Here is a 72,089-nt window from a genome sequence, read left to right on the forward strand (position 1 = left end):
CTTCGTCCATAACTCGTACGCGTTCGTGAACTCGGACACGTGCTCAAAGAGGCTTTTGTCTATATATTTTTTTATTGTAGCTACCGACTTACGACTATGGATCTCCCACTCCTTATCAGTCTTGCTTGCCGGTCTTTCATCAAGGAAAATGGGCTCATGTAAATCTTTGCAATAGAGATGATCTTCCATCATCGGTCTCCAATAGGTGAAATTGTCTGCGGTTAGCTTGAACATATCTCCATCATGGGTTATACCACTGGTCTCCATCTCGTCTCCCTCAGAACCCGTTGAACTTGGGCTCTGATACCACTATTGGGAAATCGGTTCCCTCAAGTCGGCTAAGCAGCATTTGCGCGGAAGTCAGTCAGCAAGATCTTGAATCTCGGATCTCGGCAATCGTACCTCGGCCTGAACTTCACCAGATCGGGAAGCGCAACGAAATATCAAAAACACAAACAGAAGAGAGAGAAGGAGAACACAAATAGTTTTTAACGTGGAAAAACCTTCTCCAATGAAGAAGTAAAAAACTCACGGGACCTAGTCCAGTTCAAAAATTCACTATGAAAATAATGGTTACAAAGAATCAAATTCACCAATGTGGTGGTTAACCCAACCTCTCCAACAATGGTGATAATCAAACCTCCCTAGAGATGTTTCACTCAAACTCTCTCTAGAGATCTCTCAAATACAAAGCATAAAGCTTTGCTCAAATCTCCCTAATAATTTTCTCTCAAATTTCTAATCTCTTTGTCTAACCTAGCCTCCACCCACAACTAATGAATATATAGAGGATGTGAGATCTATGGTTTAAGATTTAGGGTTTTTAGGAAACCCCTCAATGGGTTTGGGCTTAACATTGAAGAAGGAAGCCTAACAACTATTGCCTCCTTAAGACAATTTGTTTCCTCTACACTGATGTCAAAGGTTCACGAACAATTACCTCCCAGGATAGAACAAATTTTTAGTCTGAAGAATGATGGCACTATCAGTCAACAGCCCAAACGAACACAACTGAATGTGTGAGGAATCACACCATGTACGATTAGTATGGATGAATGCATGCACGGATGAAAAAAAATCTGGTAGAGTAACAATGGAAAAAATGGATAATTTTTTGAAGGGGTCCATATATGGACACTGATCGCACACGATGAACTGCCGTTGCCAAATCGTTGTGACTGATGGCTGCGAAGCGGTACGACCGGTGACCGATTCGGTTCAAATTTAACTGAATGCACTGGTTCGGTTTAAAACAAAACCGAAAGGAAAGGACCGGTTCAGGCGGAAAACAATGTTTCAGTTTGAATTTGGAGGGAAGCAACGATTGGACAAAAAATAATAAAATAATAATTTTTATTTCACACACACTACCGAGTTGATCCGGCCGACTAGCAGCGCATGCATCTGGTAGACCAAAGGCCATTTAACTCTTCTCTCCTCAACAAAATGTGTAGTGCCTCAAAGGACAATTTAATAGTATGAAGTGAGAGCTTATATACCTTTCTACCTCTTATTGGTTGTTCAATGTGGGACTTCTTATTTTATAACCTACACACCCTTTCAACTTCCCTATTTCTTTCCTTCTTCAACTCACTTCTTATTCATAATCCATATGATACAAGTTCTAATATATATATATATATATATATATATATATATATATATATATGGGATATGATCATTTTACACCAGTGTCAAATTTAAAGTTTGACACCTCATCTGAGAGCCATTAGATCAAAAAAGATCAACGACTCTGATTTGTAAGCATGTGACACCATAGATCTTTTTTGATCTAACAACTCTCAGATATGTATAGAGGTAGGATCCTTTGACTCCGGTGTCAAATTTAAAATTTGACACCTTATCTGAGAGCCGTTAGATCAAAAAAGATATATGGTGTCACATGCTTACAAATCAGAGTCGTTGATCTTTTTTTATCTAATGGCTCTCAGATGAGGTGTCAAACTTTAAATTTGATACTGATGTCAAATGATTCTACCCCTATATATATATATATATATATATATATATATATATATATATTAAAGGTTTATCTAGTTTCATGTTATATGAGAGAAGAAATCTTATATCATAGACACATAGTGGTGGGCCCACCACCTAAAATATAAAACAAATAAAAAAAGTTGCATGATTATCGAAGAGTATGTAAAAAAGAAAATTTATCTCATATAACATAAGAATATATAGTTGGTTGGTTGTTGTTTGGGCGGCCGGGGGGTTTACGATTTTCGAAAAATAAAAATCCTTAACTTGACGTCATTATCAAAGTGTTTAAATTTCTTTCTCTAGCTCTTCCAAGAGAAATTTTAACTATAAAATTACAACTCATAAACAATGGCTAAAATTGTAAACAAGCTTTGAGTTCGATATATACTTGATAAAAAGCACTTAATTATATGAAGAAATAGTTTCATTATTTCAAGTGAGGATTAATCTCGATTTTAAAAAGTGTAGTAAAACTTTTAATAAGACCAATATGTAATTATAGACGGATAGAAATACAGATTAATAAATATTATTTAACAATAATAGCCTTTTTCCCCTTTTTACTTTCTATTTAATAAATAATACTTCCTGGAGTTTTTGAATTTATATTATTACCAACAATTGAAATTAACAATATTTTATTACGTGTATAGCAGAAGTATTAAGCTAGTCCTTTCTTCCTAAATCCTAACTATTGGGCTAAGATGAATTCAGATGGAACCTCTAATGTAATCCGGGACCAGCTAGTTTTGGGCTTTTGCTAATTGCCCAAAAGGAAAATGAACAAGAGGATTTAGCTATAATCTAGGCCTGTGTACAACTTTTGTAGCAGTAATGTGGCGAACTCTCATGGATTTGAACCTTTTATATAGCCTGGAAGCTTGGTTTCAAAAATAATGTTGTAAAAAGTGATTCTGCTGATCAGGAATTCTGAGCTCATTTATTTTAGGATTCATCTAATCTCATGTTACATGAGAGAAGATATCTTATGTTGTAGAGACATATGTTGTGGGTCCCACTATTTTCAAAAAAGAAAAAAGAGTGTCACGATTTTCGATGAGTCTATAGGAGATAAACTACTCTTATGTTGCATAAGAGTAGTTTTTCCCTTTATTTTATGTATAAGTTTTTCAATTTGTTTCCTTCGAAAAACTTATAGAAATATGATGAAGATATTTTTACTACTAAAATTTATTAACTTATTACCTATCTAATCAGCATTTTCTCTCTCTTCAGAAGCTTTTCAACATTATCTATCTGATCCAATGGTGATTATATAGGTAGTAAGTTGGTAGTGAAGAATTTTGAGAGTAAAAATATCCCTCCTCTAGAACTATTTAAAAAAATTAAAATTATTTTTTAGTTAAAAATATTTTTTTTATTAAATAAAACGTACAAACAATCAAGCAGAACCTAAGCTAAGGTTTACCAAAACCATTGGCCTTTCTTTTCTTTTCACCAGCAGTCATCATTCAAATCCGTGGGAAGCTGGGTGGGATCAAGCATGTTATCTTTCTTTTCAGTTTCATCCACTGTATGGTGCATGCACCCAACGCGGCCACAGTTGAAGCATGTATTCCTTCACGTTATTTTGTTTGATGCGATTTTCACTAAAAAAAATTTTGTGGATTAAATTAGTAAATATAATATGCTTTTATATAAAATTAAGATATTCTTTAGAGCGATTAGTCGCAATAAAAGTACTAGAACCTTAAACAAATTTTATTTAGAATGTGTATAAAAAGCTTAATTACCAACGCTACACATAATAGTCGAAACCGAATATTCTCTCTTCAATCTGCAATATTTAATAAATTGAAGAAAAAGAAAAATTGTAGTTTAATAATAATAAGTTGATCAAGAAGTGTGAGTCTAACCAATATTTTAATTCATTAATAAATAATGTTAAATAAATAAATAGCTGGTGGCATGAATCTTCTAGGCTCTTCAAATCATAGCATAGTACAAATCTTGGCATAGGGAAAATAGCAAGATTCACTTGCAAACAATTGGTGCAAAGATTTCAACCGCACCTGGTTTTGCTTTCATGTTCCTTTCCCAGCCCAAAGATTTCACCCTTGTTGAACTAACCCAACTCTCATATAGTCTTTATTCTTTAATCATCAACAATAAGTCAATAACCCACCTTTTTTCAAAAAAAGAAAAAGATATATTCTAGTTTTTTTTTCCCCACTAGTGTAATTTATACTGTCGTGATAAAGGTCCCAAGTTCACTAGTCAAATCCACCTGCGTAGCATAAACAAAACTAATATCATTATTAGCAAGGAATATATTTTAGTATTCTATTTTAAAAAATAATAATAATAATATCGATCGTATTTGTTTTAAGAAATATCAAAGTGGACTACATGGGTAAATAAGTTTTAAATATTGATTTATAGTGAAAGATTTGTGTTGATAATTTGTTTATAATAAGCATTATTATATGTTTTTTTCTTCTAATGAGATAACTATGACATGTCTATCTTTGGAACGTGTTTTGTTTTTTTTTCAAAAACAAAAAAAATTATCTAAGAATGTCTGACAATTTTTCTCTTTTCATTTTTGTGTCATTAAAAAGTTAAGAAAGAATTTTAGTAATCAATTAGATCATAGATTAACCAATCAAAATGTTGATAGAAAATTATTATATTTTATTACTAAATACAAAATAGCGTAATATATATGGGTTATATTTATTTCATTCAACATGAGATAACCCATCTTCTTACACATACATAACAAGGTGGGTCCCATTTTTATTTTTCTTCTTTCCAATCATTTGTGAGTCCCTTTTATTATTTTGTTTCATTAACATAAGATAACTTATCTACATCAACATAAGAAAAAGATTTCCCAATAAATATATATATATATATATATATATAGGGTTATTGAAACTAGTTATGAAATGTTTGTTTATGTTGAAGCCACCGATTTATCCCTTAAGGGGAGTTTGATAAAAGAGAATTTTTTTTGTTTTTGTGAATCACGATTATTGGAAATATGATGAGATTATTGAAACTAGTTGTGAACTATTTGTTTATGTTGAAGCCACCGATATATCTCTTAAAGGGCGTTTGGTAAAGAAGATTTTTTTTTTTGTTCCTGTAAATCATGATTCCTAGGAACATAATGGGAAATTGAGTTTCCCAAAAATGTTACCAAAATGTTGTTTGATAGGCCAAAATATTATTAAGAATGTTAGCTCAAGTTTCCTGATTCTATATTTGGTTGATTGTCATTGATTCTCGAAAATGTGAGCTGATTTTACAAAACTAACATTTGATTAATTTTTGAAAAAAATTCTGATATGCCACAAAAGGATCAAAACGCAGTGTTGGAGATCAGGCCCAAATTTCCCAAATGAATTTGACTGTTCTCAAACCAGCTTCGTACAATGTCACTAGAGCGTGAAAGGAAGCGGCGTGGAGCATAGATCTTGGCTGTCGATTCAATGTCGAAACTGGACGATCATGGTGTTCGGGTTACCGGAGGGAAGCAGCGTGAAACAGAGAGGAACCCAGTAAAGGCGTCGTGAAAGGGAAAAGAGGAACCCACGATTTTGTGAAGTAAAGTATCATGACTAGGGCTTTAATAAGAGAGGATATTTTAGTTATGAAAATATTAAAGCAGGATTATTTATGTCCCGCAAATTATGGAAAAAAAAAATTCACCAAGTGAAAATCCAAAAATACCATCCATCTGGTGGTATTATTTCATAGGATTCTTATTCATAATTTTAATTCTCAGGAATCTCATTTTCCCTGGAAAATTTTAAGAATCCTTGTACCAAAAGTGGATAATTAGGATTTTCAATATGAGTTTCTTGGAATCTAAAATTTATCCCTCTACCAAACGACCCCTTAGTGAGTAAAGTATGTTGATCTAGGGCTACTCTTAGTAGTAATGGTAATGACCAAGGCTCTCTTAGGGGGCGTTTGGTACTGGAGAATTTTTTTGTATCCGGGAATCATGATTAATTGGAATACGGTGGGAACAAAAATTTTCCGGAAATATTACGAAAAAGGTGTTCGGTATGTCAAAATATTACCGGGAATATTGGTTAATTTTTCTAAAGAACTGTTTGGTTGATGACAAAATATTACTGGGAATATGATGAAATTTTACCAAACTACCCTCATAATACATAACTTTTAAACACGATTTAGATACAAAATAATAAAATAGCACCCAAAGAACAACCACTAAAATCGATGGAACAACTTTCTTGATTGAAAGAAGTATATTTATCCAAAGTTTAAAGTTGTTGTTCTCACACCACTAAAATCTGTCAATGAATTGTACTAAAAAAAAAAAAAATTGTCAATGAAGCACTATGGAGACTGCAATTAATAGCATTGTACACAAAGGAAGTGGTCACAACTTTGGCTTTTCTGCTCTCAGCTATCTTTGAACTCAGCAGTACCACCAGAAAGAGAGCAAAAACTATTCTAATCACCTGCAAAATGAATCCACCCATGAAAATATTTTGTTACAAAATGAAGGTTTAGGTAGCTCTATAATCTTGTTAAGGATATAAAGAGTATACTACTTAATCTATCTTTTTCAAGGAGCAACCCTCTTGGATTAGGTGGCTGAAAACTGAAACACATGAGCTTGGTTGGGTAGCCTTCATTAAATAAAGAAATCTTGGTCGGTAGAGGAACGAACATAACTTTCCCTAATCCAACTACCAACACAAGTTTAAGATCCTCACATATGGGTTATTTATCATATATGGTTGTCATGATTGGCAGAAAATGGTGCCAAGGTATTGGAGTTCTGTTGAGGAATTTCATCAAATAGGTTGGCTGCTTTTTTTTCTCTTTTGATTATGTAGTTATAAATCAAAAACTGGCTTGGTTTGGGAGTCAGCTGAAGATAGTGCGCCTCATACGTTTTATTCATGACACAAGTGATAAGCGAGGCTCGGAGGGTAATTTAGTCTGAAAAATTTGTGAAAGAAAAACCAAGAAGTGGGAATAAACAATTAACATGTAGAACATGGTAATCATATTACACAATTGGTAGTGTAATTTGGAAACCCGAGGAAAAACTATACCCAGCAAAATTTTCTGTTTCCATTCTACCAAATGTGGGAATAAAAATTTCCCATTTTCATTTTCCTGGACATCCAAAGTATTCCAGTGTACCAAACAGCCCGTAGAGATTCTCAATATGCTATAACTCAAAAGGAGGAGTGTGTGTATATATGGCTATAGTGGCTCTCAATGTCAATAGAATAACAGCTCATACAAGTGAACTGAATGTAGTGCATCTTCGATGGAAAAGGGGGGAATTATAGGTGGGGTTTGAATCCCTAGAAATGAGAGAGAAAATTACGAACGAGGGAGCTCGTTTATTATGAGCCCGGAGCTCATGCTCCTTTGTCAAAAGTAGGAGAAAAAAAGGATTGGGAGGGGATTTAAAAGGAAGAAAGGGGTATAAATGAAAAGAAAATTTTCTTTTTTGGTAAAGGACCATCAAATTTTAATTTGCTCCTGGAGCACATTAAAAAAATCCCGAATGAGGGAGACAAATCTTTGCCATTATAGTATGCTCCTTTCTCTAAGACAAGAGATGTTGCACCCATCATCAATGTACAATGGTGTCGTGCAGGGGGAAGGGAGTCTCACATGATGAGGCTCTATAGGTCACCATAGGTGTCTTCTGAAATGTTCCATACATAGGCCAGTAGTACTAGGCCTAAGTTATTGAGCCAGCTAATTAAGCTCGCCAGAACAGGTTGATTTGAAAAAAAAAATGTCAAATCAGTTTGAATGGTTGAATAAATTGCTATTTTCATTTTATTAAAGATACAACTATTATTATTTTAATTCTTAAAAATTTATTGTTCAATTTAATTTTGATTATATAAAATTTATTAAATTGATAATTTTTTGTTACACTTCAAAAAATGAGTTTAATGAAGTTTAAATTTAAAAATTAATTTGATAAAATTTTGTATGATTAAGTTAATGTAAATAATTTTTGAAGAATCAAATATTGATGAATTAAATTAATAATAAAATTTTGTATGTTAATATGTTAGGCGCAGCACATTTTGAGCTAAACCTTTTTATATTTTTATTTTGGAAAGATTTTATTGACAAATTTTTTTCTTATAGATTTACAAACTATACTAAGTTTGACTAATCATACACTCTTGATTAAAGTCTAACTAGTCATAATTAATGTAGTTTGTAAGTTTGTAAGAAAAAAAGTTTGTAAATATAACCCTCCTTTTATTTTAGATCTATTCGTTAGTCTCTTAGAAATAAATATCTATCAAGAATTGTTGATTTGGTAACGACTTAGTTACGTCTTAAGATTTGATTTGTTTAAAAAGCAATGAGTTGAATTGAACTTCAGTGAGAAGGTAAAAAGATTCAAACTCCGAATTAATCGAATTTGTAGAATTTTGGACGCAGGTGGTTGATATAAATATTTTTTTGCCTCTTATCCAAATCGACCCAAAGATTTCTTAGCACTCTATTCCACAACTCTAATTATGATTTAAATTACTTAAATTTAAAATATAGGTCATAAACACCGCATAAAACAAAGCTAAATAAAATACAGACGAAATGTTGTTATCAGGTATTAAGGATCTCGAATATACCATCAGCACTTTGAGTGAAAAAAAAAAAACTAAAGAAGTCAGTCATTTCCGCTTTCATTTTTTATTTTCAAAAATACATATATAATAATTAAAAATTACAAGCAAATGATAATAACTCATTTGGTGCATGAGAACTGAACAGATGAGAATAAGAATATATATATTCAATACTTTTTAGTATTATTTTTGAAGAAGTTTAAAATTTTAATTCTGGACTCGCATAGAACAATATTGCATTGCGCAAAGGATATCTATAATTTATAAAAAAATAATTAAAACATACAAAGCTTGGGAAAAGTGGGGTACAACGTAAATTGCACGTTTACTTATGATACTTCAGTTGTTTCTTAAAATTTAAGAAAATAATTAATATGGAATATTCTCTCCCTCTCACTCTCTCTTTAAATCATATTGAATTTTTTTCGGAATAATAGAAGAAGTAGAACCAATTTAATTCAAAAATAATAATAATAATATCAAATGCTCATAGTAGCAAGAAAATTGAATAAGTAGAAAGGAAAGGATTTCGGTTCAATCCCCATATATCACCTTTGGCGAGTTTAAATATCTTTATTTCTAACTCTTCACACATTCTGAATTAATCTTATAGTCGCTTCAAAGAGTCGAAGTACACGAGAATACTTGTTTTAGTAACTAAAAAAAGGAAGTAATTCAAAAATAAATTATTAAATCAATAAATAGTTGTTACATGTTGGATGTTACCATGAATCTCAGTATACGTATACCGCGTAGAGTTTGGGAAAAAAACAGTGGGATTCTATTCCAAACAATGGGTGAAACCGCCCCTGGATTTGCCTGTGGTTTAGTTATTAACTCCCACTTACCCAATCACTCAAAATACCCACAAACATATATAACAATCAACACACACCCATATCAACATATCAAAACAACTTCATATTCATATATCAATATTCAGATTCATCAAAAGCTATAACATGAGTGCAGCAACCAGAGCTTGGATAGTGGCATCAAGCATTGGAGCAGTGGAGGCCTTGAAAGACCAATTGGGTGTTTGCAGGTGGAACTATGCTCTGAGGTCACTGCAACAGCATGCCAAGAACAATATCAGATCATACACTCAGGCCAAGAAATTGTCTTCTGCCTCTTCTGCTGCAGTTTCCAATAAGGTGAAGAGAACCAAGGAAGAGTCTATGAGGAAAGTTGTTGACTTGAATTGCTGGGGTCCTAATACTACAAGGTTTTAATGTGGGTAGTGAATTCCTATGTAATCCCATTAATCATTATGCTGCAAGTTACTACTTTGTAGCCCCTTCTTCTCATTTCATTGTGTATCTTATTTATCCAATTTTTGTCCATTAAAAATGATATATGATGACCCAATGAAAAAGAAAAATTGAGGTCTATTCTCAATATCTCATTTGTTTGGTTTTCATTTTATTATCTAAAATCTCCCTTAGTTTACACCTTAAAGATGTACATATGGATCCGTGAATATCTTTTATAGAGGGCAAATACTGAATATAATGTTATCAATCTGATTGAATATCAATGTCTAAATAATGAAAGGAAAAGAAAGAAATTGCCGTGGTTGGTGTCCTATGTAAGATCTCCAAATTCCCATCCAGATGAGTGCTAAAAAAGGAAAGGGTGTGGGCAGAATGGGGTTTGTGTTTGCCATGGTGTTATTTGAAATCTAATGTTTTTAGAAGAGAATTCAATTAATCCTAAATCTTCATATAGGCTCTGATCGAGCCACTAGAATGTCTACAAACATGCTCAGCTTTGTCTTGTGCTTCTCTGCTTAGTGCTTAGTTACATTCTTATTCAGTTATTCTGCTAAATATGTTCATGCTGACCAAACTTTCTATCAACACTTTCTTATTCTTCCCTTAAAGGATACTACTGATTCCCTTTTTAAGGAATCAACTTCAAATCGATCAAAGCTCCTGCTTAATTTGATTTGTTTTGGTAGAAAAATATAACATAAAACATAAAAATATTAATGTATATTCACTGACAACTTAAAATTGTGGATTTGTGTACATTTTCTATCCTTATATGTTAAAAAGAATGTAATCTAAAATATAAAACTATTGTACCTTTTATATCACATCCTTGGAGTCTAAACTAGTCTTCCTTGCCTGTATTATAGCTGCAAGTGATACAAAGGATGGGAAACATATTTGCCTAGCCTCTTATGGTACAATATGTTAATTCCTATGGATATTCACTTAATCACTTCCATGGATCCAATATAAAGGGGAAAACAACCAAAATAAATGGGTCCTAATCCTAACTCACCAGAAAAATCAACAAAGCCAAAGATTTAAGATTTAAGATTTAAGATCTAAGACCAAGTGGGTCCCCAGCAAATCAAGTGTATGATATTCTCAGCCTTCTGAGTCCTCCTCTTCTCATCAATATTGCTCCTTTTGGACAGCTTTGCAATACCATAATCATCATGCCACATACCATTGCTTCCTTTATTGCAAGCGGGTTCTGTTACTGAACCATTTCTTTGCTCCAACAAGAGTGTTTTGAACGCGGTCTCAAATTTGCACCCCCTCCTATTACTATTCATCTTTCTCCCTCTAATTCTCTTAACCAAAACTACAAAGTCTACGAGACAGTGAACAAAAAGAGAAATTGATTACTTTGACAGGGGACTTATCTTTCTTGATGGATATTTCTGAGTGATGGTTTATACTTTATATACATTCATGGCACAATGAATATTAATTTATTTTTATTTTTTGGTAGATAATGAATATTAATTTTAAACTACGTACGTTCTTGAATTTTGGCCTAAGGTGGTTTACCAAAACAATTGGCCTTTCTTATTCAAATCCATGAGAAGTGGCGTGAGGTCAAGCATGTATTTTTTTCTGTTTCATCCATATAATGGTTCTAGCTTGGAATGTTCATGCAACCATCCGCGGCTACAGTAGAAGCATGTTTCCTGCCATGCTGTTTGGTACATATTAATATGACATTAATCTAACAATTTAAATTTTTGGATTAAGTTGATTCTTTAATATATAATATTAGAGCTATGTGGCCGGTCATAAATTTAATTCACACAAAAGCCTTCTTTCTAATAAAATTAAAATTAAAATCAATACAAGGTGAACTAAAAATAGTGTTAATGTTATCTATTATGGACATAATATATAAAACTATCTACTCAAAGAATATGTAAAATCATTAATATAATATTTACGATTTAATTCCACCTCATGAACTTAAAAAAATTGTAACTATGATATTCAAAAAAAAAAAAAATTGTAACTAAAATATACGCGGAAGGGAATCTATAGGACCCTACTATCACGTCAACACTCGCGTCTTTTCTTTTCTTTTTTGGAAAATAACACTCACGCCTTTGTTCTTGTAAATAGTAACAGCTAAGTTTTTCCAAAAAAAAAGTTCATTTTAGTTGTTTTTATAAAAATATTAAGGAGAAAAAACTTCTCATGTTATGTGAGAAATATTTGTTGGAGGTTAAGAGTTTGAGAGAGAAGGGTTCAGAGGTGCTTAAAGTATTACACCTTGAGACATCAAAGTTTGGAATGCTCAACAGTGTTACCTCCAGCTTTGGAAACCCTAGATATAATGCAAGCTATTAGGCTCCAGCCCATATGGACCCAAATAACCATGCTTTCACTTATTGGGCTTATAAGTGAACATACTATTGGATTATATTATTAATATACCCAACAATCTCCTCCTATGTTCACCATATAGCACAATCCAATAGAGTGATCAATGTAATGTTCAAACAAATATGAATCATTCATATCCAGTCCAAGACAACTAACTCGGATCAATCAAAGAGTTTTAACTGTAAACATTAAACTCAATAGTCATTTTCAATCTAAATAAATAAATCATCATTATCATGAATCTGTTCTGAGACCAACATACCAAAGTAAATATTTAGAGTTTTAGATTCAATCTAAACTCATCCAAATCCCAATATCCAAAATAAGTCTCAAAATCAGTTCACAATCAACAATGTTCATAAATTAAAGATAGCAAAATGTAAGTCTTAAATAAATGGACTCCATCAAAATGGGCAATAGCAGGTGAATTATCAAGTCCCCACATACTCTAAATGATATATTCATTCATCAAGGAAGTGATCTTAGTCAAGATCCCTCTCATCAAGCTCTCCTCCATCTCTGCCATCCTCTGTAGAATATCAAGTATGAATTTCATATTATTATGAATTCAATCGGTTGAATAATCTACCAAAGATGTCTAGTTCTACTAAAAGAACTTAGCATCATATCATCAGGCAAAGAAGAACATATATTAATGTCATAAAGCATCGCAATATTATGTTCATAAGCATCAAGCCAGTTTCATAAATTATGAACAAGGCCTAAATAGTTTATTTTGCAAAGAGCCATCAACTTAAGTTTATTTGTAAGAGAATAACTATTGTCTAGTTTAAATGAACAAAATCAATAGTCAAGTTACTTACAATGACCTAGTCATGTGATGTCAAGTTTCAATTAAGAACATGACCCATAGGCTTCTTATGCAAACAGCTATTTCAATGTTTCAATTTGGAATGTCACAATTACTGATTCCTCAAAGTCAAATAATCTAGCATCAAGTTTGGAATGAGATAATTTAACCAAAAGGATGGTCCAACCAGGTTGGATTGTATCATCAAGTTTGGAATGACACAAGTTTCTCAAGTAGAACCTTTGAATCAGGTTTAAGTTATCTTCATCAAGTTTGGAATGAGACAACTTACCCTTTTCAAATTAATCAGCAACTATGAACATCGAAGAAACATATAAACAGTGCTTATCATTTTGGCCAACAAAAGAAAGATTCGATAATTCAAAACACACAATTAAAAGGTAAGTAAATGGTAATTAAGACTTATCTATATAGTCTTTAACCTCATTTCCCCACTGTTTTGAATAATCGATCTTTAGGCATATCTTTTGTGAGAGCATTAGCCAAGTTATCCTTCGATCTCACATCGATCAAGGTGATAACTCCTTATTTTCTCAGATAATTCAACAACGCATGTCTCAATCTTATATGTCTTCTCTTTGAATTAAAGAGAGCATTTTTTTTTTAAACAACTTGGACAGCTGCTTGATTATCACAAAACAGGCTTAAAGAATTAATCTTTAGCCGAGTCAAAGGAATATCCATAATCAGATTCTTCATCCACTTTGCCTCTTCGCCGCCTAAAGCTAAAGCAAAAAGTTCTGATTCCATAGACGACAATGCAATACAAGTCTATCTTTTGGATTTCCAAGCAATAGTAGCTTCACCCAAAGTGAATACATATCCACTGGTGAACTTACTATTTCTGATTTCTGAACACCATGACGTATCAGAATATTAATCTACAATTAAAGGATAACCAGAGTAGTGTAGAGCATAATCTTTAATACCTTTAAGATATCGCATCAGCCTATCGAGGGCATCCTAATTCTCTTTACTAGGATTACTAGTGAAATGAATCAGCATGCCAACTGTAAAGGCTATGTCAGGTCTAGTGCAACTTGCAGCATATATGAGACTACCAATCAGTTTTGAATACTTTAACTGATCCATACTGGTCCCTTCATGAGGACTCGGTCTTTTTTTTTTTTTATAATCACATGGTGTCTCACTCAGTTTACACTCACTGTATCCCCAGGTAGAAAGTAGCTGCTCAATATAATGAGTCTGGCTAAGGGAGATAACTTGCCTATCAAAGCTTACTTTCATACCAAGAATGGTATTAGCAATACCAAGATCTTTCACATCAAATTCTGTAGCTAAATTAGCTTTTATGTCATTCACTACAGAATGATCAAAACCAAGAATTAACATGTCATCCACTAGTTGTCTTTACATCCATTTCATGCACTACATAGTGTTCAATAGATGTCAAAGCAAGAAGAATTCTTATAGTTGATAGATAACACACAGGTGAGTCGACACCAAAATAGTCTACTTCACTTTGTTGTCTATAGCCTTTAGCTACTAAAAGTACTTTGTATCTGGCTATCGATCCATCACTATTCAGTTTCTTCTTCACTACCAACTTACAACCTATAGCCTTAGCCCTTTCGGCAAATTGACTAGCTGTCAAGTAAAATTCTGCAACAGAGAGCTCATTTCATCATCTATGGCTTCTGTCCACAGTAGAGATTCCCTAGATCTCATTGCTTCCTGGTAGAAGAATGGATCATCCTCTAGATGGTAAGTGACAAAGTCCTCGCCAAAGTCTTTGGGAACTCTCTCTCTCGTAGATACTCTAACTGGAACTGATTCAACAGTCAGTTGTGTAGGGTAAGTGTCAGAAGGGCTTGCTTCAGATTCTATAGGAGATTCATAAATCATATCTGTAGATCCGGAAACACTCAAGCCATGTATTTGATAAAATTATTCTCAAAGAATTCTGCATCTCTGGATTCTATCACCGCATTTGTAGATAGATCCAAAAATCTATTTGCAGCACTGTCTTCTGCACTTCCTAGATATACACAAGTAATGGTTTTAGGTCCCACCTTAGGTCTTTTAGGATCTTGTATTCTTACATAAGTAATACATCCTCAAGTCTTAAGAGTATCATATCTACAAGAGCGCTTATGCCATATCTCATTAGGAGTCATAGACAACTTAGAGTGCGACAACTTGTTCAGGATGTGATTGGCAGTTAGAACTGCTTCTCCCCAATAGGAGGAAGGCATGCCAGCTGTAAGTAACAGAGTTTAACATTTCAGTTAATGTCCTATTCTTGCGCTCAGCAACACCATTTGATTGGGGCGAGTAAGGAGCAGTGGTTTCAAGTATTATGCCCTCCGAAGCGCAAAATTCCTTGAACCCTGTCATTGTGTACTCTCTTCCTCTATCACTCATAAACCTCTTATTTTCCAAGTTGAGTTGATTTTCTACTCTTGACTTAAAAATCTAGAACCTTTCAAAAAACTTCATCTTTCGATTTCAACAAATAAACATGAAAAAATGTAGAAAAATCGTCTACGAATGTTATTAAATACTTCTGACCGCCTCTAGTAATATAATTTCTAAAGTCACAAAGGTCAAAATGTATCAGATCAAGAAGTTGTGTGCTTTTAGAAACTGACTTAAAAGGTTTTCTAGTGATCTTAGTTTATGCACATACTTCACATCTGTCAAATCGAATAGAAGCATTTAATGGAGTATCAAGAGTTTTAGTTAGATGTTGCATTTTCCTATAGTTCACATGTCCAAGTCTATTATATAACAACTTTGGATCAATCAAAGTTGAACTCACATGGTTTATGCTCACAATTTCTAAACTCAATCTATACATACCATTAATCATGAATGCACAACCAAAATAACAAGAGTTAACAACTAAAATTACTCTATCATTCATAGTTGAGAAGGCATACAAGCTTTATGAAGCAAAGATATAAATTTTCTTTTAAATAAAAGTACTACTCTAACTTGTTTTAGAGTTAGTAATTTACTTGAAGAAAGCACCAAATTTGCAGTTCCAACATGAGTCACATCTATCTTATTACCACTGCAATTTTCCACTGTGTCTTTCACTTCTATGATCTTAGTGAGTAAATTTCTATCATTTGTAGTATGACAGGTAGCACCGTTCTCCAACCACCACTCAAAAGAGACACTGGCCTTTCCATTCTTCATCATTCCAACGAAAGCTTGAGGCTCAGGTTCATTAGTTAACATATTAGCCTCATTTTGTGGTGTGTTGTTTTTTTTTTTAACTTATTTGGTAGCTTACACTCTGCTGCCCAGTGATCTCACTTTCCACAGTTATGGCACTTGTCCTTCTTCTTCTTTTAAAGATAGTCTTTTTGGCCTCTAACTATGAAGAAGATTCACCTTTTGGTGACTTGGACTTCTTCTGAGGTTTATTGGAATGTGAAACTAAGTAGGCAATTAACTTTTATTGTCCTATTTGTTCCAAACTCTTCCTAGAATAGTTTTGATCCTAAATATAAATAAACCCTTTTAATTTATCCAGTTCACTTTGTTCTTTCAGTCTTGAAAGAACTCTATTCAGCAGATAGTTTACTCAATGCAAGATCGACAAAAAGATTATCAGATATATCAGATTTATCAACTTTTAACTTGTTCCTTATGTTCTCAATTTTAATTAACTGAATTCGTATTAAATTTGAATTCAAATAACTTCTCTGCTATGAGAGCTTTGGAGAGCCCTTCTTGTTTTGGAACTAAGCATTCAAGTGATTTCATATCTTTTTTCATCGTCTTATATTCACTACAAGTCATAGCGAGCAATCCCTACAAAATTATTCATCTTTGTTCCATTGATATTAATCCACAATTTTCAATGGTAAATGCAAGATCATTTAATATATTATGGAATATTTCATGTTCTTCCATACCAAATTGAACATGTAATTTCCAACCATAAAATTCAATAACATCAAATGATTTCATTTCATAATATCATAGGAATTATTTTTAGGCATTTTAATCAGAGCTAACAGTAAGAAAGAGTGCACCTTGTAGCTCTCTCAGACTTCGCAAATTAAAGCAAAAGCTCCAACTTTCATCAACTGCTCTGTAGACTTAGAATTTGCCAAAACAGACCCCAAAAACAGATCCGGAGCGCCCAAAAACCTTAAGATGGACTACCCCTATGGCCAGAAACTCACCGGAACATTTTTCTGATTTTTAAAATGTCCCATACAGAATATTCCTCAACAAACAGAATATTCCCTCGGAATATTCCTTTTCGCAGGAATATTCTTTTTAGCATAAAAGTGTACCTATAACTTCAAACAGTCATATCTCCTTCGTCCGATCTCCGTTTGAGGCGAATGACCACTCAAAACGATCGTCTCGACGAGTAGAACAAAGCCCAATAGGTTTCACTTTCTGAAATTGGCTAAAATTTCCGGGATCTGGACCGAAAGGTTGCGGCTGCAGTATCTTCAAACTCAGATCCTGAAAAATCCTTCCGTCGAATCACGAAAGTGATTTAAAATATGAGTTCCTCTCGTTGAGATCTTCGAATAGACACCTTACTCGCTCAAATCTGACACCCGAAGCTAATACTTTAAGATTGTTGGAGGTTAAGAGTTTGAGAGAGAAGGGTTCAGAGGTGCTTAAAGTATTACACCTTGAGACATCAAAGTTTGGAATGCTCAACAGTGTTACCTCCAGCTTAGGAAACCCTAGATATAATGAAGCTATTGGGCTCCAGCCCATATGGACCCAAATAACCATGCTTTCACTTATTGGGCTTATATGTGAACATACTATTGGATTATATTATTAATATACCCAACAATATTTTCTCACATTGTGACTCTTCGATTTGCGTATAATTTTTTTTTTTAATAAATGTGGGACTCACAACTAGTTGAGTCACAACATGAAAATTGAATTATCATGTAACACGAGAAAATCAAATCTCTATAATAAAATATGAAAAACTATATAAATATAAAATGACTCTGTATAAATACAAATTGTTCAAGAAGAAAAGCCAATTTTTAACATATTGACTGTTGATTCTATCATCAATTGTTTAATTCATTAATAAATAATGTTAAACAAATAAATAGCTGGTGGAATGAATATTCTATGCTCTTCCAATCATAGCATAGGGAAAATACCAGGATTCACTTCCAAGCAATTGGATCAAAGATTTCAACCGCACATGGTTTTGCCTTTAAGTTCCTCTCAGCCTAAAATTGCCTGTGGTTTCTTGCTCCGTATTTGAACTCACCCAACTTTTACAACTCTCAAGTACCCACATTCACATATATAAGGATAAAAAAACCTTTACCCTACTCAAATCAAATCTATTGATCCCTCTCAAACAAATTCAGAATGAACAAAGCCAGCATGAGTGCAGCAACAAAGTCATGGATAGTGGCATCAAGTATTGGAGCAGTGGAGGCCTTGAAAGACCAATTGGGTGTTTGCAGGTGGAACTATGCTCTGAGGTCACTGCAACAGCATGCCAAGAACAACATCAGATCATACACTCAGGCCATGAAATTGTCTTCTGCATCTTCAGCTGCAGTTTCCAATAAGGTGAAGAGAACTAATGAAGAGTCTATGAGGAAAGTCATGGACTTGAATTGCTGGGGTCCCAATACTACAAGGTTTTAATGTGGATAGTGAAAGCCTATGTAATCCCATTAATCATTATGCTGCCATTACTTCTTTGTGCCCCCTGTTATGTCATATCATTCTGTATCATATTTATTCAATTTTTATCCATGAAATGTTATATATGACCCAATGCAAGAAAAATTGAGGTCTGTTATACAAAAAAAAGAAAAATTGAGGTCTATTCTTCATATCTTATTTATTTTGTTTTCATTTTAGTACATGGATTAAATCTCTCTAATATTCGGTGTTGTGAGAAATCTAGTGTTAGAAGAGAGAATTCAATTAATCCTAAATCTTCAGATAGGCTCTGAGACACCCAAGGCACCTAGAGTGTTTAGAAACATAATCTTTCAATACATGCTCTGTCTAGTCTTTTGCTTCTCGGCTCAGCTTTATCCTTATTTTGAGTGTTACTTTGGTTAAAATAACACTCATATTATCTGGACTATGTAGTGAAGCCACTCTCTTGGGCTTGTAGGATCTGGCTTTTTTACAATCTCAATAGATAAGAGTCTTTTCATCGAGAAAGAAATAACTAAATCATCAAAATAATATATAAAATAGGAGCTATCACTTCTCATGCAACAACAAAATTCAGGCTTTTTGACTAGTTTGGGACTTTTTCCGTTTAAATGTACCAATTTGGTATATGATTGGGAGATATTATCGTTTGGAGTCTTTAAGTGCTGCGGGAGACCCAGCGTATTTAAATGACGCCTATAGATCCCCGCAGCACTCATATGATTTTTTTTTTCTCCTAAGCGAGTGCTCCCCCTATCCCTCACGATATTCAATAATTAATTTTATTTATTTAAATAAGTGCTGCCCTACCCCCATACGACACTAATCTAATTTTTTTTCTCCTAATCCAGTGTCACCATATCTCTCATGACACTTAATAAATAATTTTTTTTATTTAGATAAGTGCCGCCCTGCCCCCTGTACGGCACTCATCTACTTTTTTTTTTAAACCCCCAATTTGTGAATCTCCGTTTTGAACTTCTGCGAATAATAAAACAAAAATTTTATAAATGAGAATGAAAAGCATACAATCTTGTCGAGATGGAGACAGAGAGGGTCAGAGGCAAAATCGGAGGACAAGAACCTTATCAATGGTGTCTCTGGTGATGGAATCAACCTCTAATTTGTTAGACAACATTGTTAACAGGTAACTCATTCATTCACTTTCATTACAATTTAATTTCGGAATATCAAATTCAATTACAGAACAATTGCCTGCGTTTATCTTAATTGATTGAGACATATGAAACCTGCCTTTTTTCCTTTCTTAAAGAGCGACGAGGAGGTGATGGTTTTTTGGTTTGTTTCCCTTCCTTGTTTCATGATGATTTTTTATATTATAAAATAGTTGAGAAAACCAGGTATGTGGTGATGTTAACACAATAACAATAATGGAAGATTGAGAAAACCCAACAAGGAAATCTCTCAATGCCATCAAATAGTAGTCATCTCTGGTTTTGGGGATTTTGTTGTTAGGAAGAGCCACTGTGGGCAACGACGTGGTTGCACAAGAGGCGTCAGTACAGACAATACATGGTGAGGAAAGAAGATGGTGTTGAGAGCTGGGGACACCATTAATAACTGTTAATAACCCTGGGATACAACACCCAAAAGCTAGCTCAAGGGGTGAGAATATCTAAGGCCTTATAAAGGCCCATTTTTTGTTTATCTTTTTTGTGCTTTTTTTATTTTATTTTAATTCCATTTTTTAAAGTGGAGGACGGTGAGGCTTTGATACCTTGGGATATACCACCCCAAAAGCTAGCTCAATAGGTGGGAGTACCAAAACCCCATATTAGTTTACCATCCAATCAATGTGAGACTATATATCTCAACAAATTTGGTTGGGATAATAAGCTTGCTGGGATTAATATGCTGTATTTGAGAAGGGGGTAATTGTTTTTTTCAGCCAAGTCTGGTGGGGTATTCTGCACAAGGAAGAAAATTTTCGTTCTAGCCAACTCGGTGTGGGGTCTTCTGCATTTGACAAGGTAAATTTTTGCACTCTGTTCTCATCTTTTCTTTGGCATGCTTTCCACTTGAGATTTCTATTATTCATGAAACCTACCTACAAAATCTGATGCATTTCGACGGGAAGACCTAACGTGGTGAGTACTTTTTTATTAAAATCAAACCAATATGCTGATCCAATCGATTGTGTAACTTGTGTTAGTGAATCAAAATGGGGATCTTTAAATTGTCTGTGTTTTCTGATTTGAGTTATTAGTGATAATAAACGTTAAAAATTCAAATAAACTAAAATACAAAGAAACATGATGATATTTGTTTATTAAAATTTTAGATAATAGTTATGAGTAAATATTATTATGCATTCACTTTTTTTTTTTTTTTTTGATAACATTATGCATTCACTTTTACATACCTAAGTATGAACTCATCCATAAGAGTAATTTTCAAAAGAGTAAATAGAAAAAATAAGAGTAAATATTTTTTTTGGTCCTCAACAAATTTCACGATATCCGTTTTAGTCCATAGCAAATAAAAAGGCCCATCGTGGTCAGTAAACAATTCAAAATAGATCCTTTTAGTTAAAATCGTGGTCTCTAAAAAATTCAAAATAGACCCATTTTAGTCCTTTTGCTGAGGACCAAAAAAACGTATTTACTCAAAAAATAATTTCTAATAGATGCATGTAATTTAGTCATACTAATTTCTATAAGGTTAAATTTATCACACAAATCAATAAAATATGTATCCGTTAGTCAAAATTAATTCATGAATTAATAGTATTAAAAACTAATTTATCTGATAAAATGAATATTTCAAAGGTAAATGTAAAGTTGAAAGAAAATTTTTGAATTGAACTTATTAGTGATTTTTTTTTTTTTATAACAGAACTTATTAGTGATTTAATTAGATAATAACATGTTATTAGTGATTTAGATATTTAGATAAGGGAAAAAAGTATCTAATGTTACTTTAGATAACTTTATCTAATGTTCATCAAAACGACGCCGTTTTGGGGTTAAAAAATTAAAAAACTAGAATGATAAAGACTATTATAACCCTGAAATAAATTAAAATTACAAAAATACCATGATTTCCGCCTCAAAACAACGTCGTTTCAGTGAACATTAGATAAAATTATCTAAAGTAACTTTAGAAAACACAATCCCTTTAGATAATGAGATAATATTCATATAATTAGATAATAATATTTCATATGGGTATGTCCAATGGCGGACCCACACTATTGCTAGTGTGGGCAGTTGCAGACACAAGTTTTTGTGAAACAAAATTTTTTGCAAAGAATTAACGGGTGATTGGAACAAATCATAATGTAAAATATGTCAAGGTTTAAATTAGTGTTAAGGACACTGAAAAAGTTGACTAGTGTGCTGTTGGAAATACCTAGCCACGAGCCTTTTAGGTATAAAGTTGGCTTTACATTCAAAAATATTAAAATTTATTGGAGATTTTATGAAATGTTGTACAACTCATAATGTAAATTTTTTACCCTCACTTGTGATATATAATTATATTTAATATTAAAATAATAATAAAAATAGGACAAGATTATTTTGAATCGCTATACAAATAAAAATCTTAACAAATAATCATTGCTTGAAATTATGATAGCTTAGTTGACTCTTGATTATTATTTTTTATGTTAAGATGAAGTTTTTTTTTCTTTTATTGTTTATATTTTTTTTAATGCATTTAAAATATTTAAAAAAAAAATTCAATGTCACTAAATGTGCAGACATAAATAAAATTTTCTGGGTCCACTATTGGGTATGTCTGAAACAGTTGCAATGATCACAGGTCTTCCTTCGGAAGATGAACCTGTTACTGGCATGTCTGAAACATGAGAGTTGAGAGCTTTGGTACCACAACTGCTTGGGAGGACCCCGAGTGCATCTGATTTGAAGGGTGGTACTCTAAAGACTTCATGGTTGGACAAAATTTTTGTAAATGTTGAGGAATGGATGGAGGATGAAGAGAATCTTCTCCGATTCACGCAAGCATACATATTACGCCTTATTGGAGGCTTTTTACTTGCGGGTCACAGTGGTGGTAAGGTGCACCTCCGATATCTACCTTTTCTTAGTACTTGGAGGTGTGTGGGCGATTTAGCTGGGGATCGGCAATGTTGGCCTTCCTTTATCGGGAGTTGTGCATAGCTACCTCACCTGATCGGATTGAAATATCCGGTGCATTTGTGGTGTTGCAAATATGGGCTTGGGCTAGTTTTTTTACCATCGCTCCAGATACTATTCCACATTTCCTAAAGTTTGACGATAGCACACTTGTTGGTGTAAAGTATGTTAATCTGACATGCCATGTTTGATTCTTATGTCTATTAGGTGGTATTTATTGTACATATATTATATTATGCAGATGGACCTATCATAAGACAATTTTTCATGATCTATCGTGGTATCGAGAGAGGTTTGATAGGGTGACCAAGCATCAGGTGCATTGTATTTATATTCCTTTGGTTTGCCCCTCAAATGTCCATCCTGTAGCACCTTCATATATTCTACCATTGTAATATATGATTGCATAAATTGACCCCATATCTAGAAGAAAACAGTAAAATATTAGGCAATAACATATTTTACGAAAATTAGAAATGGGATAAACCAAATAATTTATTCTAAATATCATTATTAAAATACTAAACACAACTCATCAATGACCAATTATTATGTCAAATATCTAAATATAATTAATTACACATGAACATAAAAATATATTTTATTATGTAAAATCTCTATATATTAATTATACATGTCTATGTTAGGATACATAAAAGAATTAATTTAAAATTATAACAACTATCCCTAAATAAAACAAACCCTAAATATTAATAACAAATTATTTGTTCTAAATTATATTATTAAAATACTAAACACTACTCATCAATGACTAATTATTATGTCGAATATCTAAATATAATTAATTACACATTAAAGTAAAAAATAATTATTATTTAAAATCTCTATATATTATTAATTATACATGCCTACGTTATTAGGATAACACAAAATAATTAATTTAAAAAATTATAACAACTATTTCTAATTAAAAGAAACCCTAAATATTTACAAATTAATTATTTTAAATCACATAATTAAAATATTAAACACTACTTTTCATTGACTATTTATTATGACAACTAGGGGTGTTAGCGGTCTGGATTGGATCGATTTTAGAAGCAGAAATCATCTGATCCAACCCCTTCGGTTTGGATTTTTTTTCAAATTCGATCCGATCCAATCTAATTTTTTTCGGTTTGGATTGGATCGGTTTTCGGTTTTTTGAAACTTCTAAAATTTATTCATGATTATTGCGCAAATAACATCTTTTGTATATATTGGTTTTGTAAAAAAAAAAATTAAATACAAAAGCATCAGTAAACAATAATATAATTTATTTATTTTTGGACAATGAGACATGAAGCTCTACATAGATGAAATTTTGTTGATGAGATGTGACTAAGTTTTTTCTTGGGTTTAGATGATGGGTTAATGGGTCTTGGGTTTAGAAATTTTTGGGCTATGATTGGGGAAAGACCCAAGTAGGTAGAGGAAAATTAATATATTGGATCGGTTTTCATCTGCCAATCCGAAAACCGATCCAATCCAATTAAATTTTTTTTTCGGTTTTCGGTTTTTCGGTTATCGGTTTTTCGGTTCGGTCACTGCAGTTTGAATCGGTTTAGATCGGTTGATGAACACCCCTAATGACAACTATATAAATATAATTAATTGCATATGCTTGTGTTAGTAAAAAAACTAGTGTATTCTAAATATTATGTCAGATATCTAAAATAATCAAAAATATTAAATGATTTTAATTAATTAATAAAATGGAAATGATGTTAACTTGTCCTAGAGCTTTTTTGCTTTGGAATGATCTTCACTTTGCTGCAACCGTTTTGCTGCAACCATATTCTCTGCAAATGGAAAAAAAAATAAAGGAGAAGAGAATGCTGCAAATGGAAAAAGATCAGATAGAAGAATGAAACAGATTTGAAATTTTGCTATACGAATGAAAGCGAGAACACAGAGGTAAAAAATTAGGATAATGTGGGCTCAGACGATTAGGGTTGTGCCACTTGGCATGCCGTCCGAGTTCCCCAACGGGGCGACACTCAAAAAATAAAAATAATTTTTTTTAAATAAATATCGTGGGGGGGGGGGGGGATGAGCGACACTTAAGAAATAAAAAAATATATAATTAGTGTCGTTGGGGGAGTGGGCGGCACTGCGTTTGGAAAAAAAACTTATATGAGTGCCGCAAGGGTTTGGAGGCGTCATTTAGAGACGCTGGGTCCTCCGTGAGGCACTCAAAGACCTCGAATGGTAATATCTCCCAACTATATACCAAATTGGTATATTTACATGAGAAAAACCCTTAACGGATCAAACAGCCGCAAAATTCCTCTTCTCCTGTTGCTGATACAAAATTATGTGGGTCATGTTCCATTAAAAAATTACAAAAAAAGCATTGCACGTTTCCCAATGGGTCAGCTAGAAGAAAACTTTTGCTGCTATCGCAGAGGAGCGAAGTTACAGTGGTCCCGGAACAAAAAAAATGGTGGGACTGAGACGAGAGAAAGAGAGAAAAGAAAAGAGAGAAGAGAAAAAAAAATTAATGTCAATTTTTAAGTGAAAGAACCTGAAACACATTAAAAATTTCCGTCACAGAGAACTAAATTTCCGTATAAAATATTAACAAAATTTTATCTGGTAATTTTGGTCAAATTCCTTCTTGGTGGTTGAAAAACAAATCTAGGATAAGATAGTTTAGAAAAACAAATCGGTTCAATCAATCGAAGTGATCACTTTTGCAGGGTTTTTTTTTTCAAATAAGGATGTTTTAGATTCCATCCTATTAACAGTTTACGAGTGCTGATGATTACTGTTGCGCGAATGGTGTGAGCAAAAGAGAGAAAAGTTCGTTATTTGTTCTTCTTTTTTTTTCTCAAGGAAGAAACATATCAACAAAGGAAATAAAAATAAACAAAATTGTTTCACAACATTTATAGAGAATTGCCAAACTACACATAGGACAACATGGAAGTGATGGTAAAATGATAAACTTGTAACTATAAAAAAAATAAAAATGATAAACACTAAATAGTGGTAGATCAGTTGGCGCATGAGAGCTAAGTAGGTGGAGGTAAGATCATGTGTTCAAATCTCTCCAATATTACTTTTGGAAGAGATTTAAAGCTTTACTCCTGGACTCGCCCAAAATCGGATTAACTGTGAAACAATGAATCGATCGGAATATTTCAACCAAAAAAATGATAAACTTGTACATCAACACAGGCCATTAGTTTGAATAATCATTCTGCTCCTAAATGTCAGAACACTCTTGACTGAGGACGTGAAATTAGCCAATACAATAATTAGCTCACACGAAGAATTAAAGCATTCCAGAGTTTTGGTCATGCTCTTTCACATCCTGCCACTAAGCTGCATCCACTTGTTTAATGATATCTACCATCTAGCAGGCCCTTTATTTACACTAAATTCTCTTGAACTCGAAAAGTCAAGGACCGTTTAGATGAGCTTCTAAAAAAAAATGTTATGCGTTGTTTTTTTTAAAAGATAAAATTATTTTGTGTTTGGATATATGATATAAAAATCACTTTTATATAAAAAAGTTTGTTGGATGTTAAAATAAAAAAAAAACACTTTTTATATATTAAATTACAATAAAAAAGAGATAAAATAGCATGATCGTAGGATAAGAAGAGATAAAATAGGTATGATAAAATGGGGTTAAAATTGTATTTTAAAAATTTATATTATCTTTTTTCCAAAAAAAAGATAATATATTATCTTGTAATTTCTGCTTTTTTTTAAAGCAACCAACTACTGGCTAAAAATAAAAGCATAAATTTAACTTTTATTTTAAATTTTGCTTTTACAAAAATTTGTTATCCAAACATCTAAAAATTCTCAAAAGGACTTTTATTTTTAAAAAAAGTAACTTTTTTAGCAATAAAAGTCCATCCAAACGGGCATAAGGGGGTGTTTGGTTTAGGTGAAATCTTTTTTTATTAGGAAAATGTAATTACTAGGGATTTGCAGTGAAAGTGAGTTAGATAACAAAGTTTTTAAAAAAGTTGTTTGGTTGAACAAAATTTTACTAAGAAAATTGAGTAAAATTCTTGAATGTGTGTTTAGTTGAAAATAAAATATTGATGAGAAAAATTATTGAAATTACAAAATTATCCTTTTAAAAATAACACTTTACAATCCAAAGTCAGGGGTAATATTGTCACCGTTTTGTACCACATTATTAACTTATCCGGTTTTCAAAAAAATATCAGCTTCCAAGTTGCATTCAGGAACAATGCTTTGTCGATTTTTTAACATGCAATTAAAGAAAACTAGGCAACTGACATTCATGGGTAAAAATCATGAGATCCGTGAACCAAACGTGGAGATCAGTTAAAGCTGAAATCACTTCGCTGGGGAAATTTTCAAAACTCCTGAAGCAAACACCCCCTAAGTGTATTTTTATTGTTTTATTGCAGTTTTTTAATAAGGTAATCTAGAGCCAGTTTGTATTTTCTTTTTATCTTTCAAGAATAGCTTTTTTTGAGAAAAAAAAAACACTTCTCGAAAAAAAGTTTGTTTGGATGCCTACTTTTAAAAAAAGTATAAGTCATAAAAAAATCTAAAACCTATTTTTTTAAGGGTTTGGTGTTTGTTATTTTAAATGACATAAGTTATGTCATTTTAGGAGAGAGATAAACACAAAAAATGAAAATCATGGGAGAGAAAAAATGGGTGATTTTTTTAATTTAAATTTTAAATAAAAAAAATTATTTTGTATCTATCTCTCTTAAAATAACATAATTTTATATCATTTAAAATGACAAACACTTTTTCTTTTTTTTAAAGCTAAAAATTTTAGCTTTTAAAAAAAACAGGAGTCAAAAATCAATTTTTTTTTTTAAAATTCAAATCTTTTTTAAAAATTTAAATAATTTTAACTTTTGTAAAAAGTACTTTTAAAATATGTAAGGCATATAAAGGACTTTTTTTAAGAATTCAATACAAACGGACTCCTAAATAGTGTAAAACAAGGGCTTAATTTAAATGAGGTGAGTGTAAGTCTAGTGTAAGATTTAAAATATCAAGATAAAATAACTGTATTATTAATTTGTCTTCTTCTCCCCTAGACAATGGCATAAAATCAAACTCATCCTATAAAAAATAAAAAATAAAATTCAAACTCATACTTTATGTTGAAAGTTCCGAATACATTATAATAAACGAAATGCTTTTGGTTGTGGAATCGATAGGATAGGAGTAACGAGAGTGAAACACTTTTAATAATTTGCGTGCTTGTTGCCTTGTTGGTCATATGAATACGAGAGATAGGGAGTCAAGGGAAAATTATAGTTGCACATATTTTTTACTCTTTATTAATACTGTATTTTAGAAAAAAGAATTAGAGAGAGAAAAATATCTAAAGGTAAATTATCTTATTTTATTATAGAAAAAATAGCATGAAAATAAAGTAAAAAATATGTATAAAGAACACTTATTGAGAATAAAATAATATGAATAATAATACTTAATGGACATTTCATAATATCGAGTCTAGAATCAATAAAAATCAGAAAATATTTATTTAAAAATTCAATTTTATATTTAGAAATGATTAATTGAAAAAAGAAATGATGCTGACAATTGGTTAGCCAATTATTTCTACTACTTTCTCGTGGGTGAGATTGTACCCTGCCAAAATGATCTTTCTAGAGTGTCTTTACTTAGATTTGTTGCAATGTTGCTATTTCTTAAAGGCTTAATCCCCTTCAATGTATCAATAAAGAAAATAGAACTCTATTTTATTTTATTATTTCACTTTTTATTGTTATAAGAAATAACATCAAAAAGTTAGTTAAAAAACAAATATCTTTGAAATCCAAACACAAGATTTGACTTGTACCAAATCAAATTCCATTTTCATTTTTTAAAATATCAAAAACTATAATAAAATTATTCATATTTCTATCCAATTCACTTAGTTTATGGAAAAGCTGAAAACTAACATTTGTAAAAAAAAAATAAATAATAAAATTAGGAGAAAATTGTTTCTCATTTTAAAAGATAGAAGTATGTGTCGTTTTATGTTAAACCACTGGTTTTTATACATAGTAGATAGTTTTTTTTATATTTTCTCTCCTATTATTATAGAGAGAAAAAGTTCATATACTTTAAAATAACAAAATATTTTTCTCTAAAATTATTCATATTTCTTCACCTCACTTCGGAGAAAATTGGTTATGAAACATCACATTAAAAGTAAGAGAAGAGAGATACAGAGTCTAAACTAGTCTTCATTGCCTTATAGCTGCCACTGATACAAGATGAGAAACATAATTGCCTATCTTCTTAAAGTACAAGATGTTAATTCCTCCATGTATTCACTTCCATGCAATCCAATAGATGGAGGGAAAAAAAACAACCAAAAATAAAATTAAATAAATGGGTCCTAACTCCTAATCCTAACTCACCAGAAAAATCAACAAAGCCAAAGATTTAAGATCTAAGACCAAAAGGGTCCCCAGCAAATCAAGTGTATGATATTCTCAGCCTTCTGAGTCCTCCTCTTCTCATCAATATTGCTCCTTTTGGACTGCTTTGCAATACCAGAATCCATATGCCACATACCACTGCTTCCTTTATTGCAAGCAGGTTCTGTTACTGAACCATTTCTTTGCTCCAACAAGAGTGTTTTGAACGCGGTCTCCATTTTGCACCCTCCTCTATTACTATTCATCTTTCTCCCTCTAATTCTCTTAACCAAGACTACAAAGTCTTCGAGACAGTGAACAAAAGTGAAATTGATCACTTTGACAGAGGACTTATCTTTCTAGGTGGGTTTATACTTTTTATATATGGGTTTTATATATGTGGTTTATCCTTTATACTTTATGCATATGTTGAAAATTGAGTGATTTTTAAACTTAGTTCTGGAATTTTCTGAGGGAAGTGACACTCTTCTTAGAAACCAGGGCTCAGCTCCTAGATTTTGTGACACCGGTTTTGTAATACAACTACTTTTTTGCCCTTGTTTTTTTTAGTGGTACAGCAAAAACTAACTCCTAATAAAGGAAATGGCCATGAAGTCAGCGAGAAGGACCCCTTTGTAACCTTCTTAACCTGATGGAGGTTCATTGGATATGATGGTGCCTTGTGACCGACCCACAAAATATTTGTTTGTTTGTGACAAATATTTATAGGGTTTTGTAAGAGTTATATTGTAAGGAAAATGATTGTGTAATGTTATAGAGATTCGTTTTGCGTGCCGTAATTTTTTATTTTTTTTTCTTCAAAATGTGTGGGTCCCACAAAATGTTGTGTGTGTAGGAAAGTTTGTTATATCATGTTAAATGACAAATGCAAATCCTATATTTATATCAACTTCTTAAGTTTATATTTATAATTTAATGTTACTAAGTAAGTCTGCATGATGAAAAAGGGGGGATGTCATTTTAACTAGAATTTTGTTATGACATTCAGGTTGATGTGCCGTGTTCGGGTGATATGAATTCGACAAAAATACAAACACAATCAACTCGAATCAACGTGAATATGATATATATAATTATTAGGTTTGTTCTGTATGTAGGAGATAAAATTTATCTTTTATAACATGAAAAATATTAAACTCATAATTAAAATATTTGATACAAACATGGCCTGTTTATTGCTTAAGATGATACGACACGAAATAAGTAACTTATTAATTTTATGGGAGAAGTTATACTTATTACTTTTTTTTTTACTATCTCTTATTACCAAATTTTAAGCGTTGATTTTCGGCAATCTAATAATTATAATTTTTTAGGTCATACTTATTAATTAATTATTAATTTTCAATAAATTATAACCATTAGATTGACAGCAATTAACAGTTAAGATTTGGTAGTAAGAGGTAGTAAGAAAAATAGGTAGTAAGTATAACATCTCCCTAATTTTATTTCTTAAGTAACTTGAAATTAATAAATAAAAGTGAGATAAGTGGAAAAAAAATATTATTAAATTGTTTAATTTAAACGGATTGATACGGACACAATATCCATAATACGATATAAAAAAATTTCATATTACTTTTTAATCGACATAAACATGATACAAATATGAATATGAGTTAACATAAATAAGAAAAATCCATATTGTGTTGGGGTCGAATTGAAAGCTGACGTCCATATTTACACAAATATGCATGTGTTTTATTGATACCGAACTCACCTCTAATATTTATGAGATGGTCCGGTGTATTAACTTTTCTTGATTCGTTGGGCCAACGTATTCAATTCTTTTAAGAAAATGATGATGCGTCCGGCTTTATAATTATTGGGCTAATAAAATGAAGGCAATCACAATTGGGCTAGTTCATTAGAAACTTTAATTCCAAACCCAACTACAATAGGAACTCCCTTTAATATTTTGTAGAAAGAGAAAAGTTGAAATAAAGTGGAGCGATAATCACAGCCTCACATTTATATTCATATTTCATAGGATGGAAACTAAGAGAGGGAGTGAAAATCCATTCATGAAAATATCTTGGTGTAAAGAATAGAAAGTAGAAAGAATAGGTGAGAACAAAAAAGCAAAAAGGAATGTCATAATAATTCCAATAATCAATTCCCCAACTAACAACAAACCCACACCAACAAACCTAGCCCACATATGTTAATGTCCCCTGCATCAAACCACACCTAACTTAATCTCCCATCATTAATGCCCCTCACCCTTCAAAACCCAACCCATCCCTCATTACTTTTAATTACCTTCATACCTATAGTATCATATAAAACATCTAACATATTATACTATGCTACTTAATCCTCATAAATATATTTATGGGATTGCATCTTCTCAAGCGGTAGAAGAAGATGTTTTTTTCAACTGATACAATTAAATGGGTCCCACTTATTTAAAAGAAAAAAAAGAATGAAATGAAATATTGGCACACACACCGATCTCTCACTGGCAGGAGAACATGAATTTTGCTGCAACAGAAGACTTATTTTGCCCTATATTTATATATGAGATAAAATCTTTTGACATCAGTATCAAATTTAAAGTTTGACATCTCATCTAAAAGTCGTTAGATTAAAAAAGATCAATTCTGTCACATGCTTACAAATCAGAGTCGTTAATCTTAATTATATATACCTTTCTATGTTTTAATTTTAAGGAATTAATGTTTCTTATGTTGTAAGAGATAATTTTATTTTTCACATACATATAAAAATGTATGGGATCCACGTAAGATCATACGAGAAAAAGAAAAAGAAAAACATGGATATCATATACTTTCTTTCATATATATGTAAAAAATAAAATTTATTTCATAATTATTGTTTTATTTTTTAAAAATAAATGGAGGAGGAGGGTGTGCATTAAATAAAACGCTACCTGAAGGACACGTTGCGAGTGGAGGGACGTCGGCATAAAGTCGTTGATTGCTTTCTTCTTCAACTTGAGAATTCGTTTGAAGATTAAGTCCAGAGAACAAAACGGTGCGTTTCTTGAGTCAATTTTTGAGTTCCTGGTCGGAGCCCTAATTCGATCACTTTCCGGCGAGAATATGGCCATCGCCGGCCACCAGAAGCCGAGCTCCGACGCTAAGCTCTTCAGGCTTTGTCCCTTTTGGAGTTCGGGGAACATTTCTTCGTCTTCCGCGTACAACAACCACTCAGAAGGGAACGCTCAAGGACCTTCTCCCAAAACGGTGTCGTCCGTCGCTAGGTCGCTACTCCCTCCCCGTCGTAGACTCCGTCTTGATCCTTCAAGTTATCTCTACTTTCCATGTAAGCCATTTTCTGATTCTCTTTTCTTTCTTTCTTTCTCTCTCAATTTTTTATTTTTTTATTTTTGAGTAAAACGAAGTAACTTGAATTCAAATTCAGTTCCTTTACTTTCAAGACACTTTAAAAAAATAGTAATATTAAAAATCACCTTATTATCAACTTAAGTCACGTGTGTAAATGATAACATGAACGAGGTTTCTGTTTTGTTGGTTCTGCTTGTTTTTCTGTGGCGTGTTTATTAATTTAATGTTTAATACTGAAGTTTTGGTTTTGTTTGCTTTGAAGATGAACCGGGCAAGCAGGTAAAGAGTGCTGTTCGATTAAAAAACACTAGCAAGTCTCGTGTTGCTTTCAAGGTATTGATGATTGGTTCTGTCTGTGGACTCATGCATGCGTGTTTATTATTTTTTTTTCTTTTTCAATTGTTGCGGTTTCCGAAGCTTGAACATCGACATAGCAGAACATGGGTAAATTTAAATATAGAAGGTTTTATCACATGAACCAGTTTTTTCATATATGTTCCTAAAGTAGAAACACAGTTAGGATTTCTACTTTCTGGTCTTACCAAGTTAGCGGTTCTGTTTTAGTGTTACATGTTTTCTGATGTGTGATGAAAAATGAATACACTCATAGTCAATAGTTGATGACCTCAGGTTTTGTTTCCTTGCACATGCCTGCTCCATGTAATTGACTTCTCTTATTGACTTTCTTTTTGTTGTTTCAGTTTCAAACTACGGCACCAAAGAGTTGTTACATGCGGCCTCCTGGTGGTATTCTTGCTCCTGGAGAAAGCTTGATTGCAACCGGTAATTTTTTTTTAATATATATATATATATATATATATATATATATATTAATTATATGGGTTTAATATGTCTCCAGTCACCGGAGATAACTTATCTCCTGTGATCCAAAATGAAATCGTTTTAAAGTTGGAAGAAATGCATTTTTGTAATTTTAATTTATACTGGGATTATATTAGTGTTTATTATTATAATTTTATATATATATATATATATATATATTGGTATTTTTATTTTATTTTATTTTATTTTATTCATCATCTTGCTAGCTTTTTTCGCATTATATTAATGTTCCTTTCTTAATTTGGTGCTCAGTGTTTAAGTTTATGGAGCAACCTGAAAACAATGAAAAGTTGTCGGACCAGAAGAACAAGGTCAAGTTCAAAATCATGAGTCTCAAAGTGAAAGAAGGAGTGGACTATGTACCTGAGCTGGTATGTCCGGTACCTTCTGAAATTATATTGAATATCCCAATGACGAGAGACATTGGGTGGGTGAGAGAGAGAGAGAGAGTTGGCTAATTAGTACTTTCTGATTATTCTGTTTTCTAATTTCTGAACCCTATGCTATAACCTGAAAGTTGAGTAATTGCTACTAAAACCAGTAAATCCATATCATCAAATCAAACATGGTAGTGGCAAAAAGGTGAAAGCAATTTTAGTGGTTGTATTTATTTTAGTATTATAATTGGACATTTGTCAAATGTGGTCCCCCTTTTCGAAGGTTATGTCTCATAATGCAATAGAGCTACTACAACATTTATGTGGGGCATTGAATTGAATAGCTAATGTTTAGCATCATGATTATAATGGCTACAAACTAGTTAATCTGGAGTCATGCAACAATTTTGAAAGAGATTTGAGGATCTTAAATTAAGTAGTACAGAAAAAGATCTACTTGAATTTTCTGGTATGTCTTAACCCATCGTAGTATCCACACATAAAACAACACATTAGCAGAAATTCATTATAGAATGAGTTTGAATCTCTGGAGGGTAGGTGCTATGGCCTTGCTAACAAGAAACAATTTTCCAAGTTATGAATTCCTGATCATCAAACCAACACTGCCTAGAGGTTGCAAACAATTAATTTTATACAGAACAGAAAAATCTAAGAAAAACTAGCTGTGTAGAAAGCCCTAACTTTTTTGGTCCAATTTTTTAGGTGCATGATAATTTACAGCTTATAAGTATTCAGTTGGATATTTGCTATATTATCATTGACTGCCCAAAAACACAAGGTATATAGTTTTCTGTAAGTGTGGAGCATGGATTGTGTTTCTTTATGGTAGGACCAGATGATGCAACACTTGGATGGCATGGTAATACCAGCCTCCTCCTTACTTCTTAGAATTGGCAGCCAGCATTCTTTGATAAATTTGCGTAAGTCATAATGCACAGGCATTTCAAGACTATTGTTAATGGGATATGTTAGAAATAGTAGACATTAATTTGAATGGGTTTGCTATAGGCCCTACAACATTAATATATGCCAAGAAAATGGAATTTCAAATAGTGGATAGGAGATAAATAATTGTGTATAGGATATTTTCATGGTAGTATCAGCTTTAGTTGTATTAATTACACCTTGTTTCATTTATTCATGCTTTTGGTGATATTTTCATGGTTACTGGTTAATAGTGAACTAAATTTGGTCTTTGGTCTTTGGTCTTCTGTCATGCAGTTTGATGAACAAAAGGATCTTGTGACAGTTGAACGAATCTTGAGGGTTGTATTTATAGATCCGGAACGGTCAAGTCCTGTAAGTCAAACTTTTCTTCAAGTTATCTTGGTACATGTCTAGAGGATTGATGTGCAATGATGACAATCTGGTGTATTTAGGCTCTGGAAAAACTGAATAGACAGTTGGCTGAAGCTGATGCTGCACTTGAAGCTCGGAAGAAGCCTCCTGCAGAGCCAGGACCTCGAGTTATTGCTGAAGGTCTTGTAATTGATGAATGGGTATGTAAAATGTTGACCGTAGATTTTTTTCATTTCAATGTTTTTAATTGAATATATTTTTTATTATTCACATCCTGAATTGTTTCCAAATTATCATAGAAAGAAAGAAGGGAGAAGTACTTGGCCCGGCAACAAGTTCAAGCAGTAGATTCAGTGTAAAATGTAATTTGTTCTTCCAGCTAGTGCTTTTCTTCAAGGGAAAATATAATCAAGATATCATTGATATGATACTTTGGTTGCGCTCCAAGAGAACTGTTTGGGGAATTGGTTGGCATAACGCATTCTGATGGAAAGATTGTCGTGTGATTGAAATGATTGTCAAAATTCTTGTTCTTTGGAGGAGCAGTCCGACTTGTACATAGTAGAGTTTGTTAGTTTGTAAAATAAATGCGAGTCCTTACCACCATGTGCTTGTGAAATATTGTTGTTGAAATGACAGATTGTTCACGATAATATCATTTTTTTGGTGCATCCTTGTTGTGATCAAACTTAAATCATCATCGAATTGTGTAGTAAACAAGTTCCTCTTATTAATTTCTGGATCAAATCAGCATCTCCCCTTCACCCACCACATGCATGTTAGGTGCCTTTGAAAAGCTGGTTGAAATTCAGCAATCAGCTTGGTCAAGTCCAAATCCCCAAACACTTGTACAGGAACAGTTGAAGACACTAGAGTCATGAATTATCTATTAGAAATTCCATTAATTTCTCAAAGCTTAAGCTACTTTTCTTGGTAGTATGTTTAGCATCCTGCCATGGGTTTCAATTACTAAACATAGTGGGTGTATAATAGATCAATTGAATAGATATATGAGACATTGGTGGGTATCAAAGTGGGCAAAAAGTTGACACTGCAAGTTTGAGTTTGTCAATGATACACAAATTTCTCCAATGTTATCCTAAAACAGAACACATACTGTACATGATAGTAAGCAGAACAAATAAAACTAATTAATCAATATCATATATCATCAGGGAGCTGAAAACTCTGTGAACCTAAAATTTCATGAGAGCTGGTTTGAACAAAGATCGCCAAGCCACACCTGCTGCTGTTGAATGCTTTCCACAAGGAAAAACTAACAGTTCCTGATACTGTCTTCTTAGCAGGGAGGTCTTTGACAGTGCAGAGTTTTTCAAGTTTTCTAACAACATAGTCATTTGATAGAACACGCCCTTTGTTATCCCCTCTGGTGCAGTCAGTAACCAAACCACTTTCATATAATGCTACCATGATATCTACACCATGACTGTCCACCTTGGTCCTCAATGCCCCATTTAGGGTGACTTCCAAAGAATCTGATGTAGGCCTCTTGAAAGTTGCCTGCTTGCAGAAAATTTTGCTCAAACTGTGAAAAAGAATTCTATAAATTTTTGTTCCATTTTTTTTTTTTCTTAGAACTTAGTTTTGCTCAGCTATGAACTATGGGACTTTAATTACCTTGTTAATAATGAATTTTCTTAAAGAAGAAAATAACTTTAGTTTGGTGTGTATTTATATTCACTAATCACTATCCCCTTTATTATAGTAATTTTTTCTTGGTGAATACGAGAAAAAGTTAAATTTTATTTTATTAAATTTCAAAAGAATGAAGTTGAATTTTCTTTGATCCAACTCCTTTTGCTGAAGAAAGCACAAAACAACTTCCATAACACACAAAAACAACTTTTTGGCATTAATTAGGTGAATTTGTGGCCTCCCACTTGTTGTGTGAGATGATGATGTCGTGATTGAAAATACCTTATGTCAACATCTGTTTTGATCTACCACAAATTGTTTTAGGTTTACCTGAGGCTAAAGTCGTATACATGATGTAATGACTCTTTTGGCACCTAAATTCACGAGCTTAGCTCAAAGCCTCAAACAACAACATTAAACAAAAAAAAGTAAATGAAAAGCCAAAAAGAAAGCACTGCCAAAAGAGTTGACTTATTATTAAAATTCACAAATCTTACATAAGGTGTTCTTATTTTTTCTCTCTGAAAATATATTTATGTCATTTTAAATAAAATGATCATAATTTAGTATATATTTGTTAATTTTTTTTATTTGTTTCTCCTTCATAAAATTATAAGATGAGAGAAAGAAAAAGCATTAAAGAACAGAGAAAATATAAAAAACAACAAATTTGCACCAAAACAACACGTTAATCCTAACACAATTTTTTTTTAAATGATAAATATTTTTTCCTTAAACAAAAAAATGCACATAGAATAGAGATAAAAAAAAAAAAAAAGGAAAAAGAGGAATAATAAAAGTAAAAAAAAAAAAGGTTATACTTACAATCTCTTTTCATTTATAACCTCTTAGAATCAAATCTTAATCGATTTATGTCAATTCAATAATTTTAATTTACTGAGTCATATTTATTAATTAATTTTTAATTTTTAATAAATTATAACCGCCGGATTAACAAAAAGTTAATGACTAAAATTTAGTTATAAAAAGTTATACGCGAAAAAAAAAATGTAAATGTTACATTTATCTAGTAATAAATGCATGCATGTGTGATTACCAAAAAAAACAAAGGGCAAAGAATAATAATATTAACCTGGAAGGTGAGAGCAGCGAATCTAGGAACAGAGGTGATGGCAGAGATGAGGGCATTCTCGTCATTTAACATTAATTGGGCCCTTCCTTGGACCACAACCTGTGGGGTGAACATCGTGTCAAGCCCAAGAACCTCAACATAGGCCTTTTGCCTAACGGTCCACTGGCTCGAACCATATGGGTCCTTCCAGCCCAAATAGTCCCAATAGTCCACGTGGAAGGCCAATAGCACCACCGGCACCTCCAGCTGGAAGTCACCCCTCCCCAGCCGCGACAGCACCAGCTCCGCCGCCGGCGACGTCGCGCAACCCTGCGACGTGAACATCTCCACCAGCACCGCCACTCCTCCCTCGTCCCCCGCCTCCTCCGCCTCCGTGGAATCCCCCTCTTGACCGCCGCTGCCGCCCTTCTTGCGGAAGCATGACCAGATACGAGGCGCCATAGGTTAACCTAATTAATTAACCGATGAGTGCTGCACGTGCAAATGAAAACCCTTTTTGCACGTGCACCTCTATGTACTAGAGTAGTGTTGGGGGGTTGTGAATCTTGTGATGGTGTAAACGAGAGAATGACAATGTTGGAAAACGAAAAGGAAAGAGAGAGAGCGAGAGAGAGAGAGAATATGTGTTAATAATTAATAAATGGTGAATAGGGAGGGAAGGGGTAATGGTAACGGAAGGTGGAGAAAGAAATGTTGCCAAGAAAAAGGTGAGAAGAAGGGTTTGGGGTTTTGAATATTTATGTTTGCGTGTTGTTTTCATGGGAAAGACAGGTTGTGTTTGTGTTGTCACATGTTTGTAATAATAAGGTTTGGTTGGGTGGCACTTTTGAAATCTTTGCTATATATAATGTTCATGCTACAGCAAGCAACAGATAATTAAACTCCTTGTCACGAATCTAAGACTCGACTGGCACAACCAATTTACCCGTAAATTGGATTTTCAACCGGTTCAGTTCACGTATTAAACTAGTTATACATTTGAATTTGACTCAATAAAACCGGTTAACCCGTTTTAAACCGGTTCAACCAATGTTAAATATTAGACTTGACTTGATCAATATTGTGCCACAAATCCTTGATAACTCATCTACATCCCTATAATTATGGTTTACATAGTTTAACTGTTTGACGTGTTACATGGTCTAAATTTTAAACATGAAAAAGAAAAAGAAAACCTTAAAAATATAAATTTCCAAAAGATGAATCATGTATTCATGCTCGCATGGAGATATATAGTATCTTTTACAAAATAATCGTTTTTTATTGTAAAATAACTATTTTATATTGCAAGCTATTTTTATTATGAAAATAATTTGAGAAATAATTTATAAAAACGAAATATCACAAACACTATATAATAAAGTAAATGCAAGTACTAGTGTGAATAATTTTCTCTTCCCAAATGTTAATCCTTTGATATTTATTTTGGAATCCCCTTGTCGTGGGACACGGCCCAATATCAAAGAAACAGTAAGCCCAATGCTTCTTATCCAAAATACAAAGCAATAATAAGGAATGGATATTTGTCATCTTTTTTTAGGAAAATCATTATATCATAGATAACTATCTCATGTTGTTTTTATATCAAAAATTATGTCATTATTTCTTTTTTCTTTAATAGGTGATGGATCTCATCACATCATGTGTCTATAGTAGAAAATAACTATCTTGAACAAACGTATGTCATTTTAAACCAAAAAAGATGAACACTTTATAAACCAAGGGAAATACACTTCTCCCCAACAAGTGTTTTCTCCTTTCAATGATTCTTTGGTTTCCGTGACTGATTTCATTTTCTTCTTCTCTTTAAATGTAGGCCCATCATTTATCCTTATTCTCCTGTTAGTATGAAGCCCTATCCCCAAAAGGTGTAGCTCACTTGATAAGCAGATTGTAGCTCAAGGGTCCGATTCTGGTGGCTGATGAAATTATGAGTTTGATTCTTACGAAAAGTATTTTGAGACCGATAATAAAAAATTTCTGATTCCAAGTCACGAAAGGATTAATCTCGATTTAGAAAATGGGAATACCTGAGTTTACTAAAAAAAAAAAAAAGTATAAAGCAATAAACCAAAAGGCAAACATGAAGTGAATATTCCTGTGACTTTGTGGATGAATATGCCGAGTAAGCTGAGGTTGGCACTTGCAGTATTCAGTATGCTACACAGGCCAGGACCACTTTGTGTACAACTTCATAAAATTAATATTTTATAACCAAAGGTAGGGATAAAAAGGAAATACCAATGAATATTCCCTTTTGTGTATGAATATGGCGAGTAAACTGAGGTTGACACTTGCAATATTTATCAGTATACTACGCTGGCCAGGACTACTTCGTGCGTGGTGCTTGTTATGTTCGACCCTTCTAGCTTGGTCTGTTTGCATTATAAAATATGAAGAACCTGTGCTCAACTCGCCAAAATTCATTATTAAGATGTATCCCAAAATTCGTTAATTCAATCTCCATCTACTTATATTCAAGAAAAAAGTTTCAAAAATAGGACTGGGAGCTTGAACTTTTATATATACTTGTCTATTTTTCCTACACTTTTATATATACTTTTCTGCCACATAACTCTAGCAAAATTGTCCCAAATTACATAACACATGTACAACGTTATCTAGGATCAACAAGTGTCTGTAACTTATTACTTATCCTTAATTATCTCCGTAAAGAATCAATTCAACCAAAAAGCTTAACTTATTAGATGAGGCTACATTAATAGTTTTATATATCTCAACACGTCCCCTCGCATGAGAGCCCGCTAGGTTTGAAGGGTGGACAATGCACATGCCCACCTACCTGTGCGAAGAAAGAAATTTCAGAGGATCGAACTCGGTACACTGAGGAGGCTCTGATACCATGTAAAACACCACTTCAATTCAAAACCTTAAGATGTTGGGTTGGAGCTTTTTTAATGGTTTATATTATTTTCTAAGAATCTCTAACAAATATTGTTCATTTCATTGCTGGTTCATGTTCCATCGGAGATAGTAGCTCCAAACTTGATCCATATGAGTTAAGGAAAAGACCCACTGGGTCCATTGTTGCCAGATGGTAAAATAAAACAAGCCAATTTCATGGTGTCTTTTGGTGATGGCCACAAAAGAAGGGAATCCATACGTGGCTGATCCACCAGCACCAGCCCTTTTAATTTAATCTATTAAATCTCCACCACCATCACCTTACCTTCGATCCACATTTCACAACCTATTAGAAGCACCCCATTTTGCTCTATAATTGTGCTTCCTTTTCAACACCATTATCATCCTCATTTTCTTTCCATTACATTGTTTCTTGTGGTAAATTTGCTTTTAGTTCACCATGCTAGAAGGCAAGGCAGTGATTGGTGAGACTGACATGCTCCAAACCATGCAGCAGGATGCCATGGATTTAGCATCAAAAGCACTGGATTTCTTTGATGTCACAGAGGCAGTTGAGATAGCCGGATTTATCAAGAAGGTAAAAAAACTTTAGAAAGCTTTTGTGTTGAGACTCAATTGATTGTGAGATTATGACAGACATGGATTTCCTTTATTAGCTGATTCTTCTTAATTTGCACATTTTTGTGTGATGTTATTGTAGGAATTTGATAGGACACATGGACCCGGTTGGCAATGCATTGTAGGCACTGATTTTGGTTCATTTGTGACTCACAGTTGTGGCTGCTTTATCTATTTCTGCATAGGCAGCTTGGCCATTTTGCTCTTCAGGGGCTCCAATGCTCCAGAGCAACAGGAAAATCAGTTCTCAGCCATAGAGGCAGCTAAAGCATAATGTTCATTTTTGTGTATTGCCCGTGTTCTCGATACAAATATATTATATTATATTAGAAATATTAGCAGCATTATATTTATAAATTTTTTATTTACAAATTATACTATATACTACGGGTAGTACATACTACTTGAATATGTATTACACATAGTATATAATGTAATTTGTAAGAATTTATAAATAAAAAGTTTATAAATATAACCTACTTCTAGAAACATAATATAAAAATCATTCGTATTATGATGATTTTTTTTATATTTTATTATGTGTATGAATAATGTATAAGAGCAAATTTCAATATACAAAGCTCTTCAATTTAAGAGGATAAAGATGAAAGTTGATCGTACATAGTCTTATCTTTATATTTTTGCAAATATAATATTTTCTATGTAATCTTCCGACTACAAAAACAACCTTACTACAAGTGTATGAATGTATATTCCTTTTAATTAAGGTTGAAGATATTAGATGTAAAATGCCAATAATTTATAGAATTCATTGAGCCAATTTCAGATATATCATTTGGAGTTATAAACTTGCTTGCTCCCGAGTCTTACGTTATTGATTTGGATTGAGGAAGCTTAAATGGAGAGAATAAGAACTAAAAAGAATCATTTTTCGAAGCGGATAGAATTTTGTTGCCAATATTGATTATATAGCCATGGATTATTTTCATTTCTTCGTATTAGTCATATTTAGATTGACAAACATTTCCTTGGTATACGCATAAAAATCCAAAAAAATAATGAAGCTTAAAACTTTATAATCATGCAGTGGACTTTACAATTTAATCATCCTCAGTTTCTGTAGCTCGCTCCAATGGCACTAGTGTGTTATGCTTTGCATATGCCTTTCATTTGGAAATTTTTGTAATCTAGATGTCTTATTGAAGAGTGATAACGATGATTTTTTTTTTCTAACTTGATATAATTTAAAGAGAGTTTCCATATAAGATAAATGGGTTCATCTAATCTCATGTTGCGTAAGAGAAGATTTCTTATGTTGTAGACACATATGTGGTGGGACTCACCATTTACCAAAAAAAGAAAAAAGAGTCACAATTTTCGATGAATCTGTAGAAGATAAAATTACTCTTATGTTGTATAAAAGTAATTTTTTTCCTTATGAGTTTATTGTTTCTCTATCAACATGAGATAAAGATATCTCCATAAATCTCAAAATTATGTCGTTTTGGGAGTTGGAAAAATTAATAAAAGATATTTTAGGAATTTTATTTGTTTCTTGTTATATGAATTTTACTAAAAATACTTTTTATTATTTCTCCTAACCTCCAAAATAATGTACGATGGAGATAACTTTATCTCATTATAGAGAAACGATAAACCCTTTAATAAAAGCTATTCTTAGACAATTTTATCTCATCTTTCATAGTAGTTAGGTTTTGTTAAATAATTATGGACAATCATTAGAATTGAACTCTCAGCTTATTCTTGAGATTTTTTTTCCCCATTGTCATCTAAAAAAGATATTTCATCGATCATAAGAATGTGTAATTAGTAGTTACTAATTCTAACTAAATAATTTTTTGGCCGAGACAGGATGCACACGTTGACAGGGTAGCCACTTTTTATCCTCCTCCCTTGGGGGGAAAGGGTGTGTGAAACCACAATTTTCTTTTATAATGAAAAAAAAAATGGTTATTTATATGTTTTGCCTCATATTTTTTCAAGTGAATAGTATTATTTAATCATTTAATAACTCCTTTTTTTAATACTCCAAATAATTTCCAGAAAAAAAAGTGTTATCATTTTTTTTTCAATTATAAATCATTTCATTTTATTACACCCAAAACATTTAAATGCATTGTTTTTTTTCCTTATTAATTGGCAGGTTGAAATACAACAATATTTATTTTTAGATTTAAAAAAAAAAAAATAAGTTTGATTGGAAATAATTAATTAAAGCTCTATTTGGAAAACAAAACAGTTTAAAGGTTAAAAATCATAAAAAGATAATTTCACTCTACTTTGCTTTTATCCTTAAAAATTCGTTTTTTGTAAAGAACAACATTGAACTTGAATGAATTCTTAAAAATAACTTAAAACAGAGCAACTTGTTGATATTTGCCTTTGGTATGCATGTCCCACCCTATGTATGACTCTAATAAAGATAGACATGTCAATAAAAAATTTCATCAATAAAAATTTTCTACTTTCAGTTCCCTTCCAACCTCACACAACGTTGTTCAATCATCCGTGGCGTTTTATACGCATATAATTCGGGTCAAAGACACGGTGCCATTTGCTACTAAACTTTCTCGTACTTTTCTTTCTTCGTGATGTACATTTCTTATTAACATTTCTTACCAAGTTCAACCATAGGTGCAAAAGGAAAAGAACCATGGGACCCACTTTCTCAGTTGACACACAACTTCAAATTTTTAAAAGCATTACACTCTCTCTCTGTCTCTCATTGTATCACTCTATAAATTCCCACTATCATAGTCCATTGCCATAGATGAACTCTTCTATATAATCACCATTTTCCTTTCATAGTTTCTTGTTGTGAGAACTAGAGACAGGATTGCCACACATACTGCAATGAATTCCAATACCAGAAATTCAGCCCCATTGAGGTCAGTATATGTTATTGCTCACAAGCATTCCATATATATAGAGAAGATGTTCACTCTTTCATATTATGCTATGTTTTGATATCCCATTATCTAACATTTTTCTTTGATGTACTTAACCAAACCTGCCTCAGGGAGCAAGAGGTGAATCGGTTCAGAAAGTTACAAGAGATCTTTGACAAATTCTTCAAGTGGTTGTTTGGTGTCATTGCCTTCAAGTCTACACCTTTTGGAGAAGCTTTATTCAAAACACACCCTAATGTCATGACAGTTATGGTTTTGATGATTGTGCTCTACTTCTTAGTATGGCTGCTAGGAACAATACTTAGACACCCTAATGAGATCTTGAAGATAATCTTCGTCTGCATCATATTGGTGATTGGAAGCGTTTTTTCAATTTTAGTTTTGACCATTATCTCTTCACACATTGCTTGGTTCACTCTCATGTTATGGGTTGGCATTTTTGCTGTGATTGCTTATTACTATTATCAAGAGCTTTATAAATTGGTTGCTTGTGCAAGTTCAGATACTATAAAGAAATTGATTGAGAGTTATAAGAGACAGAGAACAGGGTTTCCCATGTAGACCAAGTGATTGTTAGAGTCTCTTTGTTTTTTGTCCGTTAGAAAATTCAATGGTCTTTTAAGTTTGATGTAACGGCCATGTGCTGCACTAAAGTTGTTTGATGAGTCTTATCGGTATCATAATGGGTCAGTTTTGGGTAGTATAACGAGTCATTAAGTTAGAGTTTATTTGGGTGTAATGTGTCTCTTAATGTTATGTTTTTCAGTTTTAGTTTCTGGTTTATATTAAGTTTGAGTCAGTTTATGAAATTTGTATTCCCTCTTCAAACATTGTGAGTTATATTTCTGCATCTTAATTTTTCTCTATCACATTTTAGGCCTTAATTATGGATACCTCAAACACTCTCTGTTTGTAAAATTTTGTCATTGTTAAGTTGTTGGAGTTATTTTTCTTCTTGTGATTTAGTGGGTGTATCAAATGTTCTGTAACTTGTTTGTATGTCAAAAAAATAAGATCAACAGAAATACTTGTTTGTTGTTTGTGTTAGAAATATGTTTGCATCAATTACCTGATCTTGAAAAAGTGTATCACATATTTCGTAAGTGGGTTTAACAGCAGATGAGAAAGGAGTTCTAATTCTATATTCTTATTTATTTATTTATTTATTTTGCGGCAAACAGAAATGACTAATGAAAATTAATAACAAAGAAGAAGCTAGCAATTTTTATGAAAGGAATATAATAACACACAAAAAGCCTTCATAAAATATAAGTTTTTAAATAAACATTCTGATTAAGTCATTTTATTTTTACGTTTTTTACAAAAAAAAAAAAAAGTCATGTCAAATCTTATAAAAGTTTATGATAACTAACATACTAAACTCGGCCCGATAATTTATCAAATAGACTTGTCTTTTTTTTTTTGAGATAAAAAAAAATGGATAAGCAAAAACAATTTCCCGTTTCGGCGGTATATAGATTTCCCGTTTAATACTTTTTTTTACGGGACCGTTTAATACTTTTAATACGCGCGATCCCTTTGCAAGAGTACTAAACCGTATTTTAAGCAGTGTGAAGTGTGAACCCAAGCTGAGATATTATTTTTTTTTTAAAAGCAAACCATGTAGATGACAAATATAATAAAAGTCTTGAACACTCCAAGTACGTGATTGTTCCACCTTAGTAAGTGGTCTCAAGTTCAAGTTTAGGATATTCAGCTCTTTTAAAAATTTAATAGCGAAAGATTTATCACCTTTATGATTCCGCCTAGCTTGATCAGATAAATAAATCTCCAAAAGAAATTAAAATCTTGAAGAAAATTCACACATAAACTTTTATAATTGTATTGTCATGTTAAGTTGCAAATTTTATAACATCATCAATATCAACATCAACAATAATTTTATCCCAAATTAGTTGGGGTCGGTGATAGATGAATAAATTTTATAACATCAAGCTCTAGGAAATTAATTAATTAGCAAAAATCCCTCCAATAAAAGTTCATTACTACCAACCCTGTTTGGTTTCATAAACCATTTACGACATGAGTTCGCTTTTTCTACAGTTACTGCAGATAAGTTATCTGCAATAAGCTCAATATGACGTCGTTTTGGAACATAAATCATAGTGTTTTTGTAATTTTAATTTATTTTAGGGTTATAATAGTCTTTATATTTATAATTTTTTAAGATTTCAATACTAAAACGACGTCGTTTTGAAAATAAATGCAGATAACTAATCTGCATTAACTACAGAAAACATTTTTCTCATACAACATATATAGATAGTTTATTCAGAACCTCCTAATAGCTGTCTCTACAGTTTTTTTTTGAAGGGGTGTGTTACATTTTGAGAATTCATTAACATAACCACATTATATAATAGAATCATAATTACTCATGATAAAATTGGCTGTGATAAGAGAGAGAAAATATATATTAAACTAAGGAATGACAAAACAAAAGAGAGGATCCACTCCAATTACGTTTTACATTTTACATTTTACTAATAAACCTAAGGTAATCCACATAAATAAGTAAACAACTATAGTTAATTATGCCAATTGTGGGAACTTGACATAAACTTTACACACATAACTTCTATTTTGCCATTGGTTTAGGTTAAGCAAAATCCACATCCATATATAAACGTAATCAAAAGTCAAAATCATCTTGATTAGGCTTTGGTGAGGTTAACAAAGCTGTATAGAGACGAAGCCTGTCCTCTTCCCTAGAAGTGCACCTTGACACAGGCCTACGAGGCCTTATAAAGGACAAAGATGTCAAAGTCAAACGGTGCTTATAGCTTCTCCAAGCCAATTGAATGGCCACAGCAGCCCAAGTTCTCCAACCAGGTGAGTAATACCTGGCACTTCTCTTAACCTTTTCCTTCACAAAAGTGTACCTAAAATGTTGGGTCACATACTTCACATCCTCTGCTTCAAGCCCAAATGCCTCAGTGGTCTCAAGTGTGACCAAAGTGGATGAAGATGCTGGAAGGCGTTCTATAAAAGGCCTTCTAAGACACCATGAAAGTAGCTCGTCCCCACTGAAGTTCCCTGGGCCTAACATGCAGCAACTTTTCACCCCCTCACGTAGGACTTGGCTGCTCTGAAGGTGACCCCTTACCACAAATAGCATTCTTTGAACTGGGTCTCCCTCTCTTGTTATCTACATCGTAATAGATCACATACATAATTTCGTTGTTTAAAGTTAACAATTTGCATATTGCATCTGTGAAATATGCTATATGATATAAGTTAGTAAATGTTACAATATAGAGGAATTTAGAGCTTACAGTTTCTCCCTTTGTGAATACAAGGGACTTCACACGGTCACAAATGTTCTCTAGCACCAAATCATCCATATGCTGAAATAGTGGCACCTGAACAAAAAATAAGTCTTAGCATTTAAGCCCTCTTTAACTCCATGATTTGGGTTTGGGCCAATTGCTCCCTATATCTTTGGGCCAATAGTGGCTGTTCTCAAATGGCATTGGAAACATCTATTTTTAATTTATTTTTTTCACTTCCTTTGCCTAATTAATCAATCAAATGCTGATCTAAGTAGTTCTTGACATTTTGTTGTGGTCTATAGAGTACAAATAACACTTTAGGAAGAGAATTGTGTGTTAGTTAGACATATCCAACACTATATAAAGACAAAAAAAAAACATTTAAAATTTATATTAGACATTTGATAATTCAATGTTTAATAATTATATATATCCGTGTCGGGTTGCCTTGTGGTCCAGCATGTTTTAAGCTTTAAATATGTATGATAAAATATTGTGTATTAAGGAACTAACCGCATTGCCACTCTTCTAAACCAAATTCACAGACTATATATATAGGTTTAATATCTCTTATAACGGAGATAATTTTATTTCTTATACACATGTGAAAATGTGTGAGGCCTATATTTTTTTTCTCTTTATTTTCTTCAAATGAGCCCTACACACTTTTATGTGTGTATAAGAAATAATTTTATCCCCTATAATATGAAAAATATCAAACTCTATATATATATATATATATATATATATATATATATATATATATATATGGGTTCGCTTTTTCTACAGTCAATGTAGATAACTTATCTACAGTGAGCCCAAAACGACGTCGTTTTGGGATGGAAATCAAGGTATTTTTGTAATTATAATTTATTTCAGGGTTATAATAGTCTTTTTCATTATAATTTTTTAATTTTCAAACTCAAAACGACGTCATTTTGGGAGTGAATGTAGATAACTTATCTACATTCACATTAGAAACATTAAATCCACATATATATATATATATATATATATAGATGGATTTTATAATTCTCAAGTTACATAAGAATTGAGATTTTATGTTGTAGAGATAAAAAGTATTTGGACCATATGTTAGAAAAAATTATTGTAGGACCCATGTCAGCACGGAAATCGAAGGATGTGTAGGAAGATTTGAATTCTCATGTTGAGTGAGAATTATAAAACTCTTTTTTTGGAGTTACTCAACCCTAATTATCTCTTTGAGACGAGTTGGCTCCCTCCGGTATCCCCACGAGCTTCGACTCTTTGAGCCGGCTATGGGACTAATCCGGAGTGCGGGGGAACAGTGATGGCTAAAGGTTCAGCCCCTCCCCAAGAAAGAATTATAAAACTCTATATATATATATATATATGAGAAAAATATTTCACCGGCAACTTGAAATAAGTTTATCTTCGACCACCCCAAAACTACGTCGTTTTGTTTATTTTTTTCTTTTATTAATTGATTCACCTTTGAATGGTTATAATTTCTTTTTTCTCTCTTCCTTTATCATCATTGATCCATCTTTGAGAAATATAAGTCTCATGTATGTTTATATGTGTATAAGAGATAAATTTATCTATTGAGAAATAATAAATTCATAAATCAAAACTGACCAACTTTTTAAAACCTTACCTGTCTCACCAAATCCAAACAGAGATGGTACTTGATGTCCCTTCTTAGTCCCTCAGGGAGATTTTTTGTCAATTGGAATTCATCGACCCCACGCATGGCAGCCCAATGTTGCCGCTCGTAGTTACGGACACGCTGCCGGAATCCTTGTGGCAAGCGCCTTTTGCTCATCCACCATTCAATGTTCCTCATCTTCAATTGCATCGCTTGCTTCTTTGATGTTGTTGCATGTAAAAACACCTACCAATCACCAAAAAAAATGCAACCAATCTAGCTAAACAAAATGGTCTATGTAAAAGTAATAAATTAATTAACCGTTGAATATTTTTATTATTTGACCCCAAATTTAGCTCGGTTTATGTACCTTAATGTTTCCGATCAGCATAGTGACTAGAAGAAGGCCACTAGTCAATACTATAATGTTGAAAATCACTTCTATGCGTTCGGTTGTACTCTCTAGGTTCCCAAAAGTGCTGGCCACATCAATCAATGATTAAGAAAAAAATGGAGTAACTCTGAAGCAATCATAATATCAAAGTGGCGACACATAATGTTGATTAAATAATGTCTTACTTTTATTTTGTTGAGAATTAGCATAATATAATTAATAATTGTCACTCCAAGATGAATATATGTGTTTTGGATAATTTCATAAGCAAGTGGGAAAATGGTCCTTGAAGCAATGGGATGGATTGGAAAATCATAACCAAGATTCTTAATTAGATTACTGTGAGAAGACCTACCACTAATGAAATTAAGTTGAATGTCCATTATAAGTGAGAATGTAATTAAGTTGAAGATTGAGAATGTAATTTATATTAATATAAAATAATTCTAACAGAATTGGAGCCGGTTATTCTTATATAACAATAAGAAATCTTACAATCAATTTTAGCCACCAATTCAATTGTATCTAATAACTCACGTAATTATAAAAATTAAAATCATTAGATATAAATAGAATCAACAATCAAAATTAAAAATATATTGAGCTAGCCAAGCATATTAGGCATATTTTAGGCGTGGGACCAAGTAGACATATAAATGGGTATGAGCCTGGTTTTTCTTTTTTCCTTTTTGGTATTATGGGCCTGGTTTTTCTATCAAGCTTTTATTAAGAGCTGTCACTATACAAGAGATAACATCAAGAAAGAGCTACATAAAGGCAAGCAATCAAACAAAAGCTTCGTCAAAAGAATACAAGACATAATTGAAAAGCATATGCGAAATCATAAGACATATATAATAAAGCTTATGCGAAATCATGGAGGAGTGGACCACGGGATGAGAAAATGAAGTTACCTTAGAGTCATTAGGCCCCAGAAGATAGGTAAAAGTATCTTTTCCAATCGGCTATCATTTGTTACAAGTTGAACAGTCCATTTATAAACTCCATAGTCGTAGTTATCAGGGCTATCTAAGCACGTAGACCTTGCTTCCCTATTCTCTGCCCATGCCAACCTTGTTTTGTCTCTCACCATGCTAGTGGTTCCATAGTATATAGGTTCTTTACAACACAGCGTTTTCAGGCCACAACCACTTGTTTTCCCACATTGCTCTTCGAGGCACTTCGCTGCCCTTTGGATCCCCAGCAAGTACCAACATGACCCTGCTGCCTGTTTGACCATACACAAAAAACGAAGAGTTACCATGTAAATAAGCTACCATGTTACTATGTTTACGGGGAAGAAGCCTTAACTGAGGACCCCCAAAGAGTAATATTAATATGATGATCATGTTGGTAAATCATGTGTGAGTGATAAAAGTCAGGTATCAGGAAATGGACTAAGCAAGAAACAAACGAGTGAAAAAATACCACAAATTTAATTTTTAAAGTTTTAGGTTAAGGTTATCCAAAAAAAAAAAAAGTTGTAGGTTAAGATGTGGTATTGATCTGCTTGTGGTTTGTCATGTAGCACATTAAATATGAAGGTCTCTATGCTTTGGGCTTCCTTGCATGTGTAATAGTCTATTCTCTTCATATTTGAACTTGAAGACGATGGTGATCTACTGACTCTCTTGGCCTAAGGGGACCCAGGACCCTAATCCAAAGCCTGATTAAGTTTTGAAAATATTCTTTAACCTGAATTGAAGGCAAATTGTAATAAACTTACGGACTACTTTTCCAAAATAAATCTTAACTATTATTACCGTGGGCGTTTGATAGAAGAGAAATTTTTTTGTTCCTGAGACTAAAATGAATTTCTCAGAAATATTACCAAAAAAACTGTTTGTTAGGTCAAAATATTCTCAGCAGTGTTGGCTCAAGTTTTTTAATTCTATATTTGGTTGATCGTCATTTATTCCTGGCAATGTGGTATGTGGGCTGATTTTACAAAACAAACCATTGTTGAAAAATTTTAAAAAAATTCTGATATGCCACAAATGGGTCAAAAAGAAGCGTTGGAGATCAAACTCAAATTTCTCAAATAAATTTGACTGTTCTCAAACCAGAGCAACCCCAAATCGTCTTCAGCAACCAAGCTATTACTAGGAGTGGTAAACGAACCAGGGACCTTTGGCTCTGCTCGTGAAAACCTGAGTTTATATATCTAAAATTGATTGTTGGAACCAGGCTTGGACTTATATAAAAGCTCGTTTAATAAAAAGGCCTCAGGCTCCAATTCAAAAGCTCGACCTTAGAGTCTCTCAGGCTGGCCTAGTATATTAATTTTTATTTTTATTTTATATTTTTTATACTACTTGTAATAGCCCTATCTCTCTCCTCAATCCATTTCATCCTATTTTATTGGTTAAACAGACTTTCTGAATGATTTTGTTTTATATAATGTTATTTGGATATACATTAAATTTATGAATATTTATGAAATTACTAGTATTGTTGATTGTATATTATGTTTGGATACATTTTTGTTGTCTAATTTTTTTTTAAAACAAGTTAAACCAGACTTTTATTTTTTGTAAATAAGTCAAGCCACAGGCCGATAATTATATTCATAACAGGTAACAGGCTTGGTCAGGCTGACACATTTAAACATAGACTTAACCTTTAAAGACCTAAGTTCGGCTCGTCCCGTTAACACCCCTAGCTATTACCATCTGCATCGTTCTCATCCACGAAATTATTCTTAACTCCGAAATCGTCTTCAGCAACCAATCGTTCTTAATCGATCTGCAGCATTTAGTCGTCATCTTTTGCAATAAGTCTTCAAGAGCAACCCTAAATTTCGCAAACGACAGCACGATTTTGTGAAGCAGAGTATCACGACTAAGATTTTAAATAGATAGGATATTTTAGTTATGAAAATATTAAAGCAAGGTTATTTATGTCCTGTAGATTATGTAAAAAATTTCCACCAGTTGGGAATCCAAGAATACCACCCACCTGGTGGTATTATTTCATGGAATTGTTATTCAAAATTTTAATTTCCATGAATCTCATTTTTTCAAGAAAATTTTAAGAATCATTATACCAAACGTGGGTAACTAGGATTCTCAATGTGAGTTTCCCGGAGATCCAAAATTTATCCTTACACCAAATGGCCCCTAAAAATTTTCCCTAGTAAATAATAATCAACTTTCCTAGCTAGCATGACGATCAAGAAACACACTTATATATGAATAAACTTTTTTTCATAATGTGTATATTTATGGGATTGGATCCTCTAATGTGTAATCCAACATGACTGGATATAAGGGCATTTTAATCCTTCGTGAACAAATCAATGATGAGGAATGAGAGATAAAAAATATTGAGATGAAGAGTGATAAAAAGATACTATTAATTTGTCCATCAATGATTAAAATCGTCTTCATTTGCAGAAAAGTTGGTGAATGTTAACTTTTAACTTTTGACTAAAACTCCCTTAATTATAAGCCATAAATGTTCCACAAAATTTTGTACATTAAAAATAAAAAATAAAAAATCATACATTGTTAACTTTATATAGAAGGCATAATAGCCATCAGGATGGGCATGGGTAGACCCAATTTGGGTATGCAAATCCATTTTGAACAGGTTCGAAACCAATTTTTGTTCCGAACCGATTTTTAAGCTAATTCTTTTGGTTGTGTTTAATTCTAAAATTGGTTTATAAGACCAATATGATTCTCAAGACTCGACCGGAAAAATTCGGTTCGGTTGCTCACCCCTTATTATAGCCAGTTTATTTATATGAGAATCATTGTCCTCCTCGTGTGTGTGTATATATATATATGAGGGAAAAATATTTCTCAAGCTGTTTGAGATAAATTTATTTTCGGCCACCCCAAAACTACGTCGTTTTGATTATTTATTTCCTTATATGTATTGATTCACCTTTGAATGGTTATGATTTCTTTTTTCTCTCTCTTCCTTTATCACCATTGATCCATCTTTGTATGGTTATGATTTAGTAGCCGGAGATAACTTTATCTCCGGCAACTTGAGAAATGATAAGCTCATATATATATATATATATATATATATCAGAAAAATATTTCTGCAGTTATTGCAGATAAGTTATCTGCATTTACTCTCAAAACGACGTCATTTTTTGATTGAAATATTAAAAAATTATAATTATAAAGACTATAATAACCCTGAAATAAATTAAAATTATAAAAATACCATAATTTCTGCTCCAAGATGAGCATCGTATTTATCTGTAGTAAGAGCACAAAAAGCGAACCCTGTATATGGCATTAAAAGAAAGATGTTACTTACATGGGAAGCCACAAAATACGCGATCATGTTGAGGGCGAAACCCCACCAAACGGTTCCAAAAATGTACCCAGAGACGTATTGCATGCTACGCAAGAGGCAAACTGAGTGAAAAATTTTGGGAAGGTATTGAAAGAGGAACATGATTAAGAACACTGTCATCACCGATGTAATTGATCCTTTCTCCAACAGAGAGGGAATTGCCACCCATAGCACAATCTGCAAAATAGAAATAATAAAATATAAATTTTGGTTTTTACACCTTTGTAATTTTTTTCTACTGAACTCTGCTATTTCTATATGTCCTACAAGTAATAGTATTTAAAGCAAAACACAGTATGACATTAATATGTTCGGGTTTAGTACGTGTTATCTTAAAGGACACAAGTTGTATGTCATTTTAATGACTTAAATAAAGTATGATCGATTATATTTTGTATAAATCATGTGACTAGGGAGAAAAAACAAAAAGTAACTCTTCATATTTACACTAAGTATGACCAATCATACTTTGTATAAATCATCTAAAAAGACACAAACTTGTATCCTTTAAATGATACTTTTTTTTCCATATTTGAAAGCAAAATTCTATCCACCTTTGTCTTTACACAGTTCAAAAGATGTAGCTAACATCTTTCATATTCTTAATTTTCATTAACTTAAAGTAAAAATGAAATTTAAGAAATTTATTTCAACTCAATTTACCCCTTACGGACCAAACTTTACATCCTTAGGCATTCATTGTTTTCGCTGTTTTTTATTTTTTTATTTTTAAACGATGTTCACTCACCAAATTTTGTATATTATGTTTGCACTAATTAACTCCATATAATTATTCAGTTAATAGCGTCATTAACTTGTTATGTGATTAATTAAGAAATTAATCAATTATTTTTGTTAACTACATAATATATACTTTGTTAACAACAAATTTTACGCCATTAACCAGTATAGAAATAATATACAGTGTACACATATTAGTATTATTTTTTAAAACATATTCTGCACCTTTTCAAACTATAATAATATAAAAAGGTTCTGAAACTAAAGCTTCAACAGTGAACAAAAGTTAGAGCAACTGAAATTATCGTACACTGTATTCAGTATTTTCGCAGCATTAGTCTTCGGGACCATAAATGAAAAAACATGCAGGTTTGTACTAATGTGCTAGAAAACCACCTTATGTTATAATAAAAGAGAAAGTAATATTTATAAAAAAAATTATTATAAATTATATTATATATTTTGGAGAATACAGTTATTTGAGAATATATTTATCAGAATACGGAATACATAACATAATTTATATAAAAGTTTATACATATAATATATCCCTATAATAAATTAGTTCGAAACAAATAAGCCATAAATAAATCTGTATTTTTTGTTTTTAGTTGATGTGGGAACATTGTTATTAATTAAGCTCTTGCCATGTCTAGTAGAATTTGATGAAATACCCTTTTATTCATTTATTTATTTTTTGTTAGCTTCTTTGTTCAAACATTTAATTTGGACAAATATTGAACTGTCTAGAAATTTAATAACAATTCACATGAATTTATTGTTGCCCAAAATTTTAACATAATATATAACAACATCATTCATCACATGATGAAGTGTGTAATGCTATAGTAACCATCACAGTCTGCATGCATAAAAACAAACGGTTTCAATGTTTCATTCACTTGTCGTCTCCTCCTTCACTTCCTAATATACCAAACTCTGAACTTCCCTCCTCTCAAATTAACATTTTCTTAAAATTAAAAAAAAAAATTAGTAATAAAAATGTGACAAGAAAAAAAAAGGTTGAAAAAAATAAAACAATATTGATCTAACCTGGGGCAGAGGAAGGATGAGAAAGAGGTCAAAGAAGAAGCCCTTTTTGGCCTTAAGGTAATGAAGAGCAAAAGAGCCACGTGTGGTGGTTGTGGCAGTGTCTCTGATGGAGCGTTTTGCCATCTGTAGTTGCAACCACATGTTCCAGAGGTGCAACGTGTCCGTCATGCACCGGAGCACCGTGACGGTGATGACGAACCACCCATCGACGAAGAGACACATACACGTGTCGCTTATGGAGAGCGTGTAGAAGAATAGCGGGTCCACGAATAACCCGGTCGCGCAAACCAGCAGGAATATCCGGTTCCATTCTTGAACCCATTTCGCTTTCGGGTCCAACAGAACCCGACCCAGAGACCAACCTTCTCGCCGGGAACCGCCGCCAGACCAACACTTCCCGTTACCAACCATCTTGTTGGGTTCTAATTTTTCCTCCTCGCCGTTAACATTGTTGTCGTCCTCGTACTCGTCGTCTAGGTCGCTGTCCCTAACGTCGTCGTTGTCTTCCTCATCGTCAGTGGTGTAGTAATGCATGCGTGAAACACGTGAGTTAATAGGGACAGTGGTGGCCATGGAGGAAAAGGAGAAGGGGTGTTTTGGGTGAGAGGGGTGAACAAAGATTTTTAAAGGGGTGAAATGAAACTATGAAGAATGAAGTATTGGGAATAATAAGAGACACAAATAATTGGAGTAGGTTCTTCAAAAATAAAAATAAAATAAAAATAAAAATTAATCGAAGTAGGAAGGTGCGTTTGAGTGACGTGGAGGAGAATCATAGGAAATTGACTATTGTATTTTTGAAATATATGACGTTGCACTCTTCACTCCTCTTAATGTCCCCTTTAGAAGTGTACGTTTTTTTTTAATGTTTTCTTGGTTTTTCATTAAAAAATTAGGCAAAATGTTATCAAAAAAAAAAAAAATTAGGCAAAAAATTATGTTATTTTGAGTGAAATAATTGTATTTTGATATATATATTTATTAAAATTTACATTCTAATTCCTTCACAATATTCTATGTTTCTCTCTCATTCTAATTTTGTAGACGGGAGAATGTAAAATTTCAATAAATATACATCAAAATATGACCATTTCACTTCAAACGACACAAAATGATATTCGTTAAAATGACATATATTTTTTTCAAATAATTATTTGAGGAATTGTTTTCTAAAATTATTTTAGGAATGTAATGTCTCATATGTGTTATAAAAGATAAAATTATCTCATACTTACACATAAAAATTTGTGGACCCATATTTTTTTTTCTTTTTTCTTTTCACATGATCTCACATAAACTACACATATTTTTATACCTGTATAGGAGATGATTTTATTTTCTACAGCATAAAAAACATCAAACATTAACATATACGAAATTTTGTTTAAAAAATTTTGAATTAGGGGGGAAGTAACGCTATGCAACCCCCATAACAGAGATTAATTCCACACCAATTTAGTAGGGAGGGGGGATATAAAATAAGATTTTGAAATTATAATTATATGTACGAATAACTCAAAGGGACAGGTTATATTTATAAACTTTTTTATTTACAAACTCTTACAAACTACACTATATAGGACCGGTCCTACATAAGTGTAATTGCAAAAAAAAATTGTAAACGAATCATGTCCCTAACTCAAATATACCATCACATTAACATGCAATCTGAAATCTACCAGCCGTCAGATCTTGTTCGGTTCGTGCGTTACAATCATGACCAATATTAATCATGTAATTACGTTCGAATAATGTTTGTTGCACTTGATAAAAAAAAACAAATATTCGTATTAAGAATAAGTCATCATATTATATTAGTTATAATTAAAAATAATATATATATATATATATGAGAAAAAAATTGGATACATTTTTTATACCTACATCTTTGCTAAATGTGAAAAAAAATTGGGATTTAAAGAAAAATATAAAAAATAAAAACAAAAATTTAAATGAAAAAAAACAAATATACCCACTTATATATATTCGCTGCATTCAAAAAAAATTCGGAGACAAAGACAGCACTATCCGTTAGTCAGGTCAGTGCTTTCCTTCCCAGCCAACTGAAATTCAAGTATCAGAATCATAACGAAAGAGATACTCCCGTCTTGTCACCCATGAGCCCACATTACCAGCTCATTATTTAAGTGTTTGGGAGTTTTTTTATTTATTTTTTTACTTCTTATAAACAAGAATGAGGTTAAATAATTTTTACAAAATTTCTTATAATAAAAAAATTTAATTAAAAAGTTATAAGGAAAGAATTATTAAGAGGAGTTTTTTTTTTTAAATTTTATCAACTTACTTTTAATTTCAGCTTAAGTAATTTTCAAGTTAAAAATTTGGGATAACTTTATTTTCACCTCTTGTAATTATATGATTTATCCTTGACCTCGTGTGATTTCAAATTTACCAGTTAGATCTATTGTAATTGTAAAAATATATCATTTAATTCCTTATGGTTTCAAAATATTATGTTTATTCATTGTGATTATAAAAATATGTCACTTAAATCCCTTGTGTTCCTTATATATATATATATATATATATATATATATATATATATATATATATATATATATATATATATATAATATTTATTTAAAGGTATCATATAGGAGTTTGATTCACAATGAAAATAAATATTTTATTTTATTTAAATTAAATTCATTAGATGATATACGTTTAAATCTTGTGGTCTTATGTTTTTATCGTAAAAATAAATTGAAGTGAAATATTACTTTATTTTGAATAATATTCTCAATTTTAAATATAACTTTTTAGAAAAATAAAAAAATTAAGATAATTTTTAAAATAATTTCAAAGTAAATGAATTTAAATATTTTTTAATTTAATCATTAATAATTAATTTTATTAAAATTTTATTTGATAATATCATAATTATATAAAATAAAAATTAGAAAAAATAAATAATTTTATATTCATAAGACCATCAGAGTCTAAGTAATATATTTTTGTTACCACGATGAGATAAGTGAAGGTTTAAAATCATAGAAAGTTAAATGATAAATATATTTAACCACAAGAGGTTAAGTGATATACCATCAAATCACAAGGAGTAAAAATGAAATCTTTTCTAAAAAAAATTATGATTATAAAATAGCTTTTAACTTTTTTTTTAAAGTTCTTTTTTGAAGCTTTGGTTTAAAAATAGTTTTTAACTTTAAAGAAATGTCAAACAGCTCTAAATTTGCGAAAAACATTCGGAAGCTGTATCTAAAAGAGTAACAGCAAAACAATAAAAGGAGATAATAAATATATTAAATTATTAGATTTCATGTTTATGTAAGTTTTTTTTATAGAACATTGTGTAATACAAAATAATTTTATTAAATAAGTATTAAGTGATTTATAATAGCGAAAATTATTATATAATTGGCTACGTTGTTCCAATAATATTAATTTCTGCAATGTCCATCAGTAAGAAAGCATAAATGGAGGTCTGTTTTCTCTAGTAGAGTGAAGTACGTTCATCTTATGATAATTGAGGAGCAAATGATAAGGATCAAAATTTTCGAGAATTAATGTACTGGCCCAGGATAACTGATGACAAAAGGAAGAGGTCATGGGCTCGGTTATGGTTATGGTTATGGTCGGAGTCTGTCATAGTAACAATAAGCTTAGATGATGGAGAGGATGATTTATTTGGTCAGGCTGAGCCTTCTATTTATAGGACGAGAAAGATTTTCTCTCAATATAAGAAGTGTGATGCTTTAATCGTTTTAGTCTTGTGAGATCCACCATAATATGAAGCTATGTAACTTTTGGCACAGTGGCGGATCTATTTAGGGGCAAATGACTTTAAGTCCGGACACAAAAAACAAATAAAGAAAATTGTCAACTTTCCTGAAGTACTGGGATTCAAACTTGAGGAAACATATTGAGCACGTCAATTGCTTATTTGGTTGGAATTGGTCTCGAAAATGAGAAATTAGAGGGGTCTTAACTAGATATCCAGAGACTTTGGGGATGCGAGTTGATAGAAATCCAAGGTTAGCTACTGCAACACTGGTAGAGAAACAACCTTATATTCTTAGATTTGGGCTAGAGGAGAAGTTGAAGCCAAATGTCAAATCCTTGAAGAGTTTGAAGTTAGGTGAATATCATTTTCCTCTATAATTGCTTAGTATCCAAACATTGTTGGAGCTGACTTAAAGTCAAAACTAGCCAACAGGAGAAGTTTACTTATTTTCTTTTCTTTTCTTTTCTTCATTATATTCTTTTATTTTTTAATGTATTTAAAAATTTATTTAAAAACATATTTTCTAAGGACAGCACCGGCCACTAAATCTGCGGACATAAATAAAATTTCCTTAACCTGTCACTACACTAACATTTATTAAAAAACGTGAAGGAACACGTGTGTTAAGGGAGTCACACGCTTCATGACTAAGGCCTTGTTGAGCAGCTATTTCCAGTTCAGAATATTAAGCGTCTGTTTAGATCCTCTCTTTTTTTAAGTTAAAAGTTTCTTGTAAGCATAAGTTAGACCAAATAAGTTTTGGAAAAAGCTCTTACAATGAAAAGCTCTTTTTTTTATAACGAAGAAAAAAAGTTGAAAGCTAAAAGTTAAAAGCTTTAGGAGGAGTTTTTTTTAAGCTCTTGTCTGTTTTTCTTAAATTGTATGTTTTTTTTTTAATGAAGAGTTATAAAGATAGCGAGAGATAATTTTCTTGAAATATGTGCTTTTAAGCCAAAAATTTTATGTAATTACCAAAGTGTTTTTAGCTTCTTCTTTTTAAGTTTTTTTTAGCTTTAATTTATAACTAGCTTCTAGCTTAAAATAGAGAGGATCCAAACAAGTTCCAAGTATTGTTAACTCTCACAAATAACACACTGGACTGAAAATAGTGGAGTAGTTATGTAGCATTTTCATCCTGTTCATGCAGAATTTAAAATTATTAACCAAATCAATGTTATTCTAATTTTTTTTATCAAAATAACAGTGAAATATGCGAGGGGTCATGTGTGTTTCAGTCGCATATATGGGGGTGGATGTATATTTGTGCGAGGGACAAATCGGTAATCGTCACGTGATGCAAAGATTTAAATAGTGTAAGGTATACGTGTCTCCATAGAAGTGTCTTGCAATGCGTCACGTGATGGACCCAGATTAATCCCTATGTAAACACGTGCATACCCCTGACATGACTTAAAATGTATTATTTTGACAAATTATATTAAAATCACATAGATTAGGTCAAAATATTTATTATTAATTTACATCAAATGATTCAAAAATCCTAATTTCGCTTTTTAAATTTAACATATCTAATACCCGATGCTAAAGATCTAATCCACTCAAAAGAGGCAAAAGTTTGTTTACGAGAATAGCTAAGTGTGCGTTATATATAAAAGAAGGGATAAATATTTGTTATTTTAAATGACATAACTTGTGTCACTTCACTTTCACAAAGAGGTGGGACCCACACATTTATATTTTTTTGTTCACCCTCTCCCCTCCTTCATCTATCTCTTTCTCTCACTTAAAATGACACAACTTTACATCTTTTAAAATTATACACAGTTTTCCCATAAAAAAAATATTATGTTTGAAAGTCCATCACTTATTAGTTTAAATTTTTGGATTTAAATGATTTTTTTTATATAGTATTAAATGGATGTGACTAAGTGATTATTACTACCTTCCATTCTATTAATAGATAATTAAATATTATGGAGTCTCTTAACACAAATAGATTAGGCGAAGAGGCGGACTTACTTGGTTGTCGCTGTCCACACGTGTGGACATGAATTTTCATATTTTTTTATTTATTTTTTGGAATGGAAATCAGATTTCAAGAAAGTGATTATCAAATTTCATTGGTTCAAATTTTACATCACTCGTTAATAACCCTTCAATCAGCTTTTGTGCTTTATTCTGACTTAAAAAGAGAGGATTGATGTCAGTTTTGACATTATTAAATGAGTTAATATCTAGAGATGAGGGCTTTCGCTGTGATTTTGCTTGCCTTCTGTACATGGTATCAGAGCATCGCCCCCCCCACTTTCTCTTGTGGCGTTTCTTAGCACAGGTAGGCTGAGCCTGTTGCATTGTCCACTCTTCAAGCCCAATGGGCTCTCGTGTGAGGGGCGTGTTGAGATATATAGTCTCACATTGGTTGTATGTGCAACTAATGTGGAGTTTATAAGATCTTGGACACTCCCACCCTTTGAGCTAGCTTTTGGGGTGGTGTATCCCAAGGTTCTTTACAGGTAGTGTTGACATTTTTATTCACCATTATAAATAGAACGATGATGCATGAATGTACTGGAGTATATTCTCATATTTATTTTGGAGGATTGGTAAGATTTTTTTTGGAGGGAGGAGAGAGGTAAATGATTGGTCAAACTATTGTCTGCAGCTTGTTATGGAAGCAACTAGATTCTGAGCGGGTTCATAACCTTGTATATAAAGGTTGATTTAAACTTTCTTTAATAAAAAAAAATTCGGGGCTGTTGCCCCCGAAACCCACCACTAAATGTGCGGACATAAACACAACTTTCTGGGTCCACCACTGGTTAGGCATGATGTATCATCTCCATCTATCTTTCAAGTTCAATGAGCTCTTGTGTGAGGGTCATATTAAATAAATATAAAATAATTAAAAAATAAATTTAAGTAAAAAATTAATAAATTTATACATTATTCATGCTTCAAATTTAAAATTTAATATTCTCTTACACGAGGCTTACAATTTACGATCTCATTGACCAAATAAAACTTTGAAATAGAGTAAAAACGCTTTCTTACAATTAAAAAAAATTCAACACAAATTGTGCTTGTTTCTATTTATTATTTATAAATGTTCATACATTATATTAATATCATGGCAGGATTATTAAATCCCATTTTCATTGTAAAAGGTTATTGTGATTTTACAAGTTTATTTCCCGGTTTACAGTTTTCTTTGTGTTTATAAATATCGATCCTTTTCATATCCAATCAAGCTGCTTATAGATTTTTTTTAAAAAAATAATTAAATTAATAATTTTTAAGATAATTAGATATTTAAAAAAAAACTAAGAAAAAACGGTTTTAATATTTTTCTTATAAGTTAAAAAAATAGTTTTTGAACAAAAAATATATAATAATTTTTTGTAAAAGTTTGTCCAAACAAACCTTAAATTTCACGAGTTAAAATTGCAGCCTATGATATGCCTTAAGTTGCAACAGAGTAGTCAACTCGTCCCCACTTTCACGGCATTCAAGTACACAATAATAGGCAGCATTTACCGTGTATTTCGGTGGTTGCTTCGAATTCGATAACATATTACCATCTTATTGGAAGGTAGAGGCTTGAGTTCTACATTTGTTATAGGGGAGATTAATATGAGATTTATATGAATTTTGGACTCTCTTATCTCTTAGGTTAATTTTTGGGGTGAGACTCTACTAAGATTCTTATCAATTGGTAGCGATGCTGATATTGCAAAGTTCGTCAGGGCTAATAAAAGATTAGCACAAAGTCAGTCTGTGTGAGCATCAGAACTGCAGAGCATGGTGGAATCAACGGCAGAGTCACATTGGTGCCAGTAGGTACTTTGGCACTGGCTAATTTTGCTATGTTTATTTAGCTACGCTTGAGATGTAGCAAATCATGTTTCAAGTTTTTTGAAAATTAGCCACGTTTTGGTCGTAGCTATATAACCGTGGCACCAGCTGAATTTTTTGACACTGACTTAAATGCCTTACTGGCTTCGCCACTGGGTGAAATATTACAATCCTATTACAAGGTATAAGACTAGAGTTCCATATTGGTTATATGGGTGACTAATATGATATTTATATAAACTTTAGACTCTTTTATTTTTTGGGCTAATTTTTGGAATAAGACTCTTATTATATTCGAATGTTAATTAATTAAATGAATGGATGAGATATATCACCTTAAACTTGCTAAATAGATTATGTATCTATAATTTTAATATTACAGATTTATCCTTAAAAATAGAAAATTTTAATATTACAAATTTACGCCTTTAATATTACAAATTTATACAATTATAAGAAGATAGTTAGATAGATATCAAACTAAAATTAAAAAAAAAAGAAGGTAAAAGACTACAATTTAAAAAAAAAATCTATAAATAACTAGTCTAGTCAAAGGTCCACCGATGGCCCCGTTTAGCAAGGTTCCATCATATAATAACCCCCATCAAACAATAATAATTTCTTCCCTTTAGCAACAAAAGCACATAATTTCTTTAATATGTGCAATTTCCTTGGCGAGGGGGGAGGAAAATGATATTTCAATTGGTTAGGGTTCGCTCTGGATATGTTGCTAACTTAAAACTGCAACTTTATATGTATGATTTATTTTCTGAGTGGGGAAAAAAAACGGCGACTTTCTACTCTCAATTATATTATGGATGTCACATGAAAAATAAAACAAAGAAATGTTATCATCATATAACTTTAATTCCATATTTATTATAAGGAGCATATTAGCATAAGAAAGATAATGTTAATATTGGTAAACGCATTAATATAATGGAAAATATATGTATTTTCGGGAGTACATAGGTGTAATATTAAAGTTATTTTTTTTAACTATGTATTTTCAGGAGTACCTAATTAAAAAATGATTGCAGGAATAAATAGTATCATTTCTATAACATGATTATTATATTTTCAATATTTTAATATGAGAAAGTTACTTTTCTTTGTTTTTCATCTATATTTTTTTTGAATTTAAGTCTGTGCGAATACAAAAAATTATTTTTGACAGAGTTAGTTCCACCATGATGTGGATGTTTCTTATGCGAACAGAATTGTCTCCTACGAAAGATACCTATGATTTATAAAAAAAATAAACAAAAATTAAAAAAATAATTCCAAAAAAGGGGGAACATAACTTGGAAACCAAACGAAACCCACGGGAATGGAAAAAAAAATCAGAGTAAAGCAGGTAATTAAGAGTAGTGACAGTTAAATATGACAAGGACTGGGGCATAGTGTCCACCGTTAGCACATAAGTTTGAGCAACTGAGGTTCTAAGCAACTTCATCCTTTTTGTTTGTTTGTTTATCAATTGTATTTACCCCAACCCTATTTAATCGTTGCAATTGATTGATATCATATATTTGGTGCTTGTCTGGTCAAGATGATTGTGACATCTCCCCCAACTAGTAGTATTAGAAAGCTAGCATCTAGAAGTTGAAATTGAAACAGTACCTATGTGGTATATCTTCTAAGTATACCTACAATAATTGATGTTGGGGAGATATTATCAATTTCACTTTTACGGATGCTATTATTATGAATGGTTTAATTTAAGTTAATTTTTATAACAATTATGCAAGAAATAAAACTAAAACAACATAAAATAATATTAACGTGAAATTTTTTCTTAACATAAGGACATACAACACATTAGTGCTACCAACCCAACCCCTTCACATGGGACCACTACAAATGGAAATTTCGAGTTTGTATACCATAATCTATATATAGAACTCAGAGCTAAAAGCCAAAGAGCCAAATAGAAGTGGCATTGGCACAAGAGGCGAAAAGATAAGATTGTGTCCTCCCTCTTTCACAAATTGGACAAATGTGATCCGCACTTATATACATGTCTCTTACGCAAATTATCCCTAGTTGGCGTAATGTTATTGAATATCTTCCACACACACAAAAAACCCTTCTGATTTACTCAATTTTCAGAGTTTTTGAAAATTGCTTCTGCCTACCATATCAATAAGAGAGACCTACCCAACATGACCATAATATTGAAAGAATTCTTGGGGCAAAATTGAATTTTGATACAGATTTCATTCCGTCTATTTAGTGAAAAAAAAAATCAGAATTCAAATTGATGTTATAGAATCCTTAATCAAGGCAATAAAAAGCCAGTATGACGAAGTAAAAACAATCAAAACTTTACAAGCTTAATTTATTAAGGGTTTCCCTACAATAACGAGAGGGTACTAAAACATGAACCATCTCTTATTATTTTATTTTATTTTTTGGAGTTACCTAACTCTAATTATTTTTTTGAGACGAGTCGACTCCTCTGATATTCTCACAAGTTTTAGCTCTTTGAGTAGGTTATAAAATTAATTCGTAGTTCATGGCGGGTCAAGAATAAAAATATTAAATTCTTCTCAAATGTGACATGTGGGTATCAGAAATAGATCCATAAAATTTTATTTATGTCTGCACACTTAGTGACGAGCGTTCACGATAGTGCCTTGAAAAATAATATAAACAAAGAATTGACCCTTCATCTTGTCCTTTGCCTTTGTGGTGGCTTTTGAGCTTTGTTCCTTTGTTTGTTGGTAACAGGTGGTCTGTAGCTAATATTTTTATCCATCTTTTGCATTTGATCCTTTTTTTTTGGTTGAAAAAAATACATTTAAGAAAAGAATGTTATTTTGTTGGGGAAATAGAACTTTTCTAACTTAATGATTAAGTGTGTGTCTGTTTAAGTATTGATGATATTAATATTATTTATTTTTTGAGAGATAAGCTGAGACATGTAAAGTATTTGAGTGATGTGTGATATGATTTACATCATTTATTCCATTTGATAAAACTATTCTCTGTTATTTTATACACTTGCAGGGCATGAGGGTTCTCAACGTAATTTTTTGAATAAACGGCCAATCTATGCTTGCTCATATTATTATTAATTATAAGAGTTTATCACTGCACTTGCACACACTTAGGCATAACTAGGTTCGCCAATGATAGAGATCAATCCCTTTTTTTTCACTATTTAGCTCCCAATGCTAGCATCAGAGCTACCTGGCTTTGGTGACCATCTCTTATTTCTAGGACTATGTATTCAATGCTTTGCTTGCAACTTTAATAAGATTATCTTATTAACAAATTTTAATAAGAATATACTCCTCACTCTATAATAATTAATTATTAATTATTAATTATTTGTTTGCACTGCAGGCCACAGTTTTCTTTCTTATCGTACATATCAAAGAAACCATTAAACCAATATTCTTGACCGATCACCTTGATATTCTGGTTTTTCTCATCATTTCCCTCCGTCTATACAGCAATCCATTAACCTCTCATTGTTTGCCTGAACAACATTAATTCTGGTTATATGTTTGTGTAATAGGATGGCGATATTACACGTGTGTGTGATCGATAGTTACACCCGGAGGCCAACCAATTTTTTATGATAGTGTGAAAATAAAAAATAGTATATTATAAATAGAAGTTATTAGGATGTAATATAAGTCATAAGAGACATTAAAAAAAACTTACATAATTTTTATTTTTTTAGTGGTTTGATCAAAATTAATTCCATTTTGAAGGACTCTATATACAATATTAATATAATGTTTTCTCATAAACACTTTTACTCTATTTATACTAAAATACATCATCTGCTTTAAGTTTTTTTAGTAGATAATTAGTTTAAGTGAAGTTAAACACAAGTATTCTACTGGTGTTAAGGCAAATCACCCTTTTTTTTTAGAATTTTTTTGGAGAGAATACATATTACACCTCTAATAAGGTTCTCACATCGGCTAGCGGGATTCAAGTGCGCACCCTTATATATAAGGTATGAGCTTGATCCGTAGGCCTTAACTAACTGCGCCCATCCTCGTTGGTTCTTTGAGTTTTTTTGACTATGATGTTATGCCAAATTCATTTTTTAACCTTCAATTAATTAGTAATGAAGGAACACATATATAGCGTTGCACACATAAGAAGAAATCAAATGAGATAACAAAAAATCAAATGAAATTACCTCAAAAATCATGTGAAATTATAAAAGGGTTACTTATGGTATCAAAAGATGCAAATAGTACTGTGAGTTGAGATATATAGAGAAGAGTTATAGGAAAAATTGGATTTATGCGGAAGCGATTTAAGATTTAAGACCCGGTAGATTAGTATGCTTACCGAATCATCATCGTTTCACTAACACACAAGGCATAACTCTTTAAGCGCAGATCTATGAGTGACCTCCTTGTGTGTAAAATCCCTTCACAAACTGATTTTGTCTGCTTCACAGCATGAACAAATTCTTTGTAGCTGGTTGACGACAGACCTTTCAGACTATCTCTCAAGGAGGAAGAGGACAGTGTGTGGACACTCTCTCACTTTCAAGGAGATGATCTTATCTCAGCCTCTGCTACCACAAAGTGAAGACCTTTTCGGAGGCTGATGACTATAAGTATAGAATATGCATGGGTTCCAAGAAACCTTAACCCTAAGCTGAAGGGGCTCTAGGTTTCTTAGGCTATTCATACACACTAGGCTCAATTGAGCTCTAGTGAAAGAGCAAAACCCAACAAGAATGAGGTAAATGTTGTTGTGGTCGATGTTTTATCTTTTTCTTTTATAGCTATTTTTTTGTATAAATGGGTATCCGATCACTGACGGGTGCGACTAAACCTGATTTAAGCTGGGCATAATCACAAAGGTGACAAAACTCTCATTATGAAGTTTTTAACACAGTTGTGTACACATGACTCGAAATCGAGACCACTAATTAAACCGGAACAACCCCATATTAGTTAATTTATGTGGTTAGGTTTTCTTAAGAGTCAAGGTTGTCGTTGACCTCGCGGTTGGGTGTGAATAAGGTTTTCTTTATTTATTTATTTTTAAAAAAAATTGAAGGAAGGACTAACTATTAGGACTAATAATCTATTAATATTACAAAAATACCATTATATATATATGATAATCAAAAAGGGGGAAATGTTTGTCCTCTTAAATTAAAAAAATCTCACACTTTCTTTCACCATGATTTCTGTTTCTCTTACTACGAAACACAATAATTGTGACCAAAATGACATAATGTTATGTACTTTAAAAGGACAAACACTAATCCCATAAATAAAATAAAATTAAAGAGGATCGATAGTCAACTCTAGCCCCTCCCTTGAATCCACCCTTAGATACATTTGTGTAGAATGAAATATGTTAACTCACAAAACTAGCGTCAATTATTATTTTAATTTTTATATATTAACAAAGGGAATAATTTTTCTCATGTTATAGGAGATAATTTTATCTCCTACATACATATAAAAGTGTGGAGGGATATGTGAAAAGAAGAGGGAGAAAAAATGGATTGCATAACTTTTATGTGAGTAGGAAATAAAATTCTCTCCTACAACATGAAAAACACTAATTTCATTAACTAATAATGTGCTTTTATATTATTAAAATAGTTTGATTTAATAGGTGGTATTTTTTTTTATAAATTATTAAGTTTTACTGTAATGAAACTTTTTAAATGATTTAATAACTCGTTAATGTAGAAATTTTATTGACTTAGAATAAAGCAAAGCTAGAGTGGAACAATTTAAGAAAAACTAGTTGAACGAACGAGGATAATAGGTGGTGTTATCGTGTAAACTCCTATTTGATGAAATGGGGCTTTAACATTCTCATACCTTTTTTTATCCCTTGTATTTCTATACCTCATTAGTATCATTTGGCTTAGGGGTGGCAATTCATGACACGACCCATCAACCCGGCCCGAACCCGACACAAAATTTTCGTGTTTGGGTAGAAGAAAATTACACGAAAAAAATTCGTGTCGGGTTCGGGTCAACCCGTAAACCCGCTCTGACCTGCAAATATTCCTTTTTAATTTTTGTAAGGCTATTATGGTAATTTTATTGAATGATATAAAAGAAAATTGTACACCCTAGGGCTTTAAACTACCCTTTCACTCTCCGCAGCGACGCTTTCTCCCTCTGTTTCGACTCCCCTGTAGTGCATACATTGTCTTTCGATTGTTGTTGGAGCGCCTTCACTACCTTTGTACCTGGATTTTCTTTCTTTCCCACCATCTTCTCAGGCTTGGATCTTCCTTTCCCACCTTCGTACCTAGATTTTCTTTCTTTCCCACCTCATTCCAGCACATGATGTTCTAATACTTGGATACAAAACTAGAACCGCTATAAACCTGCGGTTTGGTTTACTAAAGTTTCACTTGCAAAATTTTCTTTATAAGCTTTCAATACTGGAGATCATGCCAAATCATATGTTGCCATGAATGTAGAGAAAGTCTGTGGAAGCTTTTTGTTATTTTATTTTTCTTTTAACATTTAGAATCTTGTAATTTTGATACTTTTGCATAGTTATGAAGAAAAAATTATTATTTTTTCTTTGTTTCAAATTGTATTGGAACCTCCAGATTACCTACCAATCATCAGAGAATTTTTTTTACATTTATGAACACTAAGCTCAGTGGACTAACTGCATAAATCACTAGTGATGCTCATATTTTTTTCTTATATTGCAATCAGATTTGCTGCATTTGTTTTGGCGAGTCGTGTAATAAACGGGTCACACTTATATTATAAGATTTTTCGAGTCATGTCGTGTCAACCCGCAAAATAAATGGGTTGTGTTCGGGATGAGAATTTTGACACAAATAACTAATCGGTTCATGTTCAGATTGAGCTATTCGTGTTCGTGTCAGACATCAACCCGACCCGAACACGACCCGTGAACACGAATTGCCACCCCTAATTTGGCTCAACTTCACGACAAGTTCATTTATTTGAATTTGGGAATTGTGCAATAATTATGATTGCGTTATATTTTTTTTCCTCAAAATTATTTCGCAGAGTAGTCAATGCAATAAGTGTTTTCTAATATTATAAAAACCAATTTGATCCGGTGAGTCCAACTAGCTCATCCGTAATCTTGACCCATAATTGGGCTTTTTGACCCTTTTCCCCCTCATTAATTAATTAATAACTATTTTGCTCCTTACCCAAAATTATTCACCAACTTGCCCCTCTTTAATCGATTAACTTGAATATTTAATCGATTAAATGGTCAAAATACGCAAAAAAAAATTAACCCGAGCTTTAATCGATTAAATATCCCTCTTAATCAATTAAATTTCAGGATATTTAATTGATTAAATACTATATTTAATCGATTAAACTTCGGCAGAAATCCTATATTTTTTCCCTTCTCGGTCTCATTTCAAATATTCTCATTTTGTAAACCAAAATCTCTCGTTTGTCATTTGTAATCCTTGCAATCAAGATTCTATTTCATCCCACCATCTCTAAAGCCTTAATCTTGTGAAACCATTGTCATTGCACGTATATATTCCTTTGTTGCCCCCAAAATCCGAACCTTAGTCCCAAATTCGTGTGAAAGATGATCCCAAGTCCAAACATGTATGTTACAGTGATCTACCATGATGGAAGGCATTATGAAAGCCCAAATGGTGTTCAATTTGAAGGAAAAATGAAAATTTTGAAAATTAAACGGGGCACTACATACAATGAGTTGAAGGGGAGAATTCACCAAAATTTGGGGCTACAAGGCAGCCAATGTGTTCAGCGCAGGGCAGACGCACACTATTGCACTTGTCTGCAAGTGCAGACAGTAATTTTTAATTTTTTTTTTGGCGGACCCACAATCTTTTCTTTCAAAGCTTAAATCATTTAATGGGTTTCTTTTTTGTCTTCTTTAAACGCAGCTGATGCAAAAACTTGAAAATAGATATGGCTTACCTTTTTTAAATGCAATCTCTTCTCACTTTTATCCCTTTTTTTCTTTTTGAATATTACAGGAATCGAACTTGCAACCTAATACACACTACACACACCCAACACCACTAGGCTAATCCTAGTGGTATCCCTTTTTTTCTTAAAAAATGTTTCGCATTCGTTTTCTTCTTTCTCTATCTCCGACTTTTCTTTGGAGGAGGGGGTTACTTGTATTTTTATTTTCGTGGCCAGACTTGTTTATTTTTTGGTAAGAATTAAGAGTTTTTTTTTGGAGGGGGGAATAACTCGAGAGATAGGTTGTGAGTACCCTTTTTACCATTCAAAATATTTCCTTGGCCTAAAATGATACTATTTAAACACTGAAATCAAGAATTTCATGAGGTTTTAGATTAATGAGCTATTACTAGAGGATATTGCCTTTGGTTGGTTTGCGTTCTAATGTGATTAGATAACATTTAAGAATTGAAGCAAGGGAATTCCTATTTGGTCCATCAATTGCGTTGTGCATTGGTGCAAAGTTTGTTCCTTTACGCAAACCTCGGAAGCTGGTAGGTATAATTTTGTCACGTTCATTTAGAAATTGCTTCTTAACTAGAATAAGTTGAAACTTTAAAGTACCGAACTCTAGGCAGAACAACAAAATTGATCCCATTTTGTGGAATGGGATGACCTTCAGTGAGTGGAAATACCTTCTCCTATTAATGTGTTATCTTGTTAGTAGAGGGTGTTAATTGGCTCCAATTTCATGTTTTTTTGGTTGTTTCTGATATGCATTTAAAATTTTCTTTTAAAAAAAAATTCATGAGCAGCTCCACCATTAAATATGCAGACACGAATTAAATTTTCTAGGTCCGCCACTGGTTCAGCGAATGATAG

At 32.2% G+C, this 72,089-nt stretch overlaps 6 protein-coding genes and 1 long non-coding RNA gene across 7 annotated transcripts; 5 read left to right on the plus strand and 2 right to left on the minus strand.

Moving 5' to 3' along the window:
* Positions 1-9,592: 9,592 nt before the first annotated feature.
* On the plus strand, positions 9,593-9,862 carry LOC133303022 (uncharacterized). The gene has a single exon (XM_061502851.1). The coding sequence runs from the start codon at positions 9,593-9,595 to the stop codon at positions 9,860-9,862; it is 270 nt and encodes an 89-aa protein (XP_061358835.1).
* Positions 9,863-18,458: 8,596 nt separating this feature from the next.
* Positions 18,459-18,743, plus strand: LOC133303027 (uncharacterized). Its single transcript, XM_061502865.1, has one exon. The coding sequence runs from the start codon at positions 18,459-18,461 to the stop codon at positions 18,741-18,743; it is 285 nt and encodes a 94-aa protein (XP_061358849.1).
* A 1,038-nt stretch (positions 18,744-19,781) lies between these two features.
* On the plus strand, positions 19,782-22,796 carry LOC133302937 (uncharacterized). The gene is made up of 3 exons (XR_009750405.1): positions 19,782-19,914; positions 20,677-20,758; positions 22,554-22,796. It is a non-coding gene; the product is annotated as an uncharacterized LOC133302937 (long non-coding RNA).
* Positions 22,797-32,208: 9,412 nt separating this feature from the next.
* Positions 32,209-35,888, plus strand: LOC133302944 (vesicle-associated protein 4-1-like). Its single transcript, XM_061502771.1, has 7 exons — positions 32,209-32,589; positions 32,875-32,945; positions 33,314-33,395; positions 33,708-33,826; positions 35,075-35,152; positions 35,233-35,352; positions 35,452-35,888. The coding sequence occupies exons 1-7, from the start codon at positions 32,367-32,369 to the stop codon at positions 35,509-35,511; spliced, it is 753 nt and encodes a 250-aa protein (XP_061358755.1). The 5' UTR covers positions 32,209-32,366; the 3' UTR covers positions 35,512-35,888.
* A 425-nt stretch (positions 35,889-36,313) lies between these two features.
* Positions 36,314-38,342, minus strand: LOC133302985 (uncharacterized). Its single transcript, XM_061502811.1, has 2 exons — positions 37,902-38,342; positions 36,314-36,673 (listed from the first exon to the last, which is right to left on the minus strand). Exons 1-2 carry the CDS (start codon positions 38,340-38,342, stop codon positions 36,314-36,316), a joined length of 801 nt encoding a protein of 266 aa, XP_061358795.1.
* A 2,884-nt stretch (positions 38,343-41,226) lies between these two features.
* LOC133303032 (uncharacterized) lies at positions 41,227-41,679 on the plus strand. Its single transcript, XM_061502877.1, has 2 exons — positions 41,227-41,364; positions 41,488-41,679. The coding sequence occupies exons 1-2, from the start codon at positions 41,227-41,229 to the stop codon at positions 41,677-41,679; spliced, it is 330 nt and encodes a 109-aa protein (XP_061358861.1).
* Positions 41,680-46,772: 5,093 nt separating this feature from the next.
* LOC133302993 (cyclic nucleotide-gated ion channel 4-like) lies at positions 46,773-56,297 on the minus strand. Its single transcript, XM_061502821.1, has 7 exons — positions 55,725-56,297; positions 53,892-54,107; positions 50,528-50,841; positions 49,590-49,698; positions 49,229-49,465; positions 47,593-47,679; positions 46,773-47,465 (listed from the first exon to the last, which is right to left on the minus strand). Exons 1-7 carry the CDS (start codon positions 56,295-56,297, stop codon positions 46,950-46,952), a joined length of 2,052 nt encoding a protein of 683 aa, XP_061358805.1. The 3' UTR covers positions 46,773-46,949.
* Positions 56,298-72,089: the final 15,792 nt, after the last annotated feature.

The sequence above is a fragment of the Gastrolobium bilobum genome, unplaced genomic scaffold (assembly GCF_033153095.1).
Source record: "Gastrolobium bilobum isolate Gb01-03AN ecotype WA unplaced genomic scaffold, APGP_CSIRO_Gbil_v1 utg37005, whole genome shotgun sequence".
Lineage (NCBI taxonomy): Eukaryota > Viridiplantae > Streptophyta > Magnoliopsida > Fabales > Fabaceae > Gastrolobium > Gastrolobium bilobum.

What these genes read in the sequence shown, in the direction of transcription:
- LOC133303022 (XM_061502851.1), top strand. Translation starts at nt 9,593, where the DNA reads ATGAGTGCAGCAACCAGAGCTTGGATAGTGGCATCAAGCATTGGAGCA.
- LOC133303027 (XM_061502865.1), top strand. Translation starts at nt 18,459, where the DNA reads ATGAACAAAGCCAGCATGAGTGCAGCAACAAAGTCATGGATAGTGGCA.
- LOC133302944 (XM_061502771.1), top strand. Translation starts at nt 32,367, where the DNA reads ATGGCCATCGCCGGCCACCAGAAGCCGAGCTCCGACGCTAAGCTCTTC. An exon ending in TGGACTATGTACCTGAGCTG is followed by an intron (nt 33,827 to 35,074) that starts GTATGTCCGGTA and finishes TCTGTCATGCAG; the next exon opens with TTTGATGAACAAAAGGATCT. An exon ending in ATCCGGAACGGTCAAGTCCT is followed by an intron (nt 35,153 to 35,232) that starts GTAAGTCAAACT and finishes TGGTGTATTTAG; the next exon opens with GCTCTGGAAAAACTGAATAG.
- LOC133302985 (XM_061502811.1), bottom strand. Translation starts at nt 38,342, where the DNA reads ATGGCGCCTCGTATCTGGTCATGCTTCCGCAAGAAGGGCGGCAGCGGC. An exon ending in TCGCTGCTCTCACCTTCCAG is followed by an intron (nt 36,674 to 37,901) that starts GTTAATATTATT and finishes TTCTGCAAGCAG; the next exon opens with GCAACTTTCAAGAGGCCTAC.
- LOC133303032 (XM_061502877.1), top strand. Translation starts at nt 41,227, where the DNA reads ATGCTAGAAGGCAAGGCAGTGATTGGTGAGACTGACATGCTCCAAACC. An exon ending in TAGCCGGATTTATCAAGAAG is followed by an intron (nt 41,365 to 41,487) that starts GTAAAAAAACTT and finishes ATGTTATTGTAG; the next exon opens with GAATTTGATAGGACACATGG.
- LOC133302993 (XM_061502821.1), bottom strand. Translation starts at nt 56,297, where the DNA reads ATGGCCACCACTGTCCCTATTAACTCACGTGTTTCACGCATGCATTAC. An exon ending in TCATCCTTCCTCTGCCCCAG is followed by an intron (nt 54,108 to 55,724) that starts GTTAGATCAATA and finishes TCTATTTTGCAG; the next exon opens with ATTGTGCTATGGGTGGCAAT. An exon ending in TGGGGCCTAATGACTCTAAG is followed by an intron (nt 49,699 to 50,527) that starts GTAACTTCATTT and finishes TGATGTGGCCAG; the next exon opens with CACTTTTGGGAACCTAGAGA.